Here is a 72,089-nt window from a genome sequence, read left to right as displayed (position 1 = left end):
GTTACTTGTAGCTGTAGCATGACAAGCCACAATTCAAAATACAAATTATGTGTGTGTGCATAACTTTTTATCTTTACTTTTCTGACAGTAAGAGCTGCGAGGTTGACGTACAGTAAATGAGTCGGCGTGCTCGCTTATTTCTACATCTATATTGTATTTGCTCACTTAAGGGCTCAAGAGAGAACACAGCAACATTTTCCCACTGTGCTGTGGAGCCGCCGTTCTGTTGTCGCCAACTCGCAGCCGCGCTGGTCATTGTATTTGTGTCCTGTGTATCACTTCCTGCGTCAGATTGTGGATTGTTAGTGGAACAATGGTGTGTTTCGCCTTGAAAGGACACCTTAGTCATTTAGCACTAGACTGTAAATGCAGACGTATACAGCAGCGTTGCTCTCAAACAATATGTATTTTTTTGTCTGTGCTGTCACTTGAATGCAGCCTGAGCCGACAGTCAATGTAATGAATCATAATTTAGATATGAGCATTGGCTCATTTCTAAAACAACATCTCAGGGGAACTGAATGAACTGAAGTTGGCACTCACTGAACTCCCCATCAGGCAGCAGGGCGCCACGTTTCTTAACCCCTCTTATTTCTGCTGAGAAAAGAAAGAAAAAGGAAAGTGATCCCCTCAAAGATAATGCGGCCAATACTGTCTATCCAATGATGAGAAAGGATTAATGCCTTCTTCTGGTGTTATAAAAGAGCCTTTCTTCTTGTTTCCTGTAAATTGAGCCAGTGTGGGGTATCACCTACTGTACTTAACCAGAAATATTCGCGTGAGCTAAGGCAAATATGCCCACCTCCACAAATATGCAGTCATGCACACACTTGTTGCTCCTGGTTGGGCTGTGGTGATGGCGGTGAGAGTGAAGCCTCTCCCGCATCCCAGCTTACCTCCCACTAAGGATGTTGTGCAAAGTAAAAAAGAAAAAAAAAGTATTCAAAGCAAAATATAGACCAGTGCAAGCCCTAAGTAGAAGGGGAAAAAAGACTAACATGTTTAGACCAAATAGCATTCTTCAGGTCAGGAAACCTGCCTTTATTAGGCATGTTGGTGCTTCTGCTGTTGCATGACAGCAGGCAGTTCAGATGGGAAGTGCAGTAACTCGGCATGCAATGCAGATGGCAGATAGCATTGCATTAGGACTTTAAATGTCAGTGTTGTTTGATTTATGGCAAAACTATGTTTACATAGTGAAAAATCTCCTGTCTGTGGACAGTTTGAACAGTCACAGTTGAACACTCTTACTATGAAAGTCTTACCTTTTAAAACAAAGCACAGAAAGCAGTAATTCGATTTGAATGGAATACAGTTGATGAAAGTCTAATTGAAAAGAAAAAAACCCCACCAAAACTAACAATCCTATCCACTAGCCTCCATCTATCAATGTGTTGTTGGAAGAATGTCTGTGTATGTGAGTTTACAAAATCACAAAAACACTAAAACCTCTCCTGAAAGACTCTTTAACCTGCGAGGTTACTCAAAGCTGAGCTACATCTTTTCATCAGCAAATGTAATGTGTTATTTCACACTCATCCTGCATAGCGCTGAGTGAGTAACATATAGAGAAAATGTTTTTTTTCTACCACTATCTAATGTCGCAGCACACAGCCATCAGATGAAAAAAACAAAGGCCGTGCGTAGATAACATGCAGACACCTCAGATATGGGTGTGATACAGGGTGATACACGTGTCATCTGACAGGAGCCACTGGAGGAAAAACTTAACAACAGGAACATTAATGGCGTGATGCTCCAGCAGAACATGATGATGGTGAATGTTAAAAAGAAACTGATATTCTATCATTTGTGACACACTTATTGTGCTGAAATTAAACACATGATATTTAAAACATGTCGTCATTTTTGCTCTTGATATTGAAATGAACTGCGGTAAGAAAACAGCGCAACACATCACCTGTAAAACTAACCACACACTCGTGCTTTTGGGATTGCACTCACATGCTATTTGTGGCCTATTTAATTTTATTTATTGACTCTCCTAATGTTAGCACAGATTTGGATGTGCAGAGTGAATTAAGATACCTTGCAATATGGCAAAGATGTTTAGCACACATTACCATATTACCATTCTAAGTCCTTGAGTCTTATTTCAGGATAATTGTAAAAAAAAAATAACATTAAGGAAAAAATGAGGAAAATAAAAAATATTTCCCTCATAAAGAGACAGACACACTGGCTTTTAGAGTAGCTGGAGTTTGCTAGTTTTAACATGAATTGTGTGTGTCCTGGCAAACCTATTTATAGCAGCAATACTTTTTCTTTAATTGTATGTTATCTTGGCTTTGTTGAAATTAGATTGTTCTTTTGGTTTGAACATATAAGTTGTAGTCATACATCTAAATACTGGTATTCTGTTAAGAAAAAGACATGTTTACTAAGCAGTAAGAAACAATGATATAGCACAGTCATCAGCTATATCAAGTCACAAACTCTTTCCATTTGTTAAGCAAGTAAGATTTTCTCATACTGAGATAACCGTTTGCAGTTCAGGAAGCTCCTTGATCTTTAAAAGGTATAAATTTGTGTAGCTTCACAGAACCTGCAGCACCTCCAGTCACCCATTCTTAAACAGGGGTCTAATTGACACTGTCTGTGGGGAGGGTACGATACTCCTGGTTTGTTCTTTTCTTTTATGGCTGAGGGCTTTCCACCCTTCAGAGTCTAATGAGATGTTTACATGGAGCTGGGTGTGGGAACTGGGACCCATATACTGCTGTGTAAGATGACAGAGACCTGTTTTGCAGTTCTGGCCTCGCTGAGAGATTTTAGTGTTGAGGTCAGTGCTTTAGTGCTCTACCAGCATGCAGCAAGGAGAGAGACCACCAGTTTAAAACCTATAGTGGCTGGACTATATAAAACATAATGAAAGAAAAGATCCCATTAATGACAATCTTATAAAGACCGATTTATAGCCCCCATTATGCATGGTTTGGAGGCTTCCTATTAAAAGGTAGTTTTTCCTTCCCACTGTCGCCAAGAGCTTATATGATTCTTGGGGTTTCTTTCTAACATTTTATGGACTTTACCTTACAACTTTACGACTTTACCTTACAAGATAAAGTGCCTTGAGGCCACTGAATTGGCACTATATAAAAAAATGGAATTGAATGTACTTTGTGTCTTAAAGTGAAGAAAAAGTTGCATAATATCGAATTTATTTCCTTTGAGTTGATGTATATAAACTTTCATCCAGCTTATCTGAGTCAAGGTCTGTGGCAGCAAGCCTTGCAAGGAAGCCTTTTATCCTATTCTCAGTTGCTTGCCTCAAAGCTGAGAATAGTTCTCTGCCCTAATGGTTGTTTTTCAAACACAGCTACTTCAAGTAGCTGTGTTTTCCTGCACCTCTGTAGAGAGTTTAGCTAGAACTAAATTAAAACTCATCCACACATCCATTCCCCCAAATGAACATCCAGTTGAGGGTCCTCAACTGTTCTTAGTCAGGAAAAAATTTAGTTTCTGAAGCTATTCGACTGTTCAACACTTTTAATGGTTACAAAATTCCACTAAGTGGACCAACTGTCTTATCATCACAAGAAACAAGGAGCTGTGGTTCTACTTTTTTGAATGAGCTCAGCTACCGTTTGATGGAAACTACACTGCTTATACTTATAGTCCTCTTTTTTTTGTTGCCATTGGTTTGCTTGCACATGCTGCTTATGTTATCCAGAAGGTATGTAAAGATCATCATCTCATAAACTTAAAAGAACTTGACACTGCCTCAGTTTGCGCTTTCATACCTCTGGTTCAATTACATTTCTGATAGCATTACAGGAGTTGCTCGTCACATCTGTGGTTCAATAGACGTCAGAATTTATAGCCGTATGTTTTTTACTGGTGTGGTTTGAGATATTAAAGTTTGAAATCAGAATCCAACAGAGTACGGATGCAGGAATCTCCATGTGCTCCAAGGCATGTGTCTTTGTGGGTTTTTTGTGGTTTTTTCCAGGGAACAGCATCATTCTGCAGAACTCTGATAACTCTCCTGAAAACCACAAATATTTCATCTTGAATTGACCGCAAACACACCCCAGAAGACACTCATTTGCACATACAATCCTCCTCTAACATGCATAAAAATGTTCACACATCCTCCAGCATACCTTCACACAAACACAAGACCACGACCCCCATCAGCACATGCCTGTCTCTGCCTCCTGTCGCACACAAGCACACACCTACACAGACAGGACAGGTGGGAGATAAGCAGGTGGTTTTCTGGTGGTCAGATGCAGTTCCTCTGAGCTGAGATCAGTGTGGGAGCAGGTGCAGCTGCTATAATCCAAAATGTGTGTCTGATGTCACTGGAGCTGTGACGATCAACTCCTTTTATCATCATGCAGCAGCAAACACAGGGCAAAGACTAAAAACTTCCACCTCATTCTAGCCTATTGTTGATCAGGCTAAGGGTTCTTTGGTTTAAAAGGCATATGATCCTCTGCAAAATTCTTGAGCCACGCCTCATTTCTTCATATTTCTTGCTTACAAGGAGCCAGACTTGGTCTACCTCAATAGTTCTTGAGGCTTTTTTAGTTTATTTTTGGGGCATTTTCAGTACAGATGTTGTACCTGAGTATTTTTTGACTGTTAAGCCACTAGACACTGACCTAAAATTAAAAGCATAAAAAAAGCGCATTTAACTCAAGGAAAGAAGCCAGTGTTGAACCTGTGAAAGCTGAATCTATAAACAATCCCACTGATTATATTGTTTCTTAAGGAAGGGAAAAGGTTGAAGTATGCCAAACAATATAAGTTAATTTCTGTGTATCTCAGTGAATATCAAACAGATCAAAGTGAAGTCACATTTTCAAACACTCTCCTACCAGAGTAAGCAGTTAGAGTAATGCAAAACTGGAAGCTGTGAATCAGCCCGCTCAGCCCAAAAAGTGACTCATCTTCCTAGTTTAATGCGTACGAGGAATGTATCCGGAGAAGGACGACGTGATGCCTACTTCTCTATTTGGAATGCTTGTTCCAACAGTTCACTTGTAAGGGAGCGATAAGTGCATTTGTAGGCTTGACATCACCGTTGGTGGAGAGTGGGCTTTGGCCTGTCAGCGAGCTGTCAGGTGATCAAACAGTTTTTCCTCTGAAGGTGTGAGTCCTTAAAGCACAGAGGTGAGAGAAGGAACAAAGGTCAAAGGTTGTTTCTGCTTTTTTGACCCTGTCTTATAAACCTCCAAGTGTCATTTTAATATTTAGGCCATGACTTTTATGAAAATATAGCAGATTTAGGTTACAGTAATGCTGAAAATGAGCATGCAAGCGGTGCTGCTACAGAGTTTGTCCAAACATTACTGCACCAATGCACACATTTTATTTCTTTCTATCTATCCAGCCATCCATCCATTCTCTTGTGCTTATCTTTATCAGGGTCATCGAGGGGCTGGAGCCTGTCCAAGCTATCACAGGGTGAGAGACGGGGTACACCCTGGATGCAGGGCTCACACAGAGACACAGGCAACCATTCAGACTCACATTTAACACCTGTCTGCTAAGTGAAATTATAGTTTAATATTGTGATTATTGCTGTTGTTCTGTGCTTTTTTGACTTGCCACTATAGCCAATAGTGTGCTTTAACAAAACATTTTTTGTGTAATAAAAGATGCGACTGGAGACATAATAAGCAGGAGTCATGGCACTCGAGCAATACTGAAATGATATTTGTAGGAGATTTCCACATAAGCAGATATGGTGAGAGTATTAGCTTTGGGGAAAAAAGGTTTAGATGCAATATTAGGAAATGCTTTTTTTCCTCTCTTTAAATCAGAGTGGACTGTCGATTCGATGGAGTTTTTGCGTAACCAATGAAATTAAACTTAATTTAATATCACTTTTTAATAACTGTTCTAGAAGGACTTTGGCAAAACTTAACAATTAAGACCATTATCTTGTAATCATTGCAATGCCACAAGTCTTATTTTTAACTGAGTTCAAGCCAAATTCTAGTTGCCTGGGTGCAGCTAGCTTCTGTGTGTACCTTCAGTCAGATGCAAACGAACACTAAAACATCTTCATGTATAAAATCGTCTGTTTTCAGAATCAAAATGGATTGTGCAAAGTTAGCTTGATATGTGTCCCTGCTACACAAAATAAACAAAAAATGTGTTCATTGACACTTTTTTGTAACACTAGCTAGATGGTGAAGATGAACATGGCAAAGCAACTTTATGGACATCTGCATGTCCATAGCATGACAGGAATAAAAAGAAAGAGTGGATTTACTTTGTTGAGGCAGGGTCATTAATGAAAGTTACTTAAAGGAGGAAAATTTACTTTATGGATTAAAGGATGGCGTGCTCATTTAATGCTAATTAATGCTTCTTAGCTAATTTCAATTATCTTGATTAGCAAGCTCCACTCGCAAACAGTACAGGTGCAACACATACTGGCAATTTAGTATTAATCAACAGATTAATGAAACGTCTGAATTTCACTCACCAGTACTGAAACAAACTGTTTTTGAACCGTCTTTAATGCACAGCAAGATATAATATTTGTCACATAACTGGCTAAAAATGCTCCAAAAGGCTCAAGTGGCTTGAAGTGGTGGGCGAGGCCTAGCAGATGTCAAATGACAGATGACAGAGACATCTGTCAATGTGGCCACACCTGCAACGTAATATGTAATGTAACTATATATCAAATACTCAGAGTAGTTATGAAAGGGCTGAAACTGTTTTCTATACTAGGCTGTAAGTTGTTTTTAAATTCTGTGAAGGCAAACATTTGAACACTGGAGTTTGTGGAGCCGGCCTCTTGTGGCACCTAAAGGTTTACCAGTCAAGGCAGGTGGCTGCTACTCCCTAATCCTCCTTCTTCCGGAGGTTTCTTCCTGTAAAAAGGGAGTCAAGTGCTTGTCCAGAGATGTCTTAAGAAGACTTGACGCTATATAAATAAAATTGAATTGAATAAAATTGAATCAGATTTAATAACTCATTAACTGATGGTACCAGAATGGTAATTGTTCCAGCCTATACTTTAACCTCTGAAACTAGGGATTTACTGATGGCCAACTTAGAATAAAAATGGATTTAATATGAAGATTTGATCAACTGGAGTCACAAGAGGCCCAAGATATAAAGAAAGTACCCAGCTGATCAGAAACCATGATCAGGGTGACTTTTTTCCATGAGGCCAAGCCGCTGCACTACTGTGTGAAACACCTAGATAAACCATGTAAGCTCAATAAAAGTACCACAATGCACCTGCTAAACATCTCAGAATCTTATCTGGCATTGAATATAGTCAATGTTAGATGATGAAGCGGTTATAATTTATTTATTTATTTATTTTTTGTTTACCAAAGATTTATTTGTCAGTTTTTCTCAACAACCATCTTGGTATGTTTGCCTCCTGTTTACAGTGTCATCTTTCCTGTGGGAACCTCAAACTTCCAAGGATCGACATGTGCTGATGAACACATACAGAACATTTTTGCACTGTCACCTGAAGCCGACTGTAATTGGTTTAATTGTTTGTTTTCAGACGTGAAATGTGGGTTCAATGGTTTTTGTCAGGTAACTCAGGTTTGCTGAGATCTGCATCAGCACACACACACACACACACACAGAGGCGGTACAAACACCCTTCATGTGTTTATGTTGTGTTTTCCCACCAAGGCTGACAACAATCAGCTGGACTGGATCCACATCTAAGTATGACATGCTCTTCTCATGCTGCCTGATAACCTCCCTTGCATAACCTGGGAACTGGTGACATATGAACTCTGTCTCTCCAAACATCTCACAGCTTCTGTTTGACCCTTTGAGGTTCAGCCCGTCCCTGCGATGACAGCAGCGATCTGTCACGGGGATAGTCGCTGCTTTGGGAATAAGCATCACAAATCAGAATCCCTGCTGGGAACTTGAGGGTGAATCAGTTACACGCAGAACTCCCTAAACAATAATCATTGCGAAGTTCACAAGCCTTTAAACAAGGCGCTGAGTGTGTGAGTGAAATTCCCCATCTCACAAGCCGCCTGTAAACACAAATGAATTTTTTATATGTTGCTGGGTTATGAGGATTGAAAAAACCTGCATCAGTCCTCCAGTCGGAGAAAATGATCCTCCAGTGTGCCGTATTGTAGTCGAAACACAGCACAGGCAAGCAGCAACAAGACTGTCTAAAGTTTACTCTTTTGTCAGATAAGAGCTCCACTCAGTTCTGTTTGCATTCTTCAGGATGGGACTTGTAAACGTTTCCATGGCAGCTCTCTCAGCCCTCGGCCTGTTTGTGTGCAGTTGTATTCGACATTGTGTGCTGAGGCTGCGGGTGAAGGTGAAAGCGATTGTGTTTTCTGGGTATAGTCCTTCCTGAAAAACAAATTAGTCTTTGATTTTCAACACGGTCCCTGAAAAAACAGTAGCCTGGCGGTCGTATTAAAAAAGAGAGAGAAGAAGAAGAACGTGAAATGGAAGGCTCGCAAAGACACAGAAGAAGAAAATATATATGAGGACTGAAAAGACAGATTGGGAAAGAAAAAGAATGCCTGGACAAAAGAGATAAAATTTCACTGGTGTGAGTGATTCATCAGCAGAGCTTGTTGAATGCACATTGTATGTTTCTGAGGCTTGTGCCAGCTGACGTTTCGCAACATAACAAATAAATGAAGAAGTGAGATTTATAGCTTGGCAAAGGGAGGTCTGTGCGTTCTTCTCTTGTGCTCACAAGTTTAAAAAAAGCCTTTATTTTTTTTCACTGAAAGATTCATTTATGTCATGGTTCTCAGCCCCATTTCTAGACCTGTTGCTATTCTAAAGTCAACAAGTGACTCACATCGCTCTCTCACCTTGACTTCTGTGTACTGAGTCAGAAGCTCGCCTTTGAGCTGCTTTGATAAGATATAGTATCGTACAATTGTCTACCTGCATACACAACCGTTAGTGGGATTTAGTTCATCTGTACCTCAGCTGACCTGTTTGGAGCGTGTGCACTTGCTGCCACCAGTCCAGCTGTTGTTGACACTGTGCACTGTTGCAGTAGTACCAGCAGCGCTGGTAACGTTGCAATAAAGAGTAACTCTAGAAGATGGCGTGAGCATCGTTGATGATTGCCTTAAAGTAAGTGCACTACACTTGTTCCAATACAGTTTGTCAGCTTGGCTAGCACTAGTAGAAATTGAGTGGCTGTGAGACTGTGTGTACTAGGCAGACTAAAGGGCGCATGTATATCTTACAAAACAGCTTCTCACAGTCGTCTCTTCGTATTGTTTTTGCCTTTGCGATAAGTTCCAATAGCACGTGCCTTGACACCATCACCTTATCAGACACATTTAGACAAACTCTGCTGCTTGTGGTTGGGATGTGGTTTAGAGCAGGCCTGGTTTCTTTCAGTTAAAGTAATTGCCTTCTCAGTGCTCTTTTATCTAGGTAGGCACCATGTTAGCATTAGCCATCTGAAACCAGGAGGCTGATAGCTTTCGTGATAGTTTCTGCTGACTTTTTTATTCTCTCTTTTTCTTTGTGTCACTGGTAGTGCTCGTAACTCCACACATATTTTCCCTCCTCCTTATTGATCCCAGCTCTTCCAATCATGTCCCTCCATCCACCCATTTTCTAAACTACTCATATGATTGCAGCATAGTGGCTCTTATCCCAATTGGCATTAGGTGACTACAGAAAGGCAGACAATCAGAAATTCTTACTTCCATGCCCACGGCCTGTTTGGAATCACCAGCTAACCTAACTTGCGTATCTTTGGACTTTAGTGCCAAGAAGAAACCTACACAGGCACAAGGAGAACAGCTCCACACGGAAAGGTCCCGGCTGATCAAAAGGTTTGAACAAGGAGTCCTTTTGCTGTAAAAAAACAAAAACAAAACAATATTAGACGTATTAGTTATACTAGTAAGTAGTTATTGTTTGGGCATTTTTTGCCTTTATTTGATAATGGAGCAGTGAAGATAGATGGTAAATGGACTGGTTCTTATGTATAGCTTTCATCAAAGTTTTACACACATTTACACTCCAATGGATGCATTGGAGAGCAACTCTGGGTTAGTATCTCTTCCAATAAAACCACGCACCTTCCAAATAGTAGATGTCCTGCTCTACCTCATGAGCTACAGTCACCCCACCTACCCCAAGATGCTCAGAGCAAAGGATGGAGTGTAGGACTCGAACCCAGGCCACTCCTCTCTGCATATGGGAAATAGCTCACCCACTGAGCTAAACATTTGCATGTTAGTGTGAATACTGAAAAACATAATCAACACAGATTACTTTGCTTTTATCTTTAATCCGTGGTCCATCTAAAGCAGTAGACAGTAACTGGTTACGTGGAAGTGACTAGGGATAGTGGGGATAGTAGGAAGAGGGTCTGCTAAAAAGCAATTACTCCCAGCAGCTATTTAAAACTGGAGCAGTCTGAGACTGCATACCACGGCTCAAAATTCCATCTACACCATGCATGAACTGAGACCCTCGATCCAGAATATCAGGCTCCAGATTAGATTGTGTTTTGGTTTTTTCTTGAGAACAAGGCGTCCTCCAACATTTGCTCTTTCAGTTTGATGAGTATTTGTGGTGATATGATAAGAAATGTCCAGAACTTTGAATATTTCCACAAAAAATTATAAGTTTTGGAGAAAGCACACACACACACACACACACACAAAAATCCATCATATAACTACCACAATGAATGTAATGTGATGTTTTTGGGAACGGTAAACTCTGCGGGTCCCATTTATTCACAATTACATTAAAACCATTTTGTTATTTTGTTGGTACATATTATGTTTAGTATTCATTTATCAAATCAACAGTATATACACTTGCCAGACACTTTATTACATAGTCCTTGCTAATACTGGGTTGGTACATTTATCAGAGATTTTGGTTACATGTTTTTGCCAAATTCTCTCTAACTCTAAATTGTAGCCTCACTTTCCTGTTCTTAGTTTACAGGATTGGTACCCAGTGTGGTCTTCTCCTGGTTTATCCCACATCCTTTATGGTTTGATGTGTTATTCTGTATGCCTGGGTTATGATGACTGGTTATGTGAGTTATTGTCACCTTCCTATCAGGTTGAAGCAGTCAGGCCATTCTTGTCCGACCTCTGAGATCAACAAGGTATTTTCATCCAGAGAAATGCCCTCACTGGATGTTTTCTCCTTTTCAGACCATTCTCTATAAACACTAGAGATCAGCCCATATGGCACCAACAATCATTCAGTTATTTTCTCACCTCTCTCCCCCATTCTGATACTTACTTTGAACTTGGGCCTAATGCACTGAGCTGCTGTCTTCTGATTGGTTGATCAAATGTTTGCATTAATGAGCAGTTTAACAAGTCTACCTAAAAGTGGTAGACTTGTTAAACTGCATGGTATGTATGTATATATTAGGACAGAAGATGATGTGAACCTCTAAATGAAGCAGCACAAAATGAAAAGGAGTTAAAATCACTGACTCCTTTGCACGTAGGTACATGCTGCACCACACTCACCTGCAGAGCTGACTCAGGGCTTCCAACAATGACAGAGGGATAATAGTACTTCATGTCCACTCAGATCGCAAAATACAGTAATCAGAGGAATGATTACTTTAATCACTAGGTGTGATTAATGTGAAGGAATGTGTGAGAATCAGAGACACACCTGCAGATCTAAACTTGTAAAATAGTGCATTACATATAAATATAATAGCTGACATGACATAAACAACACGGTGAACCTAAACATATTTTAAACTCAGAAGCTGACCTTTTCTTTTAAAGCTTAAATGTATGATCTTAAGGTCATTTTTAAAGGAAACTACCGGAGAACCATTTTGCCACTAATTAGGTGAACTGGTATCAGATCAGTAACATGGTTGGTTATAAAGAGATCATTTTACAGAAGCAGAGTTTCTCAGAAATAAAATGGGGAGAGCTTCACCGGTCTGCAGAGAACTGTCAACAAACTGTGGAGCAATTTCAGAAAAATGTTTGTCAACATAAAATTGTGACGACTGTCAATATTTCATCATCTGCTTTACATTCACATACATTACATTACAAAATTCAGAAAATCTAGAGAAATCTCTGTTCACAAGGGAGAAAGGTCAAAAATCAACATTTAATGCCCAGAATCTTTGGCCTTTATATGTCATCACAGCACTGCATTAAAAAGAGACATGATTCTTTCATGGAAATCACTGCACGAGCTCAGGAACCTTTCACAAAATCATTGTTTATGAACAGTTGCTGTACAATGAAGAAGCTGTATGTAAAGATTATCCAGAAACACAAATGTAAGGCTTGTTTAAAATGGACTGAGGAAACGGTGGAAACTGTTCTGTGGTCAGACAAATCGAAATGTGAAATTTTTTATGGACAAACGGACACAATGTCCTCTGGATTCAGTCCTAAAGTCTGCATGACCTAGGGTGCATCTATGGCATCTTGGACATCTGGAAGGGCACCATCAATGCTGAGGTACCTACATGTTTGGAAAAAACAAAACAGAGAAGACTCAACTCAGAACAACACAAGAATCCTGTATCAGACAACAATAAGACAACATTCCTCTCCCAAAAATCCAGCATGTGGTCTTTTCAGCTCCCAGATATTTATGGATTGTTATTAAAAGAAGAGGGGATGCTACACAGTGGTAAACATGAGCCTGTTTCAACTTTTGTGTTGATGCCATTAAATTCATAATAACCTCATTTTTCATTCGTTTTTTTTTTTAAATTTACATTTTACATCCATCCATCCAAACTATTTTAAACATTTTTTGTCCCCAAGAGTTGAATCTCTGAATATTGTTTGATTTGGTACGGTGCTTGTTAAAGCAGAGTCATATCTACACAACAGGTCACATCAGATAGGTTTGTACAGATTTCAGCAGGGCTCATGTTTAGTCTTTGTTTCGCATTAGAGGCCCCAGCAATGTGAGACGAGTCTTTATCTCCAGCTGAATTTCTTTCCCTTCAAACTTGTGACTCCTAAATACAAAAACTGAATCAGCTTTTTAAAAATTGTAACTAAAACTGGCACCTTTCCATTAAAGGTAGACAAAAAGAGCATACGCATATCAGTTGTGTCATCTTCAGTCGCTTCATATTTGTATGTGTTTTAAAAAATATATATAGTTTGACCACCGTTGGCTGCCACTCGTGTTAGAATTTAGAATTTTGAAATTTAAGATATGTTTTCAAAAATGTACAGTTAATCTAGTCCAACTTGCCCTCTTGTCAATATAAAATTGTAGTAAGCTAAGCTAATAAATAAAAGCACAGAGGGCATTACCGAGTAGAGTGATGCTGATCAGTAATCTCATTTATAAAACAAGCTTAAGATCAGTTTTATAAACTGCTGACATGTGATCTTATCTCTAATCATTCTGGACTTGAGGTACTGTAACACGTAATCCTTCTCATTGTATAGGGTTTTGCATTGTGGCAAGCCTGTGATGAGCTCTGCATGAGCTGTATAAACAATGCAACAGGACTCACCAAATAAATGTAGCAGATTTTCAGTTCAGTTCAATTCAATTTTATTTATATAGAGCCAAGTGCTAGTTGCCTCAAGGCACTTTATATTGTAAGATAGACCCTATCATAATACATTTTCAAGAATGTAGAACCCAAAGCTGTTTTTCCAGAAGGCACTGAAAATGACTTCCAGGTAAGGGAATTGTGTTTTTTTGCTCAAGAAAATCATAAAAGCAAAAAAGAAATTTTTTTGTCAATGACTACTAAGCTAAAAATGTTTTTAGCAAAGCTATGAATGTACGCATGTTTTATGAATCAGACAATTTTAAAACTAAGTTAAAAGCATAAATCAAAGGATTTTTCAAATGAGACACACAATTGTTTTACAAAAAAAATGTAACAAGCTGTGTGTGGAAGTATTCAGAGTTTGGTAAAAAGTAGCCATCCCTATCTGAGAGCTCACCACCTAAAGCATGTTGCCTTTCAAACAGCAACAGAGGTACCAGAAACATCTGGTCTACACCACACCAGAACACATAGCTCGCCAGGAAGAGTCCTTCAATGACCTGCAACACAAATGAGAAAGGAAGTGCTCAAATATGTCACATAACTTGGAGCCAGTGATCATCTAGTCATTATTTATGGTTTTGATCAACTGTGAATGTACAACACATTAAGCTTGAAGGACAGTGGCTAAAGCAGGAGAAGATAACAACAAGTGCCTTCTTCTTCTTCTATCAGGTAAGAATAAAAAAATAGTAATAGAAGAGTAAGAACAGAAAACTGAGAATACAGAGCTGGCTGTGACTGGTAGAGCAGACCAGTGTGCATGCCAACCCCATGTTGCTCTCCAATGCATCCGAGTATGAATGCGTGTGAATGTTAGACACAAAGCAATGAGGCAAGTTTGCTATACAAGAACCAGTCCATTTATGTTTTGCACAGGAGAATAGTTTTGGCATTAGATGTTTTGTTTGTCTTTGCATCCTCTTATTGTCAGAACTGTATTGACCAGTCATGACCAATCCAGCCTGGGTGGCATCCAGGTAAACAGTCCCATGGATTACCGAAATGCAATCTCTAAACCACCATCTATTGTCTAATGATGGCTTGGCTTTCAGCTGGAAGACTTGGACTGAATATCAGTTGGCAACACCTGAAACCAGAAATGTGTTTGAGGTTAAAGCCCAGTCTTCATGTCTGTATCTAATGATTTGCTTGGATTGCTTTGTTGGTAGTGGTTCTGGTTGCGTACGTAACCCTCGACACGTCTAGTGTCAGTATCAGTGGTTTCCTTTGCTTTTATTGTTAATGCTTCAAAGTTTAATTTGAAATTTTTAATTCTGAGCTTCATACTTTTTTATCTTGTGTTCTTGCTACAAGTTACTGAACTTTTGAAACCTTCTTTGAGACCTAGCATTTCAATACTGAGCAGTTATTAAAACTGATGGAGGGAGATGAAACAAATACAGAAAATGGAAATACTAACATGTCATACAACTATATCCATTGCACCACACTCACTGTTGAATAGTTTCCAGGAATTTCCATGTTCTCCCTGTGTCTGCACAGGTTTCTTCCAGGTACTTCAGCTCCCTCCTACAGTCCAAAGACACACCTGTTATTTTAATTAGTGCTTAGAAATTGGTGTTTGAAGTGTCCAGAATACTTGTAGTATAAAGAACTTCCAGTGGTTAGTAAGAGTAGAAAATGGCTATCCAGATGCAAGTACAATACATTGTTGCAATATGACACTGAATAAATGTCCAATTGTAATGTCAGTAACTAATCAGCCTTGAAACTGCATTTTAAATATTTCCTAGGAATTTCCTCATTGCCGCTGATGTTGTAAAGAGATGAACAAAAGACGTCTCTATTTGTGCGCAGGCATATCAATGAGTCATACATGCACAAGTTTGCACAAATGTCGTGCGTGCGTGCGTGCGTGCGTGTGTGTGCGCGCGTGTGTGTGTGTGTGTGTGTGTGTGTGTGTGTGTGTGTGTGTGTGTGTGTGTGTGTGTGTGTGTGCGTGTGTGTGTGTTTGCACCTGCCTCCCTGGGAGGAAACATCTGCTGCAGAGTGTCAGTGGCCACCTGTTGGACTCTATCCTGCAACTGACTGACCAGCCTTCAGGACTGATTTACTATCTGCATGAGCTCAGTCTGAAGCAGGAAGATCTGTGTGAAGAGAAACAGCCGTCTTATTACACTCTGCCACAGACTTCTGTCTGAGACAATGCAGATTCACACTGTTTGTCCGAATGAAACCCACTGGGTCAATTACGTAAGCAGCAGGAAATCTTCTCGGCATGCTGGAAGTAACAGATTAACAAGGTTTTTGCACATGCCCAAAGACCTGAAGTTGTTAAATGAAGCCTTCCAGACAGGAAATCACCTGACATGCCAAAATTGACCTTATATTTCTCAGAAAAGAACAATTCATGGGGTAAGAAGAAAATCAATAATGAACAATTTCTCTAAACCAATTTAAATAATTACTTAAAAAAAAGACAACAACAAAAAAACCCCCCACTTGCCTTAGTTTACAGAAGCAATGGTAATACTGGCCATTCTTTGGATCACTAGGTGCAGATGGAAATATAGCTATATCTAACAAATTGTCAGCAAACAACAAATCCACTAACTTGACAATATCCCCAATGGTTGTTTGGTCCTATTTTCCGAAATGTCCTATAAAACCATTTCTAAAACTACATATATGACGTGCTTTTGCTTAGAATTACTGACAAAAGAAAAAAATCTGCATTTGGAGGCAAGAAGATGGATAGATGTCTATTGAAGGTTTAGACAGCTGAGAAGCAGCAATAAATATAAGTCTCAGGGACAGATAATGTTTTCCATAAAGATAAACATTTTATTTTTGAAATCTAAAGGTTTTGAGATAAATTCATAGTAATTACTACTAAAATATTCCTTTATGTTGTTTGGTTGTTGGTACATAATGAGGTAACACTTGTCTTGTTGAACACTGAGGGCTTTACGGGTCCATTCACCGCCCTCATCTTTCATCATAATACATTTCATTTCACTTTATGTGTTCTTCTGGTCTGGCAGACAGAAGACATTGTTTGGGACTGTGATATTGTTTGAAAGCATGGAGATATATTCCCCCATTAGTCCAGGCTATCAAAATAAGTAGATTTAAGAAGAGGCTCCAGGCTCCATTGTACAGAGCACCATTGTGCTGAGAGGCTTCCAGGTGTCTTTTATGGTTTTTCCAAATTTCGAAATTTCCGTCAGTTCCAGAGAAAGTGCCATCATTTTGATTTAGCAACATGGTACGATTTCCAAATATATTACATCATCAGCAATCCAGTCATGTGTGTATGGCCCCCAGTGATTCTCCACCCTTTCAGGTGTATGAAAGAGCTCAGCCTGATGTGTAAATTCTCAGGCCTGTTGCTGTTGTAGACTGCGGTTACCAGGCATTTACTCCCTTTATATAAACTGGAATCTTTGTGTTTTCTGTTTCTATTTGTGTTTTTAATGCATGTCATCTTTTATTGTTTGTGGTTGTTTGTTTGTGTTTTTGTTACAGCAGATGGCCCCGCCCCTCCCTGAGCCTGGATCTGCCGGAGGTTTCTTCCTGTTAAAAGGGAGTTTTTCCTTCCCACTGTCACCAAGTGCTTGCTCTTAGGAGGTCGTCTGGTGATTGGGGTTTTCTCTGTATTATTGCTGGGTCTTTATCTTACAGTATATAGAGCCTGGTGGCAACTGGCGTTGTGAATTGGTGCTGTATGAATAAAACTGAACTGAAATTGTGATTGAAAAGTTTTCAAGCCATTCTTGCATGGATTCATCTCTAGAACTTTAAGCCATTTAAATAAATCTATCTATCTATCTATCTATCTATCTATCTATCTATCTATCTATCTATCTATCTATCTATATATATATATATATATATATATATATATATATATATATATATATATATATATATATATATATATATATATATATAGATAGATATACACACACAGCGGCAGGTCCAGAAACATACAAGAAGCCCCAAATGGAACAAAGTAGAAAAGTACCCAGCAGGTAAACAGTAGGGACCAATGATGTGCAAAAAATTGACGGTTTTAATATTCTCAGCATACAATGTGCACAGATAATGGAGATTTGGAGCACCAAGATAACAATGCAGACATTTCTCTAGAATTAGTTTTTAAAAAAATATGAGATGGGACAGTGTGAAACTGTGGATGCAGAAAATGACACAAACAGTAGGTGGGATCCTCTTTCATCTTACACATTAAACTCTTCATGCTGCTTAAGGAGTTGCTTTAAGCCTGACATGCATTGACTGCATTGGCAGGAGTCATTTAGTGTAGGCACTCATGCAGCACGTCAGAAAACATAAGACAACAAAGGTGTAAATTTACAGTGCATCAGTCTCGGGAGTCAGTAGAGGGCGCTAACAGCCCTGTTTCCTCAGGCTGCAAGTCAGTGAGGAGCAGCTCGTGGCGCAAACAGCATGAACTGCGCTGTGCATGTCTTCACTGATTATTTATGGCTATCGTTTACAGCATGTGAATTATAAGAATAAAAGCAAAAGTTTCTCTGTACATTTTTTCTGTCACATTTTTATCGTGACAATTTCATATAGAGAAACATACAGAGAAACTTTTGTTTGAATTTTGTTTTAATTGATTTGATTTTTTGCTAAGAGCCTTAAAAATGCCCAATTCGAGGTAAAGTGTGAGAAAACGTCAATAATAAATCTATCAGCTGTCCTCCCTTTTTCCCGCCCCTCTCTTCATTGGCTCTCTACACCGACGTTCCACGCTAACGGGGCTGCGATTGGTCCGCTGGGCTGGCCGTCAAAGAGAGCTCCGGCTTTGGGCAGAGAGACGCACGCTGCTTCTAGTCCCTGCTGCTCAGTGCATCGAGCGGCGGAGGGAATTGGAGTTTGTGCGTCTTGTTGTGAGTCCGTGGACCAAACAGCAGCAGCACCAGTGCGCTTTTCCTCCTCCAGAGCCGCGGGCATCCCGGGGAGGAGCAGCAGCCGTGCATGTATTGGATAGAAGGAGGAAGAGGATTCTGCTTTTTTGCCTCATTCATTATTATTTTTTGACTCATTGAGACATCCATATTTTCGCTTTTCCCTAATGGTAACCAACACCGAGCAGCCGGAGACATGTGGACTAATCTGGGGAAACTGCAGCGCTTCTTCCTCTTAGTGTGTCTTCTCCTGACGCTGCGGGCTGAGGTGAGAACTTTATATCTTTCAGCTCCGAGGCAAATGATGATTTTGTTGCTCTGAAGTTCTGATTATTATTATTATTAATGCTGTTGTTGGGGGTTTGTTGTGTGTGGTTGCTTGTTTTTTTTTTGAGGGGGGGGGGGGGTTCTTGTGGGGGGCTCGGAATAAATTCCATTCTTAATTGAATTGCCTCCTGAATCACGTGTTCTGGAATTTCGGGAGACAAATTAGATTTGCCAAAATTCTCTGCTGTGTCATAATTGCGCGTGTAACAGCAGACATCCGCAAATTTGTTCTCATCCAGGCGCCGAATGACTGCCATCCGCACCGAGTGCGTTAATGCGCGCCCGCTCTTGAAAGTTTGGTTACTCTAAGAAAAAAAAAGATCGTTAAGTGTCTTCACATGTTAGCAGTGCACCCTCACCTGCACAGAGAATCCCTCTACTGCTGTTATCAGCAGCAAGCGCCTCTAAATCTTTTAATGGTTTGCTTGTCTTTTCACTTTAGGTGATTTTGACTTTTAACTCAGACTGGATGGGTTTTCAAGGTGGATGTGTTTGTAAAGCAGGACTGCAGACTGATCTGCAGAGTGAGCTAAACTGGGAATGCTAGGTCCCGAAGCTGAAACGTGCCAAAAATGTACAGTAGCGTCTGTGCAGAGTGACTGCGCTGCAAACACATGAGCCGAGGTCGTGTTTTCTCCCCACATCCACTTGTTTCCACCTGGAATGTCCGCGTGCAGTTTTGTGGAGAGCTTTCACTGAATCAGTGACATTTCTCGTAAGGGCGGCGATGGTTATTTAACCGAGGGTCATGCAACACTTTGTATACCTGCATGAATCACTGATAGAAACAATAAACTGACTAAATGTAAGGTTTAAATTACTATTATTATTATTTTAATTACCTGTTACAGAGAGATGCTGCTACCATCTTAGGCATTTTTTTTCACACTGCCTTGTTCTCCTCAGGTGTCTCGGGCCACCGGTTACTTCGAGCTGCAGTTGATTTCGGTGGAAAACCCCAAAGGTCTGCTAAACAACGGCGATTGTTGCGACGACGAGAAGAGCGCGGCGGAAGGCCACTGCGGCGAGGACGAGTGTGACACCTACTTAAGAGTGTGCTTAAAGGAATACCAAACGGAGGTCACGACTAATGGACCGTGCACCTACGGCACGGAAACTACACAGGTTATCGGTGGGAATACTTTTCAGTTCAAAGGCGGACAGAAAACGGGACAGAACCGGAACAACGATGTCGGGAAGATCAAGATTCCCTTCCAGTTCGCGTGGCCGGTAAGTGGACCTTGTTTGATGGAAATTTGCCACGTTTATGTGATAATTGCGCTTTTTAAATTTTTGTTTTGTTTTGGTTTTTTTTGCTGTAACATTCCGATTTCTCTTAAAAGAACGCGTAAAACACTATGTTCGTTGAAATGGCCATTTAGGACGCGCAGGTGGACGCAAGTTTACTAATATGTCATTTTATTTGCCAAAAATAAAATATAAATGTAAAATTGGATGCTGTCACGTATTGAGGCTAAACCCTGGCTCACGCAAAGTGCAGCGCGCATCAGTTTGGCACAGTTCTCTGCAACAAGTCGCTCCTTGTCTGAATCTCTGCTTGCCACTCATTCTATCCGAAGTTTTGGCAACTTTTGGACTCTTCACATCATCAGTGATTCAGTCAAGTCACGGGGTAGATCACGCTCTTCTCTGGGAACTTTGCAGGAAATGTCCGCGTGCTTCTGATAAAGCCAAAACCACCTGGTGAGCGCAGGACGCAAGACTTTTACGCATAGTGGTGGAGTGGTGTCTCAGTTCGATGAGATACCAAACAAGCTGCTGTTTGTGTGGCTTGTGTGTTTAAATGAAAGGAAAGGGGGGGGGGGGGGGGGTTATGTAAGGATTTTCAGTGCTGATTAAGAAGTGGCAGGTAACTTATTATCTAATCCAAACAGAATGGAGAGCCAATCAAAACCTGCCCCTGCTCCTTATTTGGAGGCACAGCGTGGGAAAGTGGATCAGAGCTGGCAATCAGAGTTTTGTTAAAAAAAAAAAACACTGCTGTTACACCCACAGATCTGCATCAGGGAGGTTTACTGTTTGAAATGATGTTTTGGTGGAGTTTACAGGTTTTGTTCCCACAAAACAGCTGAGTGAGCTGTCCAAACAAGAGTCATCAGTCACTGTGAGACAATCTGGAGAAGAGGATCAAGGTTAAAATTGATCATCAGAGCATGAAGGCAGGGATAATCACACGATATTAAGGGAGGTGATTAGTCCAGTAATCAATTAGCCAAGGAAGGGAAAGTGATAAATCTTTTAATGATTGAGCAAACATTTATTTACATTCCCAATTCCTAACTATTTTATGATTTAGCACAGTTAGAAAAACTAATAAATAAACACTCAAAACCAAATGCACAAAAAACGGTTGACTTCTTAGTGGAAACACTGGTAGATTCCTTTACTCAAAAAAAATCACTTTATAACATTTTTTTGCATTTTATTTTGTTAAAAATATCTCAGGTCTGACCCATGAAGTCATGGATAAATGATGATAGAGGGGCGTGATAGGGTGCTGGGATGTCCTGTGGCAGAGGACTTCTCTGGGTTCCCAGGTGTGCATCAGACTTATTCCACTGGGAAATGGGATCTGTAGTCTGTGTTTGATTTGAACTTTCTTTGGTTGTTCTGAGGAGTTTTTGAGGTGTGGCCCGGTGCACTGTCCTACAGGATGGAGCTGCTTTTCGGTGGGTGGCATCCACACAAGACCCAAGATTTTCCAGCAGAACATTTCATTGTAACAAAACGGTCAGCGGTAGAGCTGGGCGATAGAACGATAATGATATGTATCGCGATATAACTTTTACTCGATAGAGAAATTAAGCTATCGCGATAGACCTCGCCGCTCTTGTCCTCTTAAAAAAAAAAAAAAAAAAAGGTCAGCCAATCCAAATTAAGTAGCGCAGAGCCGAACCAATCACAGCCGCAGCGTCACGTCGCGTGACTTGTTACGTACAGCACAAGTGCCAAGCCCCACGTGTGTTTGTTTGGGAAGCAGCCAGCGCGTAATGGAGGAAATGAGTGTGCCAACTAGAAAAATCAACCGAGCGTGACCGAAGAGAAAACAGATGATGGTTCCAATGCCGGAGAGATTGTCGAACGGAAGAGCCATAGAAGTTCCGTAGTGTGAAGGTATTTCGGCTATTTCAAGTCTGACAAAAAACAGAGTAGCGTGCACTGTAAATTGTGCCGAAAGCAAGTCTGGAAATACAATAAACTGGTGCATGCGTCACACTGTGCGCCACGTTATTGTTTCGGTGAAATGAATTTCTACAATACTGTTACTGTTAATTCTACTCTCTGCAGTGTTTAAATGCTTACATATACACACAGTTACTGTCCCTCCACACATACGACTCGGTTCTGCTTCTATGCCCCAGCTTTGTTTACTTTTTCCCACCGAGGCTTCTAGACTTCTGATTGGCCAACATTTCTGCACGGTTAGGAATCTAGCGCCACCTGCTGCTTTGGCATGTTCATAGCAGCGTTTTCCTTCATTTCTGCCTTTATGTGTGGACGGGATTATTTTTTAAAACAAAAACGGAAAATCTCCGTTTTCAAAAATACCCGTGTACGTGTGGACGTAGCCTCAGTCTCTGAATGGAAGCGCTAATTCGTCATTCGGCTTTTGTCAGACTAAAGTAACTGTTAAAACTGTTTGAAAAGCTAAGCTATACAACAAGGAGAGATTGAGAATTTCCTTTTAGTTCTCAGTTTATTTGATATTGACAAAAGTTAGTCAGTTTTGTCTGTTCTTCTGTAAAACAAACTAAGATTTATTTTTAGAATTAATATTTTGTTTCTAAGTGGAATTGACAATTTAGTCTGTTTCGTTTGTTCTATTTTGAAACTTAAATGCTTTAGTGGCTGCCTTTTGTGTAGTTTGCAATATTTGCCTTTATTTATCTGAAAAAGTCTCATGTTCCTTAAGTACATCTACCCTGTTGAACTTATTATGAGAAATAAATATTTAAATCAAAACAAGCTGCTGATTATTTCACATTTTACTTGTGAGCAACGGCACATTTAAATCTTACAAATATAGTTATTTGGCTTATATCGTGATATAAATGAAAAAAACATATCGTGATATGAAAAAATCTCATATCGCCCAGCTCTAGTCAGCGGTATCCGTTTCATCTGTCAGCAGATTACTGTTGCAGTTTTTCAGTGTACAACGGTGTACCTAATCTTTTTGATTTTTAAAAGATTTACGTTAATACATAGCTTTGAACTTTTAGGATCATGTGGTGGGTGTTTGGTAGAATTCAAAAATAATATTTTGCAAGAAAAAATAAAAACATGAAATTACTTTTATGAATGACTGTGTGTGTGTGTGTGTGTGTGGGTGGGGGGGGGGGGGGGGGGGGATGAGTCCCCGTGCATCTGTTCATGTCAAAATGTACATATCGGGTTCTTTGTGTGCTTGGGTTGGCAGCAAGACCTTCCCATTCATCACTCCCCATGGTCAGCTGTCAGCAGAGGGGAAGATGGAAGTAGTAAGTTGGGGCCTTGCAGGCAGATTCGGTTACCACTAAGTTGTGTGTGACACAGGCGGTGGATATCAGTGTCACCTTCTACTCAAACAAGTGAACATCCTCCGGTCAATCGGGGCTGGGGGATGCCTTTACCTCGCCGCCTCTCAGGTTCATGCTCTACCCATTATTGGGTCATTGTTTCACTCGTCATGTGTGGGGTTGCTGTTTTCTGCTATCTGACAGACAGCAGATAGAGGTGTGTGTGTGTGTGTGTGTGTGTGTGTGTGTGTGTGTGTGTGTGTGTGTGTGTGTGTGTGTGTGTGTGTGTGTGTGTGTGTGTGTGCAGCATAAAGAAGGAGGGTATCAGCATTCAGCAGCTTCTTCTGATGAGGATGTCAAAGTCGCAGCAGTTGAAGGCTTGTAAAACAAATAGTTAGAAATAAATAGCATTTCACATTTTAAAGCAGTGCTCCATAAAGTTAACAGTGTTGAGTGAGCTGGTTTTATATGTACAGCGTCATCATGTTGATTATTTGGGAGTAACTGATTAATCATGTAATGTAAGATAATTGAAAAAGAAAGAAAGAAAAGATGCCTGGAATCAAAAATGATGTCTTTGAGTGTCTTCTTTCTACCCGGCAACACTGTAAAATCCACAGACAGACATCATTTAAAATAATAATCAGGAGAGAAAAGCAGCTAAAAAGAAAAAGAGAGGCCATTGCATGTAACCGTTTGTGATATCCCAGATAATACCGACTCTAAGCAACTGTTTCTTTCAGCTTGAAAGTTATAAATATTCAGATTCCTGGTTAAAGACAGTTACAGCACGTGCACCACAACTTCAGTCATCTCAAACCTCCAGATCAGGAACACCTGAATGATTACTGTGTAAACTTTGGCCTTGTTTCCCAAATCTTGTCGGACACTTAGAAGTGATGGAAATGACTCAACCGGTGAGGAGAATAAACTAAATGATTATAGCAAAATGCTATGAATAAAATAGACATGACAGTCAACACAAAAGGGTTCAGACAGTCTTTATAGTGCATGTTTGAGGTTTGGTAACACAATAGTGAACTCAGAGGAGAGAAACAAAGTATTGATCCGATACCAATACCAGGGTTGGTATTGATATTGGTAAACCTTTTTGCAGCATCAATTTCATGGAACTACTGTCCTACCTTCTTCAGTCAGTTTTTGCAAAGTGATGAAAACTCTATTTCTAAAACATATTAATGTAGTTATGTAGCCTTTTCTCACCTGGGATTAGTTTTATTTTCGAGGAAAACTCTGTTTAAGATCCCAAATATGTGTCGTATGCGTGTAAAATTTGTTGTCAAAAGGATGAACACATGTATGAGGCTGTGGCCTGTAGCCTGTGGTGCTGCTATAGTAGACTCCATTGGCTGACCTCTGTATCTGGGCCACTGGTCCTGACATAAATTAGCTGCAAAAAAAGGACATTGTTCTGCCCTCTCTTCCTTTGCCAATCATTTCTCCTTCATTTTAACCCCTCTGGCTTTTGGGGCCTTCAATGACATGTTCTTTCATTAGAGAAGAGAGGGGGGGAGGGATTGGTCGATAGAATGAAGGAAGTAGTGATGATGGGGCAAAGGGAGGTAGAAGGGAAGAATGGGCCCCCTTTCAAAATTCTGAGGTTTTGCCACAAGGGAGGTGTATTTTTAGGATGCGGTCTTTTAAGATGTTGCTTTCTTTTAGTTGTTTTTTTTATAGTGACTGAAGCAAAAACAAACATTTACTTCTTCTCTTATTCCTTCTCTGCCGCTCCACTCGTACCCAAACCTTCCTCCGGCCCTCCATCTCCTTCTCCCTCTCTCCTTATGGGGGTATTTTTAGAGCTGCTGTCCTTCTCTCACCCCTCTGTGAGTAAATCAGGGATCTAGGGTGAGTACTCCTTCAGTTTCATAGCCCGCTTTTTTCCCCCCCCTCCTGCCTGCCCCATCTTTTGCCAGAATACCCCCTCCCCGCCCTCAGCCTGGTGGAGCTAAGGGACAGAGGTGGAACAGCTGTTGTTCAGAGACCTCCTGCTCCCCCTCCTCCTCCTCGGATAAATGTTTTAGCGAATTGCATTAGGAAAGCAGGCTATGATTACAGCACACGTCGTGTAAGATCACGTCTCTCGGAGGAGTATCAGTGAGCAATCACAAAGTGTAATGTTGGATGACAGCGAGTTGCTGCCTTCCTCGGTTGTGTCCTCGATGCTGCCACTGCCAGCGGTAGGCTCGTTTGGCTCATTTGCCGAGTGCGTCCTTGGCGCAGTCTCTGTCTCTTCCATCAGGGAGCTCTTTCCTGTTTGCTGATACTTTTATGGTTGATTAGGTTTGGGTATTGGTTAGGAGGATGTGAAGCCCAAAGGGACAGAGGTGTAGGGTTGGTCTGGTTAGGGAAGCTGAATGAAAAGACACATGATGCAAAAGCACATGAAGCTGACTACCTGGTGTTACAGGTGGGCAGTGTGGTCACAAAGCCAGAATTCTGGTGTCAGCTTACTGAAGTATTCTCCTTGCATTTCACGTTAACACAGTTTACAGGAGAGAAGGAATTTAGAAAGCTAGTGTCTGCTTTTTAAATAAAGTTTGATTGTATTTCTGAGTGATCATCATACGTATATAATTTTTAAAGAATATGGAGGTACATCTATGTTGAATGTAAGGATTATGCAGTTGTTTAGTTTGGCGCAGGCTGACGTAAATGACTGGTTTTTGGTGGAGAGAGTGTTTTGAAACTACACAGGAACTACAAAAAAGATGAAGTATTTAGAGTTAAGACTGGTTGCTCATTTCCTGGATTAAAATGCTTTTGAACAACATCCTGCAAAATTAGTTACTTGCATGCAACAGTTTGAACCAGCTTTATTGGCTGTGTCCACCAGAGTGCTAGTAAGCAGTTTTAGAAAGCAAGCTTTTAGTCATGGATGCAGATTTCAGAAAACGCAGCCGCTCACAAAATAGAAATGATAGTCTGCGGTCTCCAGCCTGCTGCTTCTCTTAGTTTGTGTTTAATAAGCCTAAAAGCCTGCAGCGTGATCATGGTGAGGCTCTGTTACGTGATGTTAACTGCACTCACAGTGGATCTGCTCATCTTTCCCACGCTGGTTTGATGTCAGATGACCTGTTTCTGGTCAGAGGCATGGAAATGTGTTGTTAGCTGCTCTGCCTGGTCAGCTGATTGATGCACATGCTGTGGATGGATTTGATTTTATGTGTGACTTGTGTGTCTGCGGGGGCGGGTTTGTGTTTCTGCACTTATTAGGCTGTGGTGATATAAATGGGTTTACATCATTAATTAAAACTTTTTAAAGTAAATACAAATTTTTTTTTTAGCTTGCTACTTTCTAAAGCAAAACGTGAATAGAATTTAGTCACGATAAAACTACACAGAATGCTTTACATGGTTTGTAATTGACATTTCACATCATAAATAACACAGCAGGTTAATACTATTGCATTACAGTGTCGTATGTCTTTCTCCCTTCATCCTTGACCGGTTGCAGCAGATGGCCACTCCCTCTCTTAGCCTGGTTCTGCCAGAGATTTTCTTCCTGTTAAAATTCACTTTTTCCTTCCCACTGTCACCATGTGCTTGCTCAAAGGGGGTTGTTTGATTGTTGAGGTTTTGTCTGCATTAGTATAGCTTACAATATAAAGTGCCTTGATGCATTGAGGTGACTGATGTTGTGATTTGGTGCTCGGTCACACGGTCATATAAGTGACTTTCCAGCATTCTAATTGTGTTAAATTCATAACGTGTGTGTTTTGGTGAGGCAGACATGAAGTAGTATATGGATTATGAACACTGAGGTGAGCAGGGGTGATAAAAACAACATGTTAGAGGCATATACACACAGAGCAGCTTAATTTCCCACTCGACTCTCCAGTTTTGCTGACAGGGCTAATAGAGCGCAGTTAGATGTGGGTACAGGGAGAGACATTATGATGGGATGAAGAGGACATAAGGCGGGATGGAAAAGAGAAAGCGATTTTGTGTGATGGCCAAACCTTCCTTTGTTCCACTATTTATTTACCTCCCAAAATCTCCCATCAATCCCATGTTTATTTTATCCATCTCCCTCTTTCTCTCACAGGGTACCTACCAGGAGAACACCCTCCAACTACATATTGTGTTAGTTAAAAGGTTTTTGGCTTTGGTTAGTTTGTTTTGTTTTCAGGGTTCAGCGTTCACCTGAGGTTTGCTTTTTCTTTGTCCAAAAACAGACTGGGAAAGGATCATTGCATTATTTTATTTTTGTATTTGGCTCATTTAGGTTCATGCTGTGAACCAGCTGATGAACTAAAATGACACGGAGAGAAGTTTTGGAATTCTTTCATGCACAAGGTCAGCAATTCAACAAGCATAATCAAATCTTAATCCTCATCTTATAAGGATTTTTTTTTTAGTTGTTTGCAGGATTTTGTAGTTTATACTTACACTAGAGTGACACACTTGTTGGTAGATCTTCTTTTTTAGAGTTTACTCCAGTAAAGAGCACATGAAGTAGGAGTTAGACTTCCTGACACGACTGTCATTCTTTTTGTGGAAAAATGAAGCGAACGAAAGGAATAAACACACTAGAGTTCAAGTAAACCACTGCAAAGATATACAGCATGAACAAACCCTGACCTTACCCTTACTCGTCATTCGGCTGAAGTAATAAAACTGGAGAGAAACTCATAGAAATGGGCCTTTACACATCTTACTACAAGTCCCTCTTCGTCCTCTGTATCCCCCTGAAACGTGGATACTGTGCAGCCTGTTGTAACTGGCCTCTCCAGAGGGATTGGGTGAAGGTTCAGCAGGGTTTCTCAACTCATGTGGGACCCAAATCTCTGCCAATAATCTCTATTGCCCAACCTCCCCTTCATGGAGAAACCCGTGAAATACTCTCTGAAGCGCTATAATGTAACTAAACTTAATCTACCTTTCTCCTTTTCCATGTAAAGGATCAAAGTGTAAGGTTGTCATGTCTGATATTAGTCATTAAAAGCTGATCAAACAAAGCAAATGTTATTAACCCGGTATGCTTATAAGATTAACAGACATTTAAATGTGTTGTGTTTAACTTAAAGTCCCAGATCGAATCTATAAAAAGTGCCTGTGATGTCTTTGTCTTACATTGTAAGGCAACTTAAAACTGACGTTGTAAAGAAATGTGACATTTCTACTCCTATTGTACTTTATCAGACGTAGCTGGGCGTTAGAAGGTTACACCAAAGTTTTAGCCAGTTGGCCACATAGTGAAGCACGAGCGAGCATCAGTATGTGAGTGAGAAATGACAGAAATGATGGATTAAGGGCCCTATTTATTCTACCTTCTTTTCCATCCTTCTCTGACTTTTGAGGTATTTTTTATTTGCTTCTCTTGTTTCTTGTCACTTTTTATTGATAGAGATGAAGCTCCACTCATCCACTTGTCCTGTAGCTTTTAGCAGCTCCACAAGCTTGTCATCATCAGTGTAGTTTGCTTGAGAAATCTTGAAACTATAGATGCCCATTAGAACACTTTAAAAGGAGTTTAGTTCTTTTTAAATGCACTAAAATTAATCCTGTGTTGGCATAAATGTGCAACTCTGAACCCAACGTGCTCTCATACCACTTAAAGTTTATCTACCATTGAAGAAGTTCATTTAAAACAGCATTTAGACCTAACATTACCTAACTGCCCCCACCTTGTCCACATGTTAAAAAACATTATTTGTGTTTGCAGCAAAGGGCAGGTGGACCGTTTATTTGTCACATCTGTGCTAAGGTGGGCCACTATTGAAGGACTCGGTCAGGATTTTCCCATGGCGTGAATATCGCTTTCCCAGTGGAGCTGTGGAAATGAGGCCTGCTTTAACCTCTTTGTCACCGCACCTTTCAGCAGGAACAATGACTTTATACCTCAGCTATTGTCCCTGGATATTGAGTTAACAAGACAAGTGGAGAGAAGGCGAAACAGAGATCTAGGAGGACAGCTGTGTTGGGCAAATTGTCAGCATTAGAGCATCTGGAAGTGCTGAATATGCTATTCATAAATATATATTCAGCAAATGTGTCTTTGGACTCTGGGATGAAGTCAGGGTAGCACCTCCATACTGCTCATTATCACTTCTTTCACTTCTAGTCCTCATTATTATTAATCCTACTGTACGTATCAGAGGTATTACTGTAAGTCTCGGCAATTTCCAACTTTCAAACTGCAGGTGGAGATTAAAGGAAATGAAAAAAGATCAGTGAATTCTTTGTTAAATCAGTTTGTGGTTTAGTATGTAAATGTCAGAACATGAAAAAATGAGTTGCAGGTATTTCCAGTTGTGTGTCTTGTGTAAACAGAAAGGGAATAACTCAGACTTACAAAGCTAGGATTTATATCGTACGTCAGCTTATCTTTAGAGGGCTGATAAAGAAAGTAAAAAGAACTGAAAAAAATATTGTTCTTGCCACAGGCTGCTTGATCACAGTTGGTTAAACACACAGGTCAGTTGAAATTGGCTGGCTAACTGGCCGGGTCGCAGCCCCAGGTGTGTGTGCCTGTGCTGAGTCGGGAGTTTTCCCCTCATAGCCAAGAGGTTTGCTGTGAGTATGATTCAAGGGGAAATAGTGTATTGTTTATTTGCAGTTTTTACATTAGAATCAGTTCAGTTGTTCTGACATAGTTTTGAGAGATCTTGCAGACAACAAAGTTACGATAATAAACATTGTTCTTGACTGCCTCACTGGCTGTTTTTGTGCACACCTGGATGTTTTGGTCTATGTCTTTGGATGACTTTTATGCAGTTCCAGTTCAGTTTCCTGAACAATCTTTGAACAGTATAGCTTTCACCAGACTAGCATCGTTTAACTGGGTATTAACTGCTGCACATACTCACTCTACAGACTGCATCCAGACTTGGATGCACAGATACCTATTGTGCTCCTCCAAGATCACAAGTTAAGAGACGAGCGATTGTGCTAGTACTCCGAGATAATGCAGTAAAACATGAGAAAACATCAGAGTCCCCCACTTGTGGTTGTGATACACAGATGTACATGCACAGTGGCTGAGTAAGTGCAGCCAGCGGCAGCTTCTGACGGTTTGATGAGGTGGTAATAAAAACTCAGATTTTTATCTCTGTACATGCTCTGACTTTCAGCGTTCAGTGGAAATTTGGAGAAGCATCGTATAACCTTACTGTAGAGGTATGATTAGAGAAAGTCACATTTCTTTCTTAGTTATATCACTTAGGACTAACTAATGGATTTAAGGTGGTATTTTCTCCCTCAGACATACGTGCTATTGATTCAGTATGAAAGGCAAATTCACAGAATTCCTCTCTGTTGCCGGAGGAGGCGGCGTGACCTGGAGCGACAGAAATAGCTTTTCACGCGTTTGGTGTGGGAAAAGTGAATTGGGTCATTTCACCATTCTGCAGCTCCAGTATAAAGACCTGATTAGATTAGCTTTGATTAGATTTGCTGTCTGAACGAGGCCTCCTCGGGGAGGGTTGGCACATTGAGGCCTCCTTAGAGAGAAGAGGTGGTAGTGGGTGGAGGGGTGCTGGGCTCGTTCTGTTAATAACGTGCTAAATTAACCATCCGAGCCCCTCTCTGCCGGGAGCAACATGTTTTATTCATGTCAATAGACTAACAGGTGTGACGTGACAGGTGTTGCTGCTGCTTTTATTTTTTTTCTTCTTCCTCAGATCACAACTCTGGAAAAGTTGTTAATTGGGTCTCTGGATTTTTTTTTACTCCTTTTGCCGTGAACAATTCCTGGCTGTTGTGAGTTTCAGTTCAAAGAACATTCCTCGTCATTATGCTCCACCTGTGACTGTGGAAGTTTTTCAAAAATTGTTGTTGCACATCTTTTATGCAACATCCTTGTGGTATTAATTTTACATTACTGCACTCTGCTTTTAATTTATTTGACTGTTCACACATGGAGGCTTTTGACATTTGTTTTTAGCTCCTGAGTTCTTCTGAAGGGTTTGTGCTGTGATATTCTTTCTTCTTTCTTCTTTCTTTCTTTTTCTAATCCTTTATAAGGATTTCCAAAATTAAAGTGGAAGTAAATTAAATGATTGTTAGAGGTGCCCACTGGAGCCAAAATGGTCGTTAGTTGTAATTGTTAGTTTCAGCTGTTCAGTTTGCTGCCTCCAAATGAATCCCCTGAGGTATTACTGAATAAGAATGCATCCTTCAGTTCAGTTGTTCTATTATATTTTATTTATTTAGTGCCAAATCACTACAACAGTCACCTCATGGGACTTTACAGGTAATAATACAGAGAAACCCCATCAATCAGGTGGCTCCCTTTGGGCGAGCACTTGGCGACTGTGGGAAGGAAAAACTCCCTCTTAACAGGAAGAGACCTCTGGACGAACCAGGCTCAGGGAGGGGCATGAGGCGAGGGAGACAAGACAAGGTGGTAACATACATTTTTAATTGTGCTGCATTTATGTAAGCTCAAATATACTCTATATACTCTAACTATATGAAGTTACACTCAGAACCTGACATAAAGCACAGAAACCAATACAGCAAACGAACCATGGAATTATGGTGATTAGAGATTTTGTTGACACACCCACCTTTTGCAGTATTTTGTTTTCAAGTAGCTGCCAATCAGAAAAAGTTGGCTTAAAAAGAGGAGAAGGAAGCTAAAACATCTTGTTTCAGATATACGCAGTGAGAAAAATACAGCTTATTTGATTATTGCTGTGAATAATGCAAACCTACTCTAGTACTATTAGGAGTTCTTAACAGTGAATGATCTTCTGGCCTTAGTTTTATAGTACTGGCACCACTTCATCTGCACAATAGCTTCTCTTATGGCTTGCAGTGCCGTTTAATTTGTTCCAACAATATTACACACACTGCTGAGTGCGTTCAGAGGGTTCTCCAAAAGACTCAGATTGAGACTGCGCTGTTGTAGACTGCATATTTTTTTCAGTTTACTCCCTGAATCAGTTTTATAAAAAGTTGGAATTCCCTTCTGGGAATGGAAAAGTAAAATCAGGGTGACTTCGATTATCCAAGCGAGAACTCCAAGTTTTCTAGTGGCTGCAGTTCAGTGGAAGAAAGCTTGTTAGTGCGTATGATACACATAATTTGCAGCGTGTCGAGCAGCTCCAGACTGTACAGTTTATTCTCAGCAGAGTTGTGTGTCGCTGGCGGCTGTTCCTGCCGTGGTGAGGCAGTAATTTATTCATTGAACAGGTGAAGGCGGTGAGGAGTGGGCTGGTTTCTCCTCGCCTAATGAAAACTCAAATCCCTCTGACTCCTGTAAATTGGTTAGGAGGTGTCAAGTGTCTCCCAACGCACCCTTACACTCCCTTCCTCCCCTCCCAAGCCTCATGTCTCTCTCTCTCACACACACACACACGCACAGACACAAACACACACAGATAAGGTTGTCTCGCTGCAGACTGCAGGGACGTGACACTTTGATCTTCAAGCTCCTGGCCTTCGGTGACACACATAGCCTCCTGCTTTAGTCTATGACAAACACTCTTATACAGAAACACACATGCACTCATGTCAAGGTGCTCTGAGGTTCGGAGAAAACCCCATCTGTCTGGAAGTCAGTGGCTGTGACATTTAAAATTGATTACAAGGGGAAAATTGATTATGATAATGTCCACTTATGTTCACTCAGAGTAGAATTGTGGCTTCTCACGCGCTCGTAAATCACTACTGTGTCATCTAACGAACCGAAGAAGAAGAAGCTGGTATGATCTGGACACTTTGTGCTCAGATTGTCCTCAGAATGATGCCATAGTTTGGGGATTATTAGTACTGGAACAACTCTGAGCAATTATAAGATTATGTGCTAGCAAACACTTCAGCATTGAAAAACCAATGGCTGAATATCTTTTCTCAACATTTAATCTTGTTAAAATAAATTGTAAAAATAAATTTGCGCTGGTGTTGAAGACTTTACCTCTTTTACAATCCTTCTTGTTTTTTAATATTTGAGCCCAGAGAGGCGATGGTTACGTATAGACTCTATACAACATGTCTCATTCATCCATTCACACTGTGACTGCTTATATTACTGCTGCAGTCTTTATCTCGCAGGGTAGAACAGCTCATCCTCTTCCAAACGATTGTAGTAATAGCTGCATTGCAAAATAAAAGTTGGGAAAACTGTAGCGGCTTTCTGTCCCTTGTGGTGATGCTGTAACACATGCCTACACTCACAGAGGGAGTGTAAAGAGCCTGTAAGAAAATGCTCCTGTGAATGCCTCTGGCTCTCTCTGGAAGTTCTGTGACATTACGTAGACACCTTGCGGCTACGAAACCTCTTTGTTTAATGTCATTTCCACTTTCCCACATTTGATTGCGTTGCTAATTTGGCAGGCATGCCTGAGATCGCTCCAACTTTCAGATTTAGGATTGGTAAAGTAGGCGCATTCATTGAATTAAGATGAGAGGTAAAGAGATGGGAGGTAAAGACAGGAGCTTTACCTTTCATGTACCCAGGATTTTAACATCAGATACAGCAGTTTTTACGTTAATCAGTTCGTGATGTGTGGAGTAAAAAGATGAAAATGTCTACCTGGTGCTGGGGTGATTACTTCAAAAATGTAATGGGTGAAGAAAAAAGGGGGAAAAAAGCGTAATTTAAAAAAAAATATATAGTCACATTTCATTTCTAGAATAATCAAAAAAATCAGTTCTCCTTATACAATGCCAATTCACTGCAATTATTTTGTTTCTTCCCTTTAATTAGTCGACAGACTTTACTTGAATAGAGCTCCATGAGACTAAAGAAACAGTGACACTCGTTTAGTGTACTAGTTGAGCATAAAACAACTTATCCACAAAACTGAACATGAATTTTTGATTCGTTTTCAAGTACGTCATTAATCATTTAGTCACACTCTATTTGCCACGAAGCATTCGATTCTGGACTTGTTTTCGCCGTGGTGCCAACCTGCATGTTATGAACACACCCTAAAATAAAAACTAATTTAAAAAACACGTGCTAACAAGCGCTAAGAGCAATATCTGACTTGTATTTTTGTCTCACCCACGACTTTTCTCAGCTACCCACCCAAAGAGCTTCACACCACGCAATTACGTTTAAAGCACCACCGAGCACCTGAGCGCTCTACCTCACCCCATGTCTTTTGCGCTTCGTCTTTAATCTCTCCTAGCGCCACTTTGTAACCTCCCTTGTAATCTTCCCTGCAGCCTTCAGTCACTCTGAGTCAGACTTGGGTCATGGGAACTCACAGCTGCTTGCTTGGCCCCATGCAGATGACAGACAGCGAGCTCCATCTCGGTTTGTTTGCTGATGCACGTGAAAAAAAAGGGAGAGGGGGGAAAAATAGCCCTGCACCTGAAACAATCCACAGTTTGAGTTTGTTGCTGTGGGACAGTGGAGTCCATCTCTTCAGGAAAGTAGGGCACAGTGTGCAGGCATGCTGGGCTTTCACACGCATTATACACATAAACCTGCAGTTTAGCACTCAGCAGATTGTGACATTTACTGTATCTGGTATTATTTAACACAGAAATCCAAATTTAATCCTCATTTCTGTGGATGACAGACAATCCAAAGAAAGGCATAGTAACCATCCTAAACATGCAAACCCAAACAACAGATGGAGGCAAACGCTCGGTCACCTCTAGTCTTCAGCTGGGATCTCGGCTTTACCAAAAGTGACTGGGAAGATGATCTTAGTACTCTAGCGGGGGTGTATAATCTAAGTAGCTCAATACTACTATTATACTTAGACCACATGCATCAAAGACTCTTGGTCACCACTGTTCCTTCTTTGGACCACTTGTGATAAATACTAACCACTGGGGACCAGGAACACACCACAAGAGCTACAGTTTTGGAGCAATCATCTAGCCTTTGGAATTTGGCCCTCGTCAGACTGAAATCCCTAGGCTTGCCCGTTTTTCCCACTTCTAACACATCAACCACTACAGGTGCCATGATGATAAGTGTTATTCACTTCACCTGTCAGTACTCATAATGTTATGCCTGATCGGTGTATGCGTACCTAGACATTTAAAACAAGTTGGGACACAGTTTCCTGTGGGGGATTTCAGTGGAGAAGGCAAGAAAATTATATTTCCCCATTGGAGATCAATATAGTCTATTTAACCGCCTTTTGGCAAGTCATCAAAAACCTGCCAGCTCTGGGGGTGCTGACCTTCCAGAGAATCCGGAAAAAAAGAGAGAAAAATATAAAGAATGTAATTAGGAGAATGTCTATCTGACTGAACTTGAAAGGATCATATGGAAACTGTGTGTTGCTACTTTCCAGGTGAATGCTTTCTTTTTTGAATGATCAGGTTGCTGCCCTTTTTAACTAGCCCTGGTTACACGGAAGGTAATCAGTGACAGCAGTGTGGGAACAAAACAAATTTTCCCACCGCTTCTCACCTTCTGTGCCAAATATGTGTGTGTGCCAGTTTCTGAAAGCAGTCTTCCGTGTCTGTTCGTATCTGGGTTTCTGTGTAAACTCACTGTCGTGTGCCATGTCTACATCATGAACTGGGCACGAGTCTGAGCAGAAAAGTTGATTGTGATGTTTCCGTATTAGTGCACCCCGTGATGACCTCTGTCTCTCCTCCTCTCTGTGTTTCAGCGAGCGTTCACTGTGATAGTGGAGGCGTGGGACAGGGACAACGGCACACACAGCAATGGTAAGGTCCACCTTTCAGTGTTCTTTCCATCGTTTCCATCTATCTCAATGATGAGAGAGTGACATTTAGGCTTTTTTAAATCTTTAAATAATCAAGAAAATAAATTATTATCAGCTGACTTCTTTTTGTTTGGATGGTTCAAGGGGCATAAATGCATAAATGCACAGTTCATTTATGATAAACTCACTGAACATTGTCAAGACATCAGCACAGACAGTGTGAACTGGAAAGATCAAATCTACTTGTGAAGCTTCTAACCGACCTGCCTGCCAGCACCAGATTTCTTTAGTACACAGCTGTATCCTGTTTACACACTTCTGGTCTCAGTTCTGTTTGGCTTTGTTTTCCAGCACCATAGTGAGGAAGGTTAATTGAAGGATGCAATCTACGTTAGGAGGCAACGCTTCGTTAGCGTTGTTGGCTTTATTTTCCCGGAGTTGATTCAGGACCCGGTTCATTTAGTGCCAGGGTTCTCAAGGTGTGTCATGTGGGTCGATGACGGCTCTGGGGAGCTGCTGTACATTTCATCCATCCACAAGGGAGCTTTTCTTCTCATTTTTCAGCTTCTTGTTCTAGCTATAAAAATCTTCTTAATATTCACAGCTGGTGTCAAGGAATAAAGAAAAAATGCAATAAAATGCTTATAAACCTTACAAAAAAATGGCTGTTCCTAACATAAACCACCGTCACACAAACAGATGCATTAGAACAATTAAAGATGATGTGTCACTCTAAATTTGAAGTTCATTATTAAATCTTGAGAACCCTTGATTCAGTGGCTTTAGCTTCATTTTTGTTCCACGCGTGCAGGAACAGACGCAGTGAGGAGAAAACTCCTTGAGTGAACCATTCAGCTGAAATTCAGTCCAATTTTATTTATATGAGATCAGGAGTGTAGCTGAAGGGAGGCCTGAGTAGCACCACTCCTTTCCCTATTTTCTGGGTGTTGTCAGCCCATATCCAGACTGTATTTTGTTAGCTACATACGTGATGTTTTTATGCCACAGGAACAGCTCCTTACTCAATACATTAACTTTGTGTTACCTCATGATGGAAGCATTTATAGGTTTTCCCATAGTTAAGCCAAGATTTTACAATGTTAACCAAACAAACAAACACTTAGTGATAGTGGGGAGGAAAAAAAGCTCAAGACGAGTCAGGTCACACAGCCATCAGATGAGACATGAATAGCCGTGCAGACAGTAATGACAGTAAACACTTAGCAGGTCGGTGAGCCAGTAAGTGCAGATCAGACATAAATGCAGAAAAGGAAGAAAGTGAGCAAACCTCGGGCCAGAGAAGATGTAAACTTAATGGGATGCAATACTAGCATATGGATATGGATGCATAGCTTTAAAAGAGAGGAGGTGCTCGTCCATAATGTGAGGATTCCCAAACAGCTTTGGCTTTGTTTGCATCTAATATTGAAGGTAAAATGACCTTTTCACATTAATTTAAATGAAGATGACTGCTATGATCAACCACACACGTACACACAAACTGTGTTACTCTACCCTTCTCGGGGTCACCCAGGCTGTTTATGCCTCTCCTCTATATTAAGTCTGTGAGAGCATTGCCTCGTTAAGCCATTAATTGCAGACCCCCACCCCCACTTTTCGCTACCTCCTAATTAGCATCCTGGCAGCTGTCTGGCTACTGCACGCCACTTTGTTATCACTGTGACAGGCTGCTATGGCTCAGCGTGGACGGTGATTCGAGTACTTTTTAGCTTGCTAGATGTGATGGTGCAGCGGCAGGAGGGGGGTGCTTTACTTATCCCGGGAGGGGAGGCGTGTATTCTAAGGTAGTGACAGGCAGTCAGGCATGCAGGAGGTGCTGATGTGTCGACCGCCGTGTCTTGTCTTGCAGAGTTGGTCTGAGTCTCATTGCATGATCATAGGTTTCAGTCCTGAATCTGTCAGTTAGTCTGTCAGCAGTCGAGGGTCCTGTCAAGAGAGAAAGCTTACAGTTTGGGCTTAATTATAGGTCAAACTGGACAAACTAAAAATAGATATTTAATGATATAATGAGAAGCCACCACAAGTGTCTTTCCAAAGCTGTTTGGGGATTAAGTGTTGACTTCTCGGTGTATCTGCCTACTTTCGCTTGTCTTTTCTGCCTCCGTTTTGGGATTTCCTACATTTTCGCGACGCACGTCAGAGAGCAGGCCCAAACCTGCAGCATCCTGCTGTGTGTGTGTGTGAGAGTGGAGCAGGTGGAGGTGGAGCAAACATTAGTGATAGTGTAGCATAATTATAGAGAAGGAGAAAGTTCTCATGTGCCCAGGCGTGCACAAGAATAGGAATCTACGTAGGGATGTCCCAATCAAGTTGAGCTTTGCCCAGGAGCCCAGAAATGAATGCTTTGAATATCTTCCAACCCAAACCCTGTTTACTCTGTACTGTATTTTTTTTTTTCATGTGTAAAGCAGTTGCATCGTCCTTGGAGTTTGGTTAGGGATCTGCTGGGGTGGTGAAATCTGAGCATGATTTAGGCTGTCCCTCTTCATTTCCAGCCTCAACAAACTGCTAAGTTTAAGTACAGGGACTGAGGTCACCCTTCCAATGAGTGGACAACCTCCTGAGCCACAGCCAGCCCTAGTCATGCGGGTTGGCCAGAGAGGTGGCCAGACTTCAGTCTGTAGTGGCCATTGTGTAATAAACAGTGGTTTGATTAATTAATCTACTGGTTCTTTTTCAGATTTGGTCTGTGGAATTTTTGTAAATGGTCTAAAATCTTATAAAAGCTTTTATTATTATACATTTTTTATTACTTTTATTTTACAGTTCATTAAACAGCAAGCATAGTCAATTACTTTATTATTTTCTGCTACTTATATCATTATGAATTGATTATTTTTAGACTGATGATCATAAAAAAAATCCAAATTCAAACCACAAACTCTGGTTGCTTTCGTACAGAGTCTTCGATGGTAAGTCCACTGTCATGACTCACAGTCAGGGGATAATTAACATGGCTTACCTTTGTTTAATTCAGAGTAATGAGAGAAGTATTGCTCTTTTCCCAAAATATCTAACACTTTATCAGCAGCTCATCACTTAAACAACAACATTAAAGTGTGACGTGTCTCAATGTGTCGATTTTTCCTCTCAACTTCTGGTAAATATTCTGAGAGCATACGAGGGGAGTTTCCTCGCCTGCGTTTCAGTGTATGCATGAACAGGCCTGGGCTGCAGGTTGCAGAGGCCTCAGGAAAAAGAAGGCCTCGCAAAGGTTGTTTATGTTTCAGGAAGCCCCCCCCCCGCCTGTTTCAGAGCAAAACAGAAAAGCCTTGGGAAAAGAGGGCTGGGATGTTATTGAGCATCAGAGCTGGTGCATTGTTGGTGTATTGGGGAAGAATTATGAATTATGCATGTCAGACTGATTGGATGGTAGTATGAATGATGCTAAAACACTGGTAGCATTCTCTAGAGATAAGCTCAGCTTTGGTCCTAAAAGTATTAAAAATACATCAGCCAGCTGCACGTCTGGAATGGAGATGACGATGGTTTTTTGAGGTTCCCCTTTAAATCTTGAATGTAATGGAAACCTGCAGAGGTCTCTGCACGTATAGTGATGATTTCAACTTTAAAAAATGGATGATTTGCTTGTTCACTGATGGGAAATATCAGTGAGTCTTTTGCTAAGTTGTGCCAAACTATTAACTGTCATCGAATAATTTATGATAAAGTTTTGGCAATCAAAGGAAGGAGTTGATTTAGTGCATTTTTTGCCCTTTAATTTGCCATTTAACTCAGATCTGTCTGTAGTGCCAAGCAGGTCACAACAAATCCTCAGATGAGAGGACTGCTCCATTAATATTTATGGGAAAAAAACAGGTTTATTACAGTTGCCTTAAGAAGGTAGGGAGATGACAAATGGCTGTAAATGTTAGGTGGTACACCTGGAGGAAGATGGTTCACAAAGGAAAGTAACTCCTTGCCAACCAGTTAGCTCATGGTTTCACTGGAGAATGTAAGAGTCACGTCACTCAGCTGGCATTCTTTCTCGGTGTTCTGTTTGTTGGTGTCTTTAAGCAAGAAAGAAAAGTTGGGACAGACATTGCAGAACTTTTCTGATTCTGATTTTTGTTATCAGCTCAGCTGTAGTCACAACCCCGTGTCTTATTCAGACAATTGGTTTGGAGAAATTGTGAGGAAACAGGTGTAGATTTTGCAGACTCAAACAAAAAACAGTAACAACAACTTCTGCAAAATGCTAGATGTCAGGTAGAGAAAGAGGTCAAAGTTCAAAGACCCCCAGCCCCTCTTAAAGCTCTCCTGTCCCATGAACTGTGTCGCACATTGCCTGACAACTGAAACTGTTGGACAAAGCCATCACTCTACATTTTTAAAATTAATTCCTCTCTTTGAAAGCAAAGACAATCGTGCTGCTCTTGACATGATCAGCTGCTCGGATCTGAAGCCCCTCGTTGTTTATATAAGCTGGTTTTTAAATGGCCTTCCCTCGCCTGCTCTCCCTAGTAACAACGGCCCCTCTTAGTGTGTCTCCTCCACTACAGAGGGAGCTCATGATTGGTCTATATTTTTATATCTAATTGCTGGAGATGAACAGCAGTGAGTGAGTGCCTGGGTGTTTCAGGTGGTGGGTGTGGGACTGAAATCTGTGGCAGTGTGTTAACTCACAGTGAGCCTCAGTAAATCAGGACAGTGTGAAAATGGATTCTAGGTCTTTTAGCTTTTCAGTCATTTTTCTACACTGTCTAACTTAGGAAGTTGAGCTATTGTAGGGTAAATGTTGTTCACAAATATATTTAAGGTATTATATTACCATAACTATTGACCATAAATATTTTTTAAAAAGTTATTTTATAAACACAACTTCACAGTCTTATTCTTCTGCCATGACTAAAGAGGTGTGAAAAGTGGCTAAATCCAGTAATGTAAAGGTGGACATGCCTTCCTGCTGTAATCTAAAGTCAGTATGGGAATGCTTTAAATGTGCATTACTTTTAAAGGCCAGCAGGGGGTGTCACCTTTGCTGCCTCTGATTGTAAGTTAAAACTATGAGAAAATTACCCCACTGCTCACTTGATGTGTGACCTGAGTAAACACTCCCCTGATGAGTTTATGGTCTCAGTCTTTAGTCTCGGAGCTTATTTATTGCAACACAATGTTCCTTTTTGTAAATAATGTCACATATAGGCTAAAAGGGGTTTCTCAGCTCAGATCTACCCATGACTCATCACAACTTAAAAAAAAATACATTGCATTCTAAGCTAGCAACAATGACATGAACTGAGCGTGAGTTTCAAGAGTGTCTGACACTTGAGCTGAGACAGCTTAGATGACTATATAGATCTCGAAACATGTATAAAAAAAAGCCAACCACATCCCTATTCCAAAAAGGAAAACTCAATGCTTACTTACTGAATGAAAATCTGAATCAAACGTTAAGGTGTAGTCCTATCTCTGGGGCTTTTTGTTTTTTGCATAGATAATTTGCATTTTGGAAGGAAAAGTTTTGCTAAACTAAAGGCAACCCAAGTTATAATGGAAACATATCATTAATAGCATTGTCAGCATTTAGCTTATGAGCCAGGAGAGAAAAACGAGTCTTTCAGTCCATCTCCACCTTGTCACTCTCTAAAAACATGAGAATGCAGAGAAGCCTGCTGGGTCGTGGTGCTTCTGTTCCTTGAGAACGAGCTAAAGGGCCTTTCCTATGTCGCCCTTCCTTGCCTGTTCCCCGTCTCTTATTATTTCCGGCCTGGCTCCGATGAAGTCGAGCTGGATATCCTGAAAGTGGGTGGCAGGAGAGGAGGGGGCCTGAAAAGCATTTCACCAAGCAGGAAAACTGAAAAAGCATTTCGGTTATCAAGCCCTCGCAGACCTCGCTTGTGCTTGCTTAATTTTCCGATTCTTTCACTCTTTTTCCTCAACTTTTATTTTTTCTTTTACCACATTCTTGATAGAACAGAGTGAAGCTTGACCAGAGGTTACACCTCAAAACATCAGATCTTTTGAGCATTTCTGTGTTTTTTGTTCTTTTTCTGTATACATGAAAATGAATCACTACTTCAACTTTTCCTAGACTGCGAAAGGAAGTCTGTCCACGTATACCATGTGAGGCAAAATTTGAACTGCATCACCAGTTGACAGGCTTTGGATTTTTTCACAGTACAAGTTGTGACTGTAGCAAAGATAATCTGTCAGGAATTAGTGCACATTATAAACAGCACTAATGACGGCACTTGATTTTAGCCAGTTTAGCGACAGGAAAGTTAGTCACGGAGTACCACAGGGCTCTGCACTGGGGCCTCAAGAATTCATCGTTCAGTATTGTGAACCTTCCATTGCTATGCAGTTGGCAACCAGCTATATTGACCTAAAAAGCTGGGAGAGATAACCCTGTGAAAATCGACTGACGTTGTTTCCATGAGCTGCAGGTTTTTTTTTTAGTTAAAAGGAAAAATTGTCCACTGAGTAAATAACAAGCATAATTTGTCATAGCATTTTTTTAACATCTGTTTCTGTATCATCTGTTTTTGCTTTGTCCAGATGATGAGCTACTGATAGTGCGCAGCATCCACAGAGGAATGATTAACCCTGGAGAGGAGAAACAAGTGGTGGAATATAAAACTTTGATTGCTAGTATTGGCTACACCATCCGTGTGCGCTGTGATGAAAACTACTATGGCACCAAATGCAATAAAGTATGCCGTCCACGCAATGACTACTTCGGCCATTATGTGTGCGACCAAACTGGAAACCAAGAATGTATGGAGGGCTGGACAGGGCCTGACTGCAACAAAGGTAGGAAAAAATATATCAGTCAAAGTGCAAACAGCAACACAATCTACCATGTAATAATGTTAACAAGAAAATAAAAATAATTAATCCTTAACTAATAATTAACTAAATAATACAATCTAAACCTTAAATCTTCAGTGTCATAACCAGTTAATAATGTATCTATTTCTCACTATTTCATAGTGAAATCGCAGCACTTTTTATGGGGGAGTACTGGTATATGTGCAATGAATCAAAATGAATCAAAACTGTCTTTTAGAAGCTCTCATTGGCATCATTTTCCACTTTGTTTTTAAATGTTTTTTTTTAATTACTTACCACTTTTGGAAAGCCAAAAGCAGCCAGGTTCAAATAAACACTCCTCATCCAAGCTTACTGTGATCACGTGGATCCTCAGTTTTTCCTTCCTTATTGCCCTTTTTGGATGAAATTCAGAAGTTCACGGAAATTCGTGTCAAATGTCACTTTGCAAGAATGTGAAGAATGTCTGGAAATTCCTGCCATTGCTGAAGGCACCTTCAGCTGTCTTGACAGTTCATCCATCTATTGTCACAACAGTTTCTCTGCATTTTCACGAGCAGGGAGGGCTAAGGAAGGACATTTTAATGACTGAAAGCTCAAAAGAATTCAAATGCTTTATGTTAGCTTTATTATGCTTTTAAATAAAAGAGTTTTTCACAATTTTTGGACAAATCCATACATGTCGTTTTCTCTTTTCCTTCTCAAAAGCCATCTGCAAACAAGGCTGCAGCCCCATCCACGGGATTTGTAATGTGCCAGGAGAATGCAAGTAAGTCACCTCTAGTTTTTTTTTTATGCACCTCTTTGTTTCTCTTACGGCATTGTTGTCAAGTGATGGAAAATATGTTCTTGTTTGGATGGAAACCCCATCACCACCACCACCACCTCCAACACATAGGGAGTTAATGAGAATAACAGTCCTGACACAACAGAGTGGTGAGTGGGTGAGGGGGTTGTTAATAACATACCAAGCAGCCTAACCCCGCATCACTCTTAACTCCCCCATCCCAGTCTGATGCATTGCCCCCCATTCCTCCACCTCCATCCCTCAGCTCCACTCTGATCCAGAAGCTATTGTTCTGCTTCCTGTTCTAAAGCTGGCCTGCTCTTGCCCGCACACAGAAAGAGAGAAAGCAGCCTGTTTTTTTTTTGTTTTTTCTTCCATGTTTCCTTCCTCATCCTTCTCCAGCAACAGAGAGGCACCGTACCTCCCCGCAGTCCCTTCCCTCCACCACCCTCTTCCAGTGTCTGGAGCCCACATCACCTCTTCCTATCCTGGATCTTGTTATGGCTGGCACTCTTATGTTAGGAAGTGTGGATTCCGCGCACAAAGCTACAGACAGCAAGCGGGGATAAAGACAGGGGGCATTGAGGGCAGTGTCACTGGTTGCTAATGGTAACTCAAATTATAGGTCAATACATAGTCTGTGAGTACCTCGAATATAAATATATAATAAGGTAATGAAGTCCATTTACACAAACAACACAAAGTACATGAAATAAGAAATACCAATTACTTAAATGACATTTTACGTGTCAAAACCAAGAGAACTTACCTCACTACAGATAACCTTCATTATGCTTTGGTTGACACAGGCTAAGGGACATGTCATCGACCCCCTGACAATCTTGAGTCACTAGGAGAAAAAAAATGTATTTTTCTGAGTGGTTCTTGTGGCAGATTGCTGGTCACTAACAGACGCAGTCACACGTCAGTTTCTTGAAAGATGTCGATTTGTCTGCATACCTCAATCTCATAAAAAAAGAAAGTGAACAATGATCATCTTCAAAGTAAAAGATTTGGCTGACCACAAGTTTAAAAAGTTGTGGGTTGAATTTTTACCTTGAGGAGACCATTTTTCATGTACGGTATACGTGACAACCTGCTACTGACCAAACCAATCACAAGGAGGTTGTGTATATATATACATGTGACCAATTTCATTTTCTCCAACTACCAGCAACTCTCAGAAAACATTTTTAAACCAGTTGGAGAACACACACTGTTGTCTAGCGATTGGCTGTACTTTACCTGAGTAATTTAGCCTTGATAATTCATTGGATGAACGTTCTATGAGATACCAAATACAACAAATCAGAGATGCTACTGCTCCAAAAAAAATTGTATTTCATGGCTCCCGTGTGTTCATGAAAAGTATTAGACCAGTACTTCTACACTAGCTACAGTGTTTTTGCTTAAAGCAACAAGCATTCAAAAAAGGCTGATGAAGCGTTTACAGTTATGTGAACAGCAGAGATGGCAGCAGAGAGATATTTAGATTTGATTACATTTGGAACTGAACTGTACATTTAGACAGAGTGGAACACAAGCTTTAAAAAGCCAAACTACACACACACACACACACAAACACACACACACACATAGTGCCAAGTATTTGGAAACATCAGAAGAGCAGCGTTGACAGAAGGGAGGGAGGGAGGTTAGGGTTTTACACTGTGGCAGGTTTGATTAGGTTTGATGAGGCTGACATTTCTCATTGAAAATGGCCAGAGGATTGTAAGAGAAAGCAACACCCTGGAATGTGCCTCAACATGTGATTTGGAACTTCGTCGCCATCAGGTGCGCACATACGCTCAGCGCTGAGAAAGAGAAGAAGCAAAAGAGAAAGAGAGAGTCGGGGGATAGTTCACATTTATACGAACACATAACAAAACTGTAAGCCTAACTGTGTGAGAATAAAACTAAAACAGACACACCTGACAATAAACGTAACACTCTTGAGCACAGAAAAACTGATATGAAATGAATTATGAAATGAATTGCATTAGAAGGATTTATTTGTATTATATATCAATGTTAAGGTTGAAATGCTGATCTATGTCACAATTTATTCAGAAGAAAAACAAACAGTCTCTTGTCTATCACACCAACTTCGTACTTTAGCCTTAATCGATCTTTAATTTAAATTAATCCACCTTCTAAAACAAGGTATTTTAGCTAACTATGCCTTCTCTTTAAGCCAACTTTCTTACTGGATAATAGCAGGTGAGTGGGGCTCCTGTGAGACTAACCTACTAAGGGTATCCCCTGTCTTTGACATCATACAGGTCCAAGAGAAAAAAAACTGTATAAAACTTCACGTTTAGAGCAGTCTGAAGTCTTCTCATGACCTTTTGGTTCATGGGGATCACTTGCGTATACACTGCCTTCATTACTTGAGGTAAAACATAATTAGCCCCCTTTCAATGGAGTCAGTGGAAAAGTCTTAAATGGATCCAGCCACTTCCACTTTATTTTGATGCAATGAAAATTGTGGATGATACAGGCCCTTTAATTAAAAATCCAATTTCACCGTTTACAAAACACGTAAATCTAATAACGTACAGGGAGGATCCGTTTATTCAGAAGACAGCCACCTAAGCCGCAAATATGCGCCTGTCAAACGTTACAGTGTGGCTCAGCCTGTGGTGTCAGGTGCAAATTGATTGAAAGCTCCATAAAAATCACACGTAATGCGATCTCGCAAAACAAACGGGCTTGTATTAATATGATTCAAATAGAAAACCGTGTCAGGGCGAACGCATACCGAACAAGTTAGAGCGAATGTGATGTCAGAAGAAGTATTAAACCCCGATTCTTTTGTCCCCATGATAGAACAGAGAAAACCCGACTCATAGCGGTCAAAACATTTTATATTTCAGAGAGGAGGAAAAAAACAGAAGAAGAAGAAGTAGTTACTGGGTTAATGTCTGGGAAATTTTGAGGGAAGAGAAAAGAGAAAGAAACAGGGGGAAAAAAAGCATCTCAGCCTGGCAGAAGGAAACTAAAAATGTGTGTTTGGTATCTTGTTTCTTACACACAGCGCATTCACAACCTACGCTCCCTCATGTGACACTACTAAACATGTAGCTAGGCAACAGCAGGCTAAGTCCGTCTGCTGGATTTGGGCGCGAGACTTGCCTGTAAATAATTCAGCGGTCCCACACACGGACACTCACACACACAGCCCCCTCTACCTCGGCCCACCGTCCCGTCTTCAGGGTGTGGTTTGTCTGAGGGGCAGCGGCGGGGCGTGGGGTTTTGTGGTAAAGGAGGGATATTTTAGGCCCTGGCTTGGCCCCCATGGCCCCCTCCATTGATGGGACAGCAGCAGCCCAGTGACGGTGCTTGTGGGTAATGCCACCCTTGGCCTGTGGCTGCCCGAAACCATTTCCCTGCTCTCCCACACTGCAGCCAGACAGGCTGTCCGCTCTGCCACCGCTGACAGTGTGCAGGGCACTACTGCCAACCGCAGAGCCGGACAACACTGCATACAGTAGTAAACAATACATAGCACTGTCTCCCAGACACACAAACACACACATATGCATAAGTGAATTGCAAATACAGAGCGAGATCAGATGAAAATTGCAGTCATGCATACAGTTAAAAACATTTCTACTTGCAAGTTGTGCATGAGACCAAACTGTCTGTGCATGTTTTGATGTAATCAGAACTTGGTCACTGCTCCATTTCTTTCTTTGTTTTAAGTGTGCCTCTGTTTGCCTGATACCACACACAGGTATTCCAAGCTCATTTAATAGGAAAGGCCACCAGCTACAGAAAATATGTTGTTAGCATTTTGCATGAATTGAGTTTAAAGACCGTTAGAGCAAAATTTGAAATTAGCTACCATAATAAATGTGATCCTGGGTCAAATAGGCTTTATTCTTTTGGTTTCTGATAGTTTTCCTGGACGCCAGGGCCCAGTCACATTTTTTTTTTTGAGTGCTATCCCGTCTGTCATTGTCCCAAAGTACTACAGCACATCACAGCAGGCTACAGAGGCCCATTTCGCTGCCTTTTGGTCTTTTGGTCGGCTTCCATTTTGAAGTGTTCGTGAGAGTCGAAGGAGAGGAGGGCTGGTTGGGTGGGGAGGTGGGTTTTGCGGGCCCCAAAATAGCCCCAACGGAGAAATGACAGGACAGGTGGGGCAAGGTTACCACTGGCCTTGGAATAACAGAGCGCTGCCATATACCAACAGATTAGCTAACCCTGTGCCTGCCTCTGCTTCGAGACGACTAAGCCTCGTTCCACAAAAAAACACCCGTTCCAAGTTTGCCCTCAAGCCACGCTCACGGCACAGGAAGAGGGCAGAGAGCAGACACGGCGTGCATGACGTCTGTGTGAAGAAATGCACAAAACAAACAAAATGGGCGGGCTCTTAGAAGGTCACTTTTCTCTTTTATCGACAGTATTTTGTAGATTACAGTATTGCCTCTGATGATATAAGTCGTATTATACACCAAGGAAGGCTTTAACTCTAATAAAAGTGCAGGTTTTTTTTGCTAATACTTAATACTTGGGAGTTTTGGACAAATATGTTGGCAAAATGAACAATTTGAAGACTTCTGATGAGACTTTTGGACTTTTATATTAGCAGTGAAGTCACATTTCATATATAAGTGCTACAGCAGTAAGACATAAGCTAGTTTTGAATAATTGACCTGAAACTTTGTAGGAAATGTGAATGAATGTGCACATGAAAGTAAGCATGACGAGATATTTGCAGGCCCACACACACAACACACTCAGGAATGTCCCCTGGCCCTGCATGTTCTAAGATTAGGAGTGGCAGCAAACATGTCACTCACCTCGATGAAGATGCTTTGTCCTGCTGTGGCGTTCAGCTGCAGTGTCACAGTGGTAATGTGTGGCTGAGTCAAGTACAGTGATGTTTGTACTTGCTGACCCTTCATGTATGCAGAATTCTTCCCTCTCTGAACTCCATAAATTGCCCTTTTTTTGGCACCCGGCAGCATCCCTCGTGTTCACCAGCCATGTCCCACTGGCACGATGGCATGACATCAAGTGCTCCTCTGTGTTTCCCGACATCGTAGAAGTATTAAATGACTTTATTGTTATCAATACGTAACTATCACTCTTTCTCAAGGCTAAATCCTCCTACCCCCCCACCCTTTCCCCTCGCATTTTTAAGCCTGTCTGTGTGCCTGATGCTCCCTCAAGCTGGTTGTGCTATTAAGAACACATTCTTATTGTGCGTGTGAAATAAGAGGCACTTATTTTGCTAATAAATACACTCACCCACTGTTTTCCCTCTTCTATGTGTGCTTTTTATTTATTAGTAATGGCACAAGTATTTCAGTCCTCAGGAGCTTAACTGTCTGTAACCAGTTTTCGGGTTCATATTGTTCCTGATTGAGGAAAAGAAAGAAGCGAGGAGGCAAAAACAGCTGCCCAGGTGTGCTGTCTGTATCAACAGCAAAAGTATTTGGTAATTAAAATAAGGACATTTCTTTTCTCTGTGTTGCAGGTGTAACTACGGCTGGCAGGGTCCGTTGTGTGAGGAGTGCTTGCCATACCCAGGCTGTGTTCATGGTACCTGCAAGCAGCCCTGGCAGTGCAACTGTGAGAAGAACTGGGGAGGCCTGCTATGTGATAAAGGTCAGAAGTTAAATATGTTTTCTAAGATCTAAGATATCCATCTTTAACATAGCCAGAATTTCCAAGACAAACAATCCTTATGGTTATTTATTACAGACGCTAGCTCTGACGGGACCATGTTAGTCAACACAGGATTCTTATTCTGTGTGCACTAATTGACATGTGGCAGTATACCTCCGTTTTGTGGGGAGGGCGGCAGCATATAACCTGAATAGAATTAATTAAGTCAGAAACAACATGAATAGCGTGAAATAAGGAGCTGGGTTGGAGGTGGGTTGACAAGTGGCTTGCAGAGAGAGCGACTGCTTAAATAGATGCTCGAGGCTTAATTAAGCTGTGATCTTAAAATTAGTCAGTAAATAAAAAATGTCTTTGGGTTGTAGTGATCAAAGAAAATATAACTGTGACAACAATGTGAGCAGACATAATAGGTACCATTTCAGTTGTCCAATGTCTTGGAAATAAAGAAAACCTGTTGCTCCTGTAGGACTGTGATCCTTTGTTGTTGGATTCATCTTGGCCTCATGGTGAGACTGGTCAGGATGCAGGGTAGTGAGATAGAAATGGAATAAATTCATCATTTTGTAGGAAAAAAGTGATGGTGGCTGATGTGTTTTGGAAGTTAAAGAGCACAGAGATGCAGAATAATGACACCTCAAAGTATTTAATTATTATTTTTTGGTCAGGGAGGCTTTTGTACGTAACAATTTTGCTGCTAGTTATCTATCAGATAGCTTCTCCCAGAAATATCACTTCACACACACACTTTACTGTTCTGTCTCTGTGCAGATCTGAACTACTGTGGGACCAACCGGCCCTGTAAGAATGGAGGAACGTGTATGAACACGGAACCAGACGAATACCACTGCGCCTGTCCGGATGGCTACTCTGGCAAGAACTGCGAAATCGGTCAGTGTCTAAATACAACGCACCAAACATTTAGGTTCAAAGACCTTTGCTTTGGGCCACAGTACATTTGGGACAAAGCTCCAAAGAAACATAAAAATCAATTAGACATTTGACTTTCTTTTTAGCGGAGCATGCCTGTGTGTCTAACCCTTGTGCCAACGGAGGGACGTGCCACGAAGTCCCTACGGGGTTTGAGTGTCACTGTCCTGCTGGCTGGACTGGGCCAACCTGTGCTAAAGGTGAGAGGTGCTAAACTGTCTAGGTATTTCCCAGGTATGGCAAATATTACTTAGATGGATACATATAACTATAGTTTTCTGTACCACACTAAGTACTGTGGCTGTGATAGTAGCTTTAACATAAGTCTTATATTTCAGACACTGATGAATGTGCCTCCAGCCCCTGTGCTCAGGGCGGGACATGCATCGACATGGAGAACGGCTTCGAATGCCTCTGTCTTCCACAGTGGACAGGCAAGACCTGCCAGATAGGTATGTCTGTCTGTCTCCATCTAATGAATGATGTATTCTAAAGAAAGAGAATCATCTCATTTGAGCAGCTCTTTTTTTTTTTTTTTTTTTTTTGACTGCTCAACATCATAAATTGATGTGTTTTTCAAATTAAATTAGGTGTCTTTCAGGTAGAAGCTTCATAATATTATATAATTTTAATTTTAAAATCCTAATTTGAAAAACCACTGCATGCTAGATGATATGTGGTGAAGCCAATGTGTGTGGCACCTATGGTGAATTCCATGCATCCACACTTGCGCGCAGAGTTACAGCATATCTAGTTGTTTGTTTATCCTGCCACATCGTTTAACCAGCAGTATAACTGCAAGAGGCCCACTAATTTCATGTGTGTGTCTGTCTGTGCATGCGCATGCCCAGCGGAGACGCTCTCCGAGCATCGTCTGCAATTTGAGCCAGGTGACTTGAGTAAAGCTAAAAATAACCCCCCGCCTGGCAACTGCTAGCCTTGGGACCAAATCTACTCCACTGGGGGGTTATCTTTGGCTCCAGACTGGCCGTAACAGTGGAGTATATGCGCTACGGTGAGGCAACGCCCCAGCATAGCGGAGCCCTCACACCCTCCGGCTTCAGCCAGGAAACACTTTATAACCTGTAAACATACACAGGGAGCAACCGAAATGCAGCGGCTTGTGTTACGAGTCCTGTTATTCTCAGAGTGCTTCCCCTTTCAGGGAGCAGGGTGGTACCTGTGGGAGAGGGAGATGAAGTGAACGGGTGCTTTAGATCGGGAGGAGGCTCGGGTTTTGGGAAGGGGTTTGGGGTGTTTAGTTTCAGCAGGCTAACAGGTGCCGCTTACCTCCTGGGAGTAGTATTAATGCACTGTGTGTTGGTTTATAGTGGGCAAGGCGGCACGGTGGGAGCGGCGAGCGCTGCCTCTGAAACTGACCACTTGGAATGCCGCAGGTTGGCCCTCAGGGAATGCAAAAGAGAGACATTAACCCCTAGGGGTGGGGATGAGGACAAAATGGCAGGAGTAGGGGGAGGCAATGGAAACCAGTGGAAAAGTAAACACCCATCCAGACATGAACTTTACTTTATTACCTAGTACACATTACATTTATTTCAGTGTTCATTTATTTAAATAAATCAAGTGGCTTTATTGTGATTCCAACCATGTGCGGTGGTACAGTTCACAGTGAAACGAGACAACATTCCTCCAAGACCATAGTGCTACATATGACATATAACAGACAATCAACACAGGACTCCATAAAGTGCAAGTGTGCAAAAATGGCAAAAACACAAAACAAAGACAGTGCAACACCAGACAGAACAGAACGATACAGACACAAGACAGCAGATGACAACAATGACAGTGGGTTGTGCAAATGACTGCACACTGTGCAAAAAGTAACTTGATGTGTCATATATATATATATATATATATATATAATAAGTGCAGAAAGCTGTGAGCAATACAGGAATTAAATTAAACTTGTGCTGTGGTAGGGCGCTACTGAAGTGTTTCCAATAACCATCAAAGCACCAAAATTGGTTTTGGAGACAGCTCCAAACAGGTCTACAAACAGCGTATGCCCAGTGCGGATGACAACCATAAATCAAGGTGTTGGAAAGAGTTACCATGAGTCAAATATTGCAGGATAATTCGCAGCACTTTGAGTTACCATGGAGCATTTTTTGTTCCTGCGTTTAAAGCCCGTAAATGAAATGAAAAAAGAAAAAAAAACAATTCACATAAGTTGTCGCTAAAAGGGAAGTTTGGGAAAGACCTTCGATCTTTGGCCTTCATTTCAGTGGGCTGTGTGACAGGAGGCTGTGCTTGGTGACGGGCTTTCTGAGCAGGTTCTTGGCTTTAATTCATTTTCTCTGTGTCTCTCATCTCCATTTTTCAGATGTAAATGAGTGCGCGGGGAAGCCGTGCCTCAATGCTTACGCTTGCAAAAACTTGATTGGTGGATATCACTGTGCCTGCTTTCATGGATGGGTGGGCCAGAACTGTGACATCAGTTAGTATCAGTCCAGCAGATCATTAGTCTTTAGCCTCTTTCCAGCTACCTGTAGAAAACAGAGGTGAAACATGGGCCTCTGTCCAGCCAGCTTCTTTTCCACTGTAGCAGTAAATCAGTGTTTGTTCTGATAGATGGTTTCTCATGAAAATCTACATCATGTAATTCCTATTTCAAAAATAATAACCAATTTTTCAGGAAAAATGGTCTTTCTAGATGCTTACTACAAGCACTGACAGCATAGCAATATGCTATTAATATCTATCGATATCAAAATTGCTAGCAAAATTCTAGTAAATTCCAATATAATAGGTAACATCTTTTAATATCTGAACATAGTATTTACTGCAGTTTTTTTTCTTTTCCCGAAATAAAGAAAAAAATATCTGCACAAAAAAGTCACACGGGGCCTTAAAAGCATGTGAGTTTTAACCTGTTTTTGCATATTTTCAGCAATTTTATTGCCACCAAATTTTTTTCTTTGGCAAATTGATTTAATTAATCACGTTTATTAAAGATATATTAAAGAATAAATTTATCTTTGACCTTTAATTTTGGAAACAGTCCAATCTCTAAGCTCAGTGGTAAATTTAAAAAATATTGGCAAAACAATCAAAACTTCACCTTAAAATCTTCCAACAGTAGAAAGTACATGTTCATATTATGTGACCAAAACATTTTGACTAGAATTTCCTTATGCTTTGGTGACACAGGTGTGCTAGCAACAGAATGAGCTGCTGTCCAGTATAGTCCTTAATAATTCATATGTATATAGTATATTTTACATTGTACACATAAAAGTCAAGAAGAGTTTATCTTCTTAGAAAGCACAAAAAGAAAAACGTCTACTGAGAAATCCAGAGATTTGCAGATGGCAGTGGAAGAGAAGCTTGTCGGCCAAGGAAGCTGGGCTTTAGCTGTATTCTGTCTCTTTTATACCTCCCTTATGGCTGTGTACCTGCTACACACTGGCTCACTCTTCTAAAACTACAATGTTTTCCCAAACTATCAAACTTTTTTCTTAAATTGCTTAAACTCTTTAGGGTTAGCTTTTTTCCCTCTGCAAGTTAAATTCCGTTGCACATTCTCACAGCTCATCTGCACCTCTGAATCTGCAATTCTTCCAGGCATGGAAAACTTTGCTTTGGTTTCATCGACCACTTTCCTGTAGCAGCTGCACGTTACAACACTGTTCTGCCCATTTTGTCAAAGTCTGTTTCAGATCTGACATTTTTCTTGTGATTGATTATTCAACAGACGTGAACAGCTGTCACGGACAGTGTCAGAACGGAGGGACCTGCAAGGTGAGACTTTTTAGTTCAAACATAATGAGGTCTTTATTGATTTTATTTTTGATGTGATGACAGCAACGGAGAAGTAACATGCTTCTTGTCAATCATCCAAGTACCTGTCACAACATAAAAGAATAAGCTATTATGACTTTGAAAGGTTATCAACATTCAATGACTGAATGAGCTTTTGTGTTTTGTTAAACAAATAAAAAACAAAACTTCAAATATGGACTTGGGTTTGGATTTGAAGCCTGTTTCAGATAAATCAAGAATTAAAGAAAATGCATGGCATTGATCCAGTAAGTCAAGTAAGCTGCATCAGCCTCCTGGTTAGTTTTGCATGTATTAGCTAAAGAAGGTGTTGAGCTGTTTCTTAGTGAAAAACAGTTTTTTCCTTATAACCTGAAATCAGTCACTATTTGTGATGTGCAACTTACCCTTTCCAAATGTCACAGCAGTTGTCATGGTGAAAGCTTGAACATATCTGGACAAAAGTGACAGTTTAATTATCCTCTATAAATAAAATGTGTCAGCAGACACTTTGATGACTTCTTATCTTTATACCAGGAGTTGGCCAGAGGCTACCAGTGTGTCTGCCAGCCAGGTTTTGGGGGTCGGCACTGCGAGGTTCCGAGGAACTGGTGCAGTAGCAGTCCATGTAAGAACGGCGGGCGCTGCCACACCCTGCTGCACGGCTTCATGTGTGAATGCCCACAGGGCTTCACTGGAACAACGTGTGAGGTAAGGACTAAATCCAACTTATATAATATGCAGAAGACAGTTTGATGTTTTTGCTGTAGTTTCGTTTCACAAATGCATTTTCTGTTTTTCTTCCTGAAGTTGCAGAACAACCCCTGTAGCCCAAACCCGTGTCAGAACAAGGCTCAGTGCCACAGCCTGACCGGTGATTTCTACTGCAGCTGTCCGGATGACTATGAGGGCAAAACCTGTTCAGAGCTCAAGGACCACTGCAAGACCAACCAATGTGAAGGTAACCCAGCATCTTCACATTTTTAAAAAATGTACTCATCAGAAAATTGTGACAAATAATTCCAAAGTGCTCCCCTTGCTGATCATCTCTTTTTCATTTCGTTACCCCAAGTGATTGATAGTTGCACTGTTGCCGTCACAACTAACGACACTAAAAAGAGGGTGTGGAACATCTCATCCAATGTGTGTGGACCGCGTGGCCGCTGCATCAGCCTGCCGGCTGGGAACTTCAGCTGCTCCTGTGATCCGGGATTCACTGGCACCTACTGCCATGAGAGTGAGTCATTATTAGCTGACCCACCCACACACACACACACACACACACACACACACACACTGACTATATTTATCATCAGTTACCATCACTGGGAACCACATAATTCTTACGGTAATTCAAACTCTCACTTCAGCAATCATGTCTGTCTTAGTTTGGTCTACTTAGTTTGGTCTACAGCAGAAGGAAGAAAGAATCTCAATAAACAAAATGTAAAAGACAAAAATCAACAGTTTTGATCTTTTCTTGAAAATTAACAGGGTATTAAAAGAACTCTTCTCTCTTTGCCTGCAGACATTAATGACTGTGCATCATCTCCGTGCAAGAACGGAGGCACTTGCATCGATGAGATCAACTCCTTTAAGTGTTTCTGCCCAGACGGCTGGGAGGGCAGCCTCTGTGATGTTGGTGAGTGTGTGTAGGTGTGTGGCAGAGGAGTGGATTTTTCTCAGTGTTGGTGTAGCTCAACAGTACAAGCTGTAAAGGAGAGCCTGGCTGAGTCATGCAGATTATGAGTCACAGCCATGGGAGACACAAGAGGAATGATGAGCAGTTTGAGGATCTCGCAGAGGACTAGAAGATTTGAGATAAATACAGGTGTAAAATGTAACAATCAAGCCAGCTGACAGACTCAAAATCTATTTTGTGGCTATGTGCTTACAGACAGTGCACACATTTGCAGATGACAGTCTATATTATATTTGAAAGGAAAAGGGTTAGGTTTAGACAGAAGTAATTTATTGGTGAAATAAACATTGACAGTTTTGAGTGCAAAATACTATAATCTCTGCCAAGACTATGCCTGGGGCTAGAGAAGCTTGAGTTTTTGCTGAAGAGTTGAACCAAACTATTATCACACGTTATCTGATTACGTTAGGACGGTAATCAGTAGCTAAAACGAGTGCACTGAGTTGCTGTCTGACTCTTTTCCAGACGTAAACGAGTGCAGCAGGAACCCCTGTCAGAATGGAGGCCAATGTGTCGATCTGCTTAATGACTTCTACTGCAACTGTGTAGACAACTGGAAAGGAAAGACCTGCCACTCACGTAAGTTCAACATGCGAGCCAACTCATTAAATAGACACTTTGCATTGCGTCAAAAGCTTAAAATCTTTTCCCCATGCCATCTCGGTGTAGGCGAGAGCCAGTGTGACTCCACTACCTGCAGTAACGGGGGAACGTGTTATGACCACGGAGACTCCTTCCTGTGCAGCTGTCACTCAGGCTGGGGTGGCAGCACCTGCAACATGGGTGAGACACCAGCATCACTTTTGTTTCACTGCAAAAACACAGAGTTACATTAATGATTTATAAAAAAAATTTTTTACTGTGTTTTATTTGTTTTTTTTAGCCAAGAACAGCACCTGTGATTCAGGTCCTTGCGAAAATGGAGGGACATGTGTTGGAGGGGGAGACGCCTACACTTGTATATGCAAAGACGGCTGGGAAGGACCCACATGTTCACAGAGTATGCAAAGTTTTGGGTATTTCTTACATTCTCTTACTAACCAGGATACATGCAGATACTGTGTGTTTAAAAAAACGTATGTCTATATACTGTTAATGCATCAGGATAAAATCAGTTACATATGCTTTTTATACATTTATACAACTCACTCATTCTCACCTATGGATTATGACAGGTTTCAAGTTTTAAAGTTAATTATGTCTTTCCTCTTGCAGATGTTGATGACTGCAATCCTCATCCCTGGTAAGATATGGAAATATTTTGCCCTCTAATGATTTTTAAAAATGTATTGGTGCTACAATATATCAGTATCTAAGGAAATCTGTATGTGATGTGTTTTTGTTAATGAGTTTGAGGTTGTTGGTTGGTTGGCTACACAAAACAACACATTTTATAATTTTTTTGTTTTTTGCAATTTATTGAAAAAATGAGGAGTACGCAAACTGTTGAGATCTTGGGATTCTCTACATCAGAGAGGCTACCCTGGACAAAAGCCTTCCCTCCCCCTTGCCCTCCCCTTCAATGACTGACAGGTGGATTAGTGGTGGTTTTGGTTTTTTGGAGAAGGCGGTGGATGAGGAGGGGGAGAAGTGCAGGAGAGTGTGAAGTGTCACCCCTCTGACCATTCACCGACCTCGACCTGGGAAACATTGTAAGGAGTGAAGGTGTTGAGGGGTGTTTGGGGGGGCTCGGTATGTGGCCTGGGCAGATTTACATATGAAGCCTGGACATTGATCTGGGATCAGCTTCATCCTGCTGCGCCTGAGAGGCTCTGCAGACCCACAGAGCAGAGCGTGGGATAAATCAGGACTACTAAGCTACACATATCTACCCGTTCACCCATTTTCCAGCTATGCGTAAATTTTCTTATCTCTTTTGTGTGTGTGGGCGGGGTTATATGGGTCAAATTAGATTATTTACTTACCAAGTACAAAAAAAATTCAGAGAGCTTTTGTTAACATCAAAAACTGAATATTTGTTTCTAGGTTAAATCCACTTTTGATTGACTTGTTTGGATCTGTCTCCTGTCTCCTTTGTAGCTACAACGGTGGCATCTGTGTGGATGGTGTGAACTGGTTTCGCTGCGAGTGCGCTCCAGGATTCGCTGGACCGGACTGCCGCATCAGTGAGTCCCTGGGAACTGGAAGGGGGCATGAGGCTGGGGTCAGATGGGCGGGGGTTCAGGGGTGAAAGGCCGCAGCGAGGGAGCGTGAGCCGATTGTTTCAGGGCGACAGATTAGGAAGCCTTTCAGGAAGACCGTCTTAACCTCTCCCCTCTGCACCGAGCGAGGTCAGAGCTGAAGTTTGTCAGACAGGTCTGTGCGCTCTCCCGTGGCCCTTCTGGGAGAGAGCTCTTCAGAAAAAGCCCCCGCTGAACCAAAGCGTTCAGCGTTATTCTTTTAAAGAGTTTAAAACCAAACCGGTATTTGAGACTTTTTTTTTTTTTTTTTTTAAGTAGAGAAACACTCAAAAGAGAAATGCAACACTGAAAGAAATATCTGTACTTAAAAATATTTTTTAGTTCTTAATGTTTTTAGGTTGTAGTTTTCAACTTTCTATGCGCTATAATCTGAAAAGTTTTTTCTAACAATGCCTACAATGCTTGCTTTTTAAATAAAGCACTCACAGTTGTTACAGTGAGTCACCGGGACTTGTCTAGACTGGTCTATGGTGGGCATTAGAAGTTTAATAATTCTCTGCACGCTGCCTGCGGTTTTCTCTTTCAGACATCGATGAGTGTCAGTCGTCTCCTTGTGCTGAAGGTTCGACCTGCATGGATGAGATCAATGGCTACCGCTGTCTCTGTCCTCCAGGACATGCTGGACCTCGCTGCCAAGACTGTAAGTACAATAAATAGCTGTTTATAGAGGTTCATAAGATGATGGTTTAGACATAAACCAGATTTGAATCATTTTATTAAAGAAGACCTATTATGCTCGTTTCCAATATTTCTTTGCTTGGACCTTTTATCAGAGTAGCTGTTTGTTCATTTTTCACAAACGTTTGTCTTTATTTAGCACCCTTTGTGTGCCCTTTGGGTCTGAAGCCTATACGTAGATCCCTTGGCCCTCTATTTAAGCTCCCTGTCTTCTGATTGGCTGTCCCCAGTAAACACAAGGTCTTAAAAGCAGGAGGGGCTAAGACAACCATATTTGCAATATCCTCTGTCTATGACATCAAGCAGAGCTAAAAATAGAAAAAGTATCTGAAATGGAGTGAGCTTTTGGCTTGCAGGACTACATCGGCATACACTGACATCATTATTTTGAACTTCCACCATTTTTAATGTAAGCATTCACTACTCTGATAGTAGGTGCTGTATATGACAGAAGAAAAGGAGAGAGAATAATATGTCTACCTAGGGCAGCTCTATGGCTTTCATGTGACTACAGTGAACTCCAGCAGTTTTATAGGATTATAACTTACATTTAAGATTACATTTGACAACTTCAATTGTTGCTTTAATTCTTTCTTCTTTCCAGTCATCGGACTTGGGAAGCCATGCCGTCACACTGACCTACAGTTTCCTCACGGCAGCCGCTGGGAGGAGGAATGTAACACATGCCAGTGTGTCAACGGGAATGTTCATTGTTCCAAGGTTAGGAATACGAGAATGAATCGTAATTGCTAAAGCTAAGCTAGCTCGGTATTAGCTAACTGAGCGTTTGGTGTGGACCCTCTCTCTGAACGCTGAATTCCTCTAGGTGAGATGTGGCCGTAAGCTCTGCATCCTCCCGAAGGCTCTTCCGCCTCCCGAAGCAAACCTTCCGTCCTGCCCCGGAGGTCACGAGTGTGTGGAGCACCAGTTCCTCACCTGCTTCTCGCCACCCTGTCATCAGTGGGGGGTGTGCTCAACGCCAGACCCCCCCACACCTCTGCACACCCAGTGTGAACCTAACAGCGGCTATCTGGATAACAACTGTGCTCACATCACACTCATCTTTAAAAAGGACAAAGTGCCACAGGTGAGTAAATCATACAGAAGTAGGAACTTGAATCGTTGTCTTCTGAATTTTTTTAAGCTTGGTCTGTGGGTCCAGTTACAAAAGCCTTTTATGTCTTATGCTTTAGTGGCACTGAACAAAAATCTGTGGTTTTACATTGCAGGCACAGTTCACATAAACGTGATTCTTAATGTATTCTCCATACATTTCAAGACTTTATTAATATTAACACATGGCTTTTAATATAGAGGACACTTTTAAAAAGGGACAGGTGCTGGATCAGCTCTGTACTGGCCAAAAAACTTTGAGTCTTAGCAGGGGGAGGGGAAAAGTTTGTCTGGCTGTCTGGGTCATGCCTGTCGGGCATGTCTGAATGGGAACAAATCTGCTCCTCTGACAAAGTGCTGATGAGGCAAGGTTTTCCCCCTGCTGGGGGATGCTTTCGGATTGAATCCATGTAAGAAAGACTTAAAAGGAATGAGAGGAATTTGTTCACCCGTGTTGTCCGTGTGCCGCAGGGAACCACAGTGGAGAACATCTGCTCGGAGCTGAGGTATCTCCCCGTGACTCGGACGCTTGCTGAAGAGCGGGCATTGCTCATCCTCTGTGACCAGTCCTACTCCACCAGTGATGCCGTGGAAGTCGCTTTGGTAATTATTACACACATACACACATGCACTTGTGTGCACTTGTCCCACAATGTAAGACTGACTTGTGCCTTTATATTTGAAAAAGCAAAGAGCATTGGTGAGAAGTTTTAGGATGATTCCAAGACAGGAAAAGGAAGAAAGAAACGTTTAGAAAATCTGTGAAGGTTCTCAGTCATACAGGTCATCATAGTCTAAGGAGCTTGGAAAGAAAAGCGACTTCTTTAAGTTGCTTGAAGATGTTTCACCGCTCATCCGAGAAGCTTCTTCAGTTTGAAATATGTATCTTTATGCAAATAATTCATCCCCCATTATGGCTACTGCATCCACCCACTACCATGATTCTGTGGAGATGCCTCTCTGATCTTTGATCCTGCTTACACGAACTCCCAGTCTTTCCTCCTCACTTGTCCCTTTTTTTCTTCTTCCACTTTATTGAATCGCACATAACCCCCCACTGCAAATTGTTTCCAGTAGAGGACAATAAAATCAGATCTTTTTTCTATTTTTGGTTTATTTCGTCCTTGTTTTAGAAAACAGAGAGAGGAAAGAAAGAAGTATTTGATGCTTTTAACAACATCTGGTTAAAATTTAGCTTTACTTTTGGGAACTTGCCGATCTTGCTCTCCTTCTGCATATTTCTTCTTCTTCCTCTGCATCTTTTCCTTCCCTGTCTTCTTTATCTTCTCCTTTAATATCTGCACAATCTGTCTGATCCCATCTGTCTCCCTTGCTTGCTTTTATTTGCCCTCCTTTATAATTTCCCCCCTCTTTGTTTTAGTTTCTGTATTTCTCACTCTCGGCCACCCAGACTTGAGGGAATCAGTCACATCTAAGCTCTTAATGGAGGGGATTAGTTTTTGTTCCTCTGATGTTTGCAGGCCTGTTTTGAGCGACAGATACAGGAAAAGGAGTGGTGAGCCTGACATCCACCCAAACTCCTCAACAAGGCTTTCATAAAAAGAAGGAGGAAAAAAAATAAAAAGCTCCACTCCCACTTGTTGCGGACTTGTGTTGCAGTGATATGTCACCGCTCAGTTTCACGTGCGAGTGAAATCTTTATGATCTGAGCGCAGGCTTTAACCTGAGCGGAGAAAGAAGTGCGATGCCTGTGTTTCAGAATGCATGTGGGGACGAGTGGTTTGTCTTGGTTTGTGTCCCCTCGAACATGTTGTGGCCTCTTCAAATGTTTTTTAAGGAAAACTGAGGGATGTTCAAGAAGTTGTGGCCAAATATTTGAAAGTGTTTACTTCGATTTGTTTCATCAGGCATGCTCATCACAGAGTTGTCCATGGGTGCTGCACAGACCTTTGCAGACTGATGTCCGCTTGTTGTAGGTGTGGCGGTGTTGAATTTATATACAGATATGGAAAAACTAGTAAGGTGGGAAACACTTGTTTATGTTCATGCTGTGTTGGTCCTTTGCTTTAGCGCTTGGCATGGAAAAAACAGTCATCATACATAAGAAATCTTTTGTAGTGGAGTGTTGGAAACTGTTTTTAATTTTAACAATTTTTTGTGCTTCTTTCTCTTCATGGGGAATTCCACTGTTGTTCCCATTACTGTCCAAGCCAGCGTTTCTACCAGTCAGCGCTCTGTCTGCTGATAGCATCGCAAACGTTTGGCTCGATGCTGTTGGCTTTTTGGAGGCGCTGGTGGAATTTCCTCTGTCTTTGTAGCCATGCATTCGATTTAGTTGAGTTTTATTCATATATATATATATATATATATATATATATATATATATATATATATATATATATATATATATATATATATATATATATATTAGGGGTGCAACGATACACAAAATTCACGGTTCGGTTCGATACTTTGGTGTCACGGTTCGATATTTTTTCGATACAAAAAAAATGTTCATGCCTTTTTAATTTGTCATTTATTAAAATTATAAATATATATTTTAACTCAAAAGTACAGTTTTTAAATTTAACCCTAACCCTTGTGCGTGTTTTTTATTTTGACAGCGAATGCGCACCTGCGGACCACTTATGTGCAGCCCTGGTTATTTAGCTCGTCATATTGCAGCCACAGAAATTCTTTTGTCCATGTAACCATAAAGCTGCACTTTCTTTTTGCCTTATAGTCTGATTTGTCATAACTTCTCCTGCTACTTTTACACACGCACTCACATAAGCTCAGCGATTCTCTGCGTGATCAACCTCTCACATGTTTAAGCTTGCTCCGGGAGATTTCACTTGTCATGTTTGCATAGTAAGCTAACGATTAATAAGACGATGTCAGAGGAATTGGTGCACAAATTATCATCACTCACCAATCAGTGCTGTCACTCTCTATACACAGTTCGCACGATTGCAAAGTGAAAGCAAAAAAACAAGCGCAAATTCAAACGCGACTTCAATATGTCACATATTGACAGTGGCTCACCCAATGACATAATTACCCAGCTACATTTCTGAAAGAATGCAAAAGCATTGACATATATTTTTCCTACAATAGCCCGACGGGCAGGGAAGAGATAGATTTTGGTAGCCCGACTGAAAAAATCGCTAGCTCCGGGACGTCGGGCTAGCGATATTGCAAGCCCTGTATCTGATTGAGGAATCACTCATCTTTGGAAAAGAGAGTTTATTACAGAGAAATGTCTCTTTCCAAAATAAAAGCTATACTATCCGCTTCTTCTGGGCTATATTCTCAGCAGCATAAGGAGAATCATGTGCTAACAGCTGTCTAAATGACTCGGCTAAAGTTAGTAGCATGCTTGTTGTTTTTGTCTTTGCACTAGGATGATGTCGGCGTAAATGTGCAGTCATATTCGTTGTGTTCCCACTAGTGCTTTCAGGTTAATCTCGTTGAAACGCCACAACACGGCAAATCTCCGTTAACGAGCTACCGCCGATCGCTCCGTGCATGGGGCTAGACGGCCAACACGTTAACGAGCTAACTGCGCTAACACACTAGTTCACACCAATGTAATTGAGCATTGCATGGCACATCCAACATACTGTTTTACTTTAGTCCATGACTCGCTTACCTTCAGGGTCATACGTCACATGAAAACCAAAATAATTCCAAACGCCAGATCTGAATGAGGGTGGGGGAGGTCCATCTTGCAAGGAGAGCTTAACTTCTGTCTCGCTAGCTTGCCCTGTGCTCTCCCTCCTGACTATGCTGTCTGTGTGGAGCGCTCAGTGGATCTGCGCTCGACAGTGCAGCCTAGGCGGAGTAGTCGAACACAGATTCACTGAGCGCTCAACACAGACAGCATCGTCAGAAGGAAAATTGATAAAATAAATTACAAATGTTGTATTGTTCGATACATATGCGTACCGAACCGAAAGCACTGTATCGAACGGTTCAATATCGATACGAATATCGTTGCACCCCTAATATATATACATATATATATATATATATATATATATATATATATATATATATATATATTATAACAACAAGGCACTTTGTATTGTAAGGTAAAGACCCTAAATAACCCCAGAGAAAACTGCAACAATCAAACAACCCCCTTTGAGCGAGCACTTGGTGACAGTAGGAAGGAAAAGCTCCCTTTTAACAAGAAGAAACCTTTAGCAGAACCGGACTCCAGAGGGGGCAGCCGTCTGTCGTGACCAGTTGGGGTTGGACAAACACAAACCAACACTAATGAACTAAACACTAAATGTGTTTTCATCCGCTGCTCAAGATAGTCCCAAATAATTGCAAAAAAAATTAATTATTTCCTTCTGTTTGAGCTTTTTTTTGCTGAGGATTACCTTTCCCGCTAGGTAGAAATAGTGTAAGAGGATGTGGACTGATTCTTCTTACAGCTCTTGGAGGGAGTCCTGTCTACATGCCCAAAATTACAACTAAGTTCTTAGAACTCCAGCGTTGGGATGTTTTAGCTCCTGCTTCAGGATAGCCGCTTTCTGGCACAAGAGGAACTTAAACACTAGAACAGTGATTGTTCTAGAATTGAGCACATGTTGCTGTCAAGTGTGTTAGATACATTTCCTCTCCAAACTGGAACAAAATATGGTAAAAATAAATAAATAAATAAATCCTTCAAGAGTATTTGGGTGTTATTAAGCAAACTCGGACCTCCACACACAGTAAACAATATATAGAGAAAATGATGAACCCCAAAAGATCTCCTTGCAGTCTACAGCATGCACGTTGTGCACTGAGCTCAGTATCTCTGCAATGTGATCTGTCAGTCAGTCTGGAAGTTGGGTGTGTGAATGAGCTGCTGATTTCCTCAGGAGAAGAAAAAAGGAGTGTTTGTCCCCAGGCGAGCAGGGAGCACAGCTGGCCTCTTTTCTATTGTTTGTCCTAATTGAACTACACAGCACACAGCTAATCCCCCAACAACAGCCCTGCATCCCCAACTCCACCTCTCTGTTCTCACCATCAGCACCTTATTAGGCAATTAACTCCACCCTCAGCGGGGGGGGGGGGGGGGGGGGGGGTGGGTTCACAGCCTGCCAGATGTTGGGAGGAGAATCTCTTTTATTCTGACGGATGAATGTGTTTTTTCTTCTTCTTCTTTTTTGTCTTCTTACATGGCCTCGAGCGAGACTTTGACCATTTGGCGAATGGGACTTCTTTTCTTTCTCCGCTGCACTGAGGGAATCTGTGTTTTGCAAATTTTTTTCCTTTTACCTACAAATCAGCTTTTCTTTACATCGCTGAAAAGCTCTATTCAAAGAGCACTGAAAGGTTTGAGGGAGTATTTGTGTCCCCTGTAATGAAAAGCAACTGTCAGATGTTTAAGATGTGCATTACATATTTTAGTGTGTGCAGGGATCATGATTTGATTGGAACTCTCTCTGTTATTCTTGTCACGATGGTTCTGGTTTTGCTTATCTTCTGGGTTTGGTTTGTGAGAATCAGACTTTCTGGCAGTAGAAAACTAAACGTGACACGATGAACCTTTCAGAAGAGGCACAGAAATGATGTGATTTTAACCAAAAATAAATGCAATGAGATGTTCTCATGTAATCCAGGATTATACAAAAGCAAGTGTCTTCCAGGACCATAATTGAATGAAACCATTAATTCCTGCAATCAGCTATGAAAACACTAAACTTTCTCTGAGCTATACCCACCACATATTCAAATCTAAACGGCGAAACAAGTTATTTTGAATTAAAAAGAGAAATAAATCTTATTGTTCCTGTTCTTCCTCTTTGTAGTCTTTTGAGCAGGATGGAGGATCGAAAGACGGCGACTGTGGACAGATCCAGAAGGTGGCCAGCGCTATCACCACTGCGCTGTCCAAACGCCAGAACAGCACCATCATTCTGGCAGTGGTTGAGGTCAAAGTGAAGGTGGTGGTGGAGTGCCCTACTGTTGGTGAGTTACACATCGGTTCCTCTGTGAGAATTAGTCTACCGTATTTTTGTCATATTTGCTACAACTAGCATTTTTGTTCAATTTATCACTTAAAATTGTGTTGCTCAATCACGAATCACACTGATGTTACAAAATTCTATACAATCACTCTCTGGCCTCTGATCTGCAAGAAAAAACTGAAGCGGTTCCAAATTTAGTCAAATTTAGTTATTATATTCTGTACAAAACAATAGGTACATGCTTTTTTCTTAATTTTGCCGATGGTATGATATATCTTTGTAACATCTTTAAATGCAATGATCTCCTAATATCCCATTAAACCTTCCTCTTCAGGTTACCTGGTCCCAGTTTTGTGTGTGGTCTTCAGCGTTCTCTGGATCTTCTGCATCGTTGTTTGCGTTTGGTGGACCCGCAAGAGGAAGAAAGAGCGCGAGAGAGCGGCCCGATCTGAGGAGACAACAGTCAACAACCAGCTGGAGCCGCTGCGAAGCAACGCTCTCAAGGATAACCGCGACAAAGACGTTCAGTATGAATGCAAGAAACTGATGGGCCCCTCTGACAGGACGTGCGATGGGGCCGAGGGTGAGGAGGACGGGGAGCACGAGGGGGATCAGGCGGAAGACGAGGAAAGGGCGTTGGGCATGGGAGACAAGTGTCCGCCTCAGAAGTGCACCATAACACAGGACAGGGGAATGATGGGTAAGGGAGGGATGATTTGTACAACGCGCAGCGGTCCGCTGAAGGTGCCGCACCGGACAGCGTACAGCCCCAAAGACAACCGGTGTAAAAACCTGAATGCCGCCAAACTCAGCGAGGACATTAAAGATCACTACGTGTGAACCCCACACAGGAAGAGGAGGGACCGTCTGAGTAAAAGGAAGAAACTGCGATGTCTTCAATGTCACTGACTTTTCAACTCTTAAAAGCACCAAAAGTGAAGATTACAGATGCTTTAATTTTATATTTTTTATTTGCCTCGCCTTATTTAAATTCTTCTTCTGCAGCACAGATGTTACTATAAAAAATAAAAAAAAAAAGAGGCATGAAAATTAAACATCACGGCTTCGGGATTTCTGGATTGTTACACTGTTGAAATCAAGAATTTTCTTTTCACATTTCTAGATTTTCTGTTTACACACATTTCTTTCTATTTTTTTTTTTTTTTGCTTCACTAGAAAAAAACTAACGCTCACGTTTGTTTCTTTGAAACTTTGGAGATTTAACTGAACGTCATTGGCTGGCAGCTGTTAACGCCGTTTCTACTGCGTGGCGTGGTGCATTTGTTTCCTGTCTGCCTTAGCCCACACCTGTGGGCCTTTTCTACACTGTCTTCAAATCATGTGTTTTTATTTAAAGAAAAAAAATACTAAAAACAAGTTTTATATATATATTTAAGTTCTTTGAAAGTTGGCACAAAGTAACCACTGTATAATGCCTGGCATGATTTTTTTTTTGTTTGTTTGTTTACAGTCATAAACATCTTAAAGGTTTATATATCATTTGAAAATAATTGGCACTACTTCCTGCAAGTCTGCATGATTATTTTTCAGCATATTGCTTTAGTAGAAAAGTGCCTTCAGCTCCTATTTTTACTTCTTTCCTTCCTCTTGTAGACTGTACGCAGATTTTAAATACACAAAAAGGGAAAGAAGTCCTAACAACAACTCGATCGCAGTAAATGCTGTTTTCTTCTTTGCATTGTACATATGTAAATATAAAAAATGGCTGTGTATATTTGAGTTTAATAACTTAAGTGATGCTTTGTATCATAGTTATTCTAAAAAATAAGATTGTTTTGTGGTTGTTTCTTTCTTTCTTTTTTTAATTATGTCATTCCGTTTATCAGTGTCTGTTGACACTACGACAGGTTTTAGACAGATTTTTCAGTGCCCGTGGTCCCACTGAGTCATGAAAACTTGTTTAAAGAGAAATTAAGTGTTGATTGTTTGTCTTTATGTTTAGAATTATTTGTTAGAGAGCTGATCCCAGACCTGCCAGCCATTGGAACAGGCTGTGAGGATCAGCTGGGTCATCAGTGCTACAGCTACAGGAACTCCATCATTAACAGTCATTTTCATCTCACTGGAGACCTCCAGAGTGAAATTTTATGAGCATTTGCAATAGTCACCTTTTATTACTTTTGATACTTTTAATTCTACAAATTCAATTTGTAGTGTATTTTCTTTTTTTTGGGGGGGGGGGGGTCCATTTGATCTTTTTAAACTTCGGTCCCTGAATTTCATTATCACAGTGTTCAGGGCTAAGTATAAAGCCAGTCCTCCAAAAAATATATTAATATGACTGATGTTATTTTGATTTTATGCCATTTTGTATCCAGATAGGTTCTAATTTATGTATTTGCTCAGTTTTCTGTTGGATTTTTGCTAAATTATGTATTTTCTTTCATTTTCTCCACATTGGACTTGCTGTAACACACCATTGTCATTTATCACTTAATGACTCACTCATAACTGCTGATCTCTACCTTCTAATCCACATTGTTCTTTTACATTTGAAGCAATCCGAGTAGATCCAGATCTAGGTTTCTTTGTTCAGGTTTTCCTCAGTATCATCACTCAAAACGAGTAAAGCTGTTCCCGAAAGCACTTCTTAATTCATTAATGTCATACTCCCTACAGAAATGCATGTACTGACATTTGACAATCATCATTTTGGCATCACAGCAGGCAAGCAAATTGAAGAATTTTGATATTTGTCTTGTCAAAAGCAAAGGCGAAGTGCTGTATGCTATAAATGATGTGTTTCTGTTCATGTCTGGCAGAATGGAAATATAATTTCAAGTTAAGAAAGTTTTTGACTGACGGTTCTGAGGTGCTCTGCCACATGCTGCTTACGAGATTATTGGACACCAAATGGCAAAAAGGAAAACTTTGGTGACTCTTTAATCAGCACTGATGCATCTGATTTCTATTTTCAGTATGTAGAGGACGCAGGGTCCAAACAACTTAAAAGCCCCGCTGCCAGTCTCACTTGAGCCTCTTAGTATGTGAGTTACAAATTTATAGTTCTACAGTCTGCTGACAGCAGAGATGCTGCACAGAGCAGCATGGTGTTAGCTTCAAACAACTCCACGGTAATCATCCACCCAGGGGAAGTGCTGTTTAGCAAGACACTGAAACCTCATCACAGACAGTGTGTTGTGTGAATGGGAACCTGCTTGCAATAGATGTGTCTGTATCCTAATGTACCGCCTCTCCCTGTGTGTATCTACTCTGGTCTAATGAAGGGAACAAGTTGTATTACTGTTGATGTTGTTTGACTGTTGTGGATGTTGTCCAGTCTGTTTCTGCACTAAGAACACACAGAAAGAGAAATGTTTAGTGTTACCTCCACAGCAGTTGCAGGAGGGGGTTGGGGGTCAGTTATCGTCACTGTTTGCAGATGAATATGATGATTTTTTTTTCAATATTTTTTGTTAATGCAGATGCATTCATAGAAAACCCAAATAATTTTTCTCTCAGTAAATTTTTACTTTCTGTTAGCCCCACACGGAGGGCTGAATGTGCAGAACATTGTAATTATTTTGTACAATATTTGGTAAAAGTCTTGGTTTGTTAGTGGAATTTTTTTGTTTGTTCTTAGAACAATACTATTATTTATTAAAGTATTTTATACCAAAGTCTGTTTTGTGTTGTCATTTGTTAAAAAGCTGTCATTGGCTACTGCAAATGCCCTTATAACTGGACCTTTCACTAACGTACTCTTGAAGCTTTCATTTACCTTCCATTCTGTAACTTGTTCATTCTAGACATTTGAATTCATCCTAAAGTTGTAAAGTGTTTCTATGTATTCATTGTAAAATTCCAAGTTCCATTTAGTTCAAATCAGCACTTTGAAAGGGAACATTTTACATTTGTATTCTAGAATTTTACTTCCTACTTAAAAACTCCAACCTCAATTCTCGAGCGTCACTTTCCAGTAAAGTTATATTCATTCGATTTTAAATCCCACACAATTACTTTTTTTTTTTAACCTTTTTTCCAAATTAGAACTTCTACATTTTTTTATTTTAGAATGTCACTTTCCATTCTAGAACTTCTTTCCCTCCTTGACTCAAATTGTCACTGGAACTTCAATTTTCATTCAGCAATTGTGTTTTACAGTTTGCAGTTTTTTATTTGCAGACCTAAATTTAAACCTACCGCATGTTTTTGGTGCTAACCTAGTTTTCACTAGTTTTGAGAAAAGGCGCTGTAATCAAGGAGTGTCAAGCTGACACTTCCTTCCTTTTCAAACTAAAAGTCTGTCCACTTTAGGTCACACAGAACTGCTGTATTGGGTCAATATTAGCTTTGCAAAATGTTTACAGGGAGTGTGGTTAAACTCTCCTAAATGAAGTTTGTTCCATAAACTGAATTTGCTTATGTTTCATTTGTAAAGGGTTACGAAATAGGTTTAAATTGCAGGAGTTCACAATATGAGTTGTTTTACCTTTTTTACTTTCTACATTTCTAAAAAAAGAAGAAGAAAAAAGTACACATTTTTTCTGCAATATTTTCTATCCTATCTTATTTTTGTATGTAGCTTGACACCCAAAACATTTCTTTAGCCATGGAGACAATTGCCCAGCATCCCGCTCCCACTTCATTTAGCGCCAAGCCAATAAGAGAAGTCCTTTGCATGACTACATCTGCCCCTTTAATGACATGGTGGGAAATGATTAACAGTAGCCCGCTCTGCATGAAAGCCTTCCAGCAGCTGTGTTGGATATCCTTAATGCTTGGTGGGACGTTATGTGCTATGCTGTGTTCATTAACCCATCAGTTGTTTTGGGAAGAATGGGAAATGTGTCTGGAATCCTGGATGGCATAGCTTTCAGGTCACATGCACGTTCAGTGCACATTTGCTGACCTGCTTGGAGTGGAGCACAATGGGAGAATGAAAAATAACGGCACAGTACAAACAGCAGGAACAAGCGATAGCATTAGCAACTGGTGTCGTCCCACAATGTAGCATGTAAACAGAATTAAACTGCTTGTATCAGAGCACCGCCTTGTAATCGGAAGGTTGCCGGTTCGAGCCCCGGGCCGGACAGTCTCCGTTGTTGTGTCCTCAGACAAACTTGACCTAAGAGGCCTGTTAAAATCACATTGTCCATGTTGGGAATCAGTAATTTAATGGCATCAGCAAATTCCATCTGGTGATAAAGTCCAAGGCTTGGGAAGCCACGCGGAGCATTTGTAACTCCAGCCCATCTAGAAAGTCAGAGCAATAAAGCTTAAGAACTCACTTTATAACAGCAATGTCCTTCCTAATGAACAATATCAACACCTTCCACAATGGATTCCTCATGGATCTCAAATGATCTCAGAAAAGATACAAGTGGAAGTGCCTTATGTCCCTCCAGGGGTGAAAAGAGCCAAATAACTGTCTACAAGGAAGTCAAGAACATCTACTTGTGATGTGTTTTGTTTTTAGCTCAGCTTTTTAAGCACATATGGAGGCAAAAAGTTAAGAGGGAAAACATGAACAGTTCCAAATATGTCGTCTAAGGAGCTTGGAAAGAAAAGCATCTGGACTTCTTTAAGTTGTTTTCACCTCTCATCCAAGAAGCTTCTTCAGTTCTAGGGTCAAACGGTGGAGAGTCCCAGATTTAAGCCCTATGAGAGGGTCCCCCCAAAAGGGACAATGGACCCCTAATGATCCTCTACCTAATCACACGAGCCAAGGTGTGAAAACGGGTGTAGGTCAGCTCATTGTGAAACCTACCCCCACCCTATCATGAGATTTCCTGAGGTCAGATGGCCCAGGATGTGAGTGAGTATTAAGGAAGGGAAGGGATCTCAGAACTGGATTGTAGATGGCAGACAGTTGGTGTCGTAAGCCACCGCCTCTGTTCAAATATGGTCGCTCACAGTGGGCATAGATTCAATTCAATTCAATTCAGTTCAATTCAATTTTATTTATATAGCGCCAAATCACAACAAAAGTCACCTCAAGGCGCTTTATATTGTACGGTAGATACAGAGAAAAGGCCAACAATCATATGACCCCCTATGAGCAAGCACTTTGGCGACAGTGGGAAGGAAAAACTCCCTTTTAACAGGAAGAAACCTCCGGCAGAACCAGGCTCAGGGAGGGGCGGACATCTGCTGCGGCCGGTTGGGGTGAGAGAAATAGATGGCCTCTTTCCCTCCTCTTTCAAACCATCTGTCTTCTCTGTCCAAAATGTGAACATTGGCATCCTCAAAGGAGTGACCTTTGTCCTTTAGAGTCTTGTCCTGCCGAGGTGGCTCTTCTATGTTGTGCCATGCGTTTATGAAGTGGCTGTTTGGTCTCTCCAATGTAGAGGTCTGAGCATTCCTCGCTACACTGTACAGCATTCCAAATATGTCAAAATCCACAAGCTTCCTTTTGTGCAATAACAAATTTTACAATAAGACAAAGCCCAACAGGCAGGCAGACATTTAGGTATTAAGAAAATCAAAGATCCAAAGTTGCTTTCCATCAGTTTTTGACAAAATAAAAAAGAAATTATATTGTTTTAGTCAAAATAATAATTTTCTTTAAGGGAAACACAAATTGCTTACATACAATCCAAGACTGGGTACAGTAGGCTGGACAGTCTATTTAGTAAGTTTAAAAAATATGAAATTTTCCAACACATTGAACAATAGAAGCATGTCTCATATATAGAGT

At 41.0% G+C, this 72,089-nt stretch overlaps 1 protein-coding gene across 2 annotated transcripts; it reads left to right on the top strand.

Annotated features, from left to right (window-relative positions):
* Positions 1-18,340: 18,340 nt before the first annotated feature.
* On the top strand, positions 18,341-69,069 carry LOC101483022 (protein jagged-2). 2 transcript variants are annotated; one of them, XM_004554689.4, is made up of 26 exons: positions 18,341-18,682; positions 19,648-19,971; positions 35,816-35,873; positions 42,395-42,649; positions 43,376-43,436; positions 48,943-49,073; positions 49,863-49,982; positions 50,108-50,221; positions 50,360-50,473; positions 52,369-52,482; positions 53,740-53,786; positions 54,342-54,515; positions 54,615-54,765; positions 54,877-55,041; positions 55,333-55,446; positions 55,972-56,085; positions 56,176-56,289; positions 56,390-56,506; positions 56,722-56,749; positions 57,547-57,632; positions 58,234-58,347; positions 58,990-59,105; positions 59,212-59,472; positions 59,970-60,101; positions 65,270-65,429; positions 65,763-69,069. In XM_004554689.4, exons 1-26 carry the CDS (start codon positions 18,611-18,613, stop codon positions 66,266-66,268), a joined length of 3,762 nt encoding a protein of 1,253 aa, XP_004554746.1. In that variant the 5' UTR covers positions 18,341-18,610; the 3' UTR covers positions 66,269-69,069. The 2 variants fall into 2 exon arrangements, with proteins under 2 accessions (XP_004554746.1, XP_004554747.1); XM_004554690.4 differs by lacking the exon at positions 52,369-52,482.
* The last annotated feature ends 3,020 nt before the right edge of the window (positions 69,070-72,089 follow it).

Source organism: Maylandia zebra, linkage group LG19, assembly GCF_041146795.1.
Source record: "Maylandia zebra isolate NMK-2024a linkage group LG19, Mzebra_GT3a, whole genome shotgun sequence".
Taxonomy (NCBI): Eukaryota; Metazoa; Chordata; class Actinopteri; order Cichliformes; family Cichlidae; genus Maylandia; species Maylandia zebra.
This window is presented reverse-complemented; position numbering and strand designations above follow the sequence as displayed.

Coding starts and splice junctions, on each gene's coding strand:
- LOC101483022 (XM_004554689.4), top strand. CDS start 18,611: ATGTGGACTAATCTGGGGAAACTGCAGCGCTTCTTCCTCTTAGTGTGT. Junction 50,222..50,359: donor TGGGCCAACCTGTGCTAAAG/GTGAGAGGTGCT, acceptor CTTATATTTCAG/ACACTGATGAATGTGCCTCC. Junction 56,086..56,175: donor AGGAAAGACCTGCCACTCAC/GTAAGTTCAACA, acceptor ATCTCGGTGTAG/GCGAGAGCCAGTGTGACTCC.